The sequence below is a fragment of the Impatiens glandulifera genome, chromosome 1, assembly GCF_907164915.1.
Source record: "Impatiens glandulifera chromosome 1, dImpGla2.1, whole genome shotgun sequence".
NCBI classification, from domain to species: domain Eukaryota; kingdom Viridiplantae; phylum Streptophyta; class Magnoliopsida; order Ericales; family Balsaminaceae; genus Impatiens; species Impatiens glandulifera.
In genome coordinates this window covers 2,843,579-2,915,667 of record NC_061862.1, presented here as the reverse complement: position 1 = coordinate 2,915,667, position 72,089 = coordinate 2,843,579, and the positions used below count along the sequence as shown (strand labels likewise).

Below are 72,089 nucleotides of genomic sequence, written 5' to 3'. Positions count from 1 at the left end.
AAGAAGTGTGTTTTTTTTAATTAAATAAGAACTAATGACACCACACGGACATGATCTGCTTAAACTCAAAACATTTTTATATATTAAGTCGACTTTTATAATTGAGGTACATTTGTGGTTATTTGTATTTTTATTTTAATTATTAAAATTTATTTAAAATTAAAATTTATTTTATATAAAATAATATTTTAAATGAATGAATAGATTTAATGGTAAATTATAATAATGTGATAAAAAATTAATAATAAAATAAAATTAGAAAGGGAATTTGACGAAATAACCCTACAGATTGATGTATTTGCTCTAGTGGTCACTCGCTAATTTAAATTGATCTGGTGGTCACTTTTATTTTTTTGGACGAAATTAACCTTTTCGTGTCACGCGAAGGGACTTCGCGTTTCGCGAAGAAATTTTTTTTATATAAATACTCAAATTTTTTCATTTCGTTATTTTTCTTTCTCACTCTTCTCTTTCTTCTCGCAACGGCACGGCGGCACGACGGAGAAAACCTAAACCTAAACGAATACAATATACAGATCAGTGATTTGGTTGATTTATGTTATTATTTCCATTATTTCATCTTTAAACCTTAAACCATGAGGTTTTCATCTTTTTTCATCTTATTGTTCATCTTTGTTCATCTTATTGTTCATTTTTGTTCATCTTATTGTTCATCTTGGTTGTTCATCTTGTCGATGATGATGTTTGTAGTTGATGATACTCTGATTCGATTCCGTTTCACGAAAGATTTATTTGATTTTTGCGACTTCACATTTCGCGAAGGCCTTCACGTTTCACGAAGGGTTTCACATTTCGCGAAAGGCTTCACGTTTCGTGAAACCCATAGCGAAACCCATATCAGGTTATTTAATCTGATTTGTTCATGTGGTCTAGGGTTATTTGATCTTCTCCAGATAATGCATGTAACAAAAAGTACTTCCAGGTGCTGTAGTGGTGGAGTTTTCTGTTCGAGCATACCAAAATTTATTTCGACCTTTTGTCAAAAGAAAAGGTTGTCTTCTGAAGTATCATCAAGATACATATGTGAGTGTTGTTGTTTTATGAGAAAGTTTTCTTACTTAAATTGTTTTTGGATAATCTATCAGACAAATCTGAAGTCTTCTGGAAACCTCACTTCTCTCGGGTATATTTGTTGTAAGTATCCGTCTGTTTCTTTCTTGACCATAAAAGAGCCTTTTTCTGGATATCGATAATTCATATCTAATGATATTGTTTTGTGTCCAATTGTCTCTTCTTCTTATTAGGCAATTGTTCTGCTCATAATTTTGATATCGGGCCTTTGTTGCTTGATGGGCATTGACACTTCGACTAGGTTTGAAGCGCCTCAAGAATCTTGACTTCATTTATTCTTGGGCGAACGAAGATCCTTTTTTTGTCATTACAAGAATGTCTGTTTCCGAGACATAAATAAACTCAAATGTGTATCATCTGTTAGTTTGAAATTACAATGTAACACTTATTTTATTGAAGTTTGTTTATTTATTTGAGAATTTCTGCTCATTTTTATTACCCAGAAAGGGTAAACAAACCTTAAAGCTGGTTTGCAATATAAATTTCTTGTGCTTGATATTTTCTACACACAATGTTCATAGAAGAGAGCAGTTTTCATATTTCATTTCAACTCATAAATCAATCAATATTATTAATTCAATCCAATATCTTATAAAGATAAAGTTCACATTTCAGTTAAAAATTATACTAAATTCAATTTAAATATGCCCAAACTCTAATAAATTCTTTCGGCTGTTGATACAGGTCACAGAAAAACAACAATAACTGTAATATTGTCTTTGCTTCCACGTTTAGCAGCCTTAGTTGCTAACCTTTTTGAGCACATCCCAGGTACTTTAACAGTGTCCTTGATAATGCTCACAATGTCTTCACTGCTCATCACATCCCAAAAGCCGTCACTAGCCATTACCAGGTATTCATCATACTCAGATAACGTAGTCTCAGTTACTTCTGGTTCAGCTGTTACAGCCAGTTTTAGATCATCATCACCAATTGAACGAGTAACCTAGAGAAGTAAAAGCAGAATATGGTCATTCATTTGTGATATGGAATTTTGAATTCGAGAATAAGGAGAAAGAACCTGAAGAGCAACTGAACCAATCCTCCACGTATCAACTTGCCATTTCACATCTTTACCAGCCAAGATAACTCGATTTCTCTCCTCAACACAACTTGCCGAGTGATCCTATGTTATAATATCGAAAAGAAAATTATGATTCTCAAGTTTTAATTGATGACGAGCTAATAATGGAAACTTCCTATTTACGTACCTTACTTAGAGGATATGAACAGCCAGAGCGAGATAAAATTGCTCTACAGTCACCCGCATTAGCAACATAAAGCTTGTTTCCAAAAATAAGTGCAACAATGGCTGTGCATCCCGGATGCCAATCTTTCTGAACTCCCTTGGACCGCTCTTTGATCATTGATTCTTTCGTTTTATTTTTATGCTTTTTCTTTTTGAACTTTCAGGATTTTATGCTCTTCCTTAATTGCTTTTGCACATTTAGTGTTATCATGTTGAAAATTATTACAGAAAACACACATGTCTGGCCTCCATTCATATTAGATTTCTATGACTATAGACTTTCCTTTCTTGTCAACTACTGTTATGTTCTTTAGCAGCATATTTCGAGGATATACTTAATGCTTATTCTAGTAAATGTAAGTTGTTCTTCTACTTCTGTAATTGAGTTCATATATAATGGTATCCCCAATAAACTTGCAAAGTGACTTAGAGCTTCTGCATTGTACATATGTGATTATCCTAAGCTTAAATCATATACGAGTTGTTTCTTTTGGTTTGCTTAGTAGGTTCAATTCTTCAGACCATCTCTCCAGCTTAATACAGTTGGATCCAATAAGTATGCTCATGTTTTAGAATATCATCCAAGAAAATAAAGATCTTGTATATTTATAGAAACCTTCTCTAGTGTATTCTTCTCTCATTGTTTCATTAAGGCTTCCTTATTGACTAAGAATGATAATCTATTCTTCCCTATGTAGTTTCCAACCACTTTATTTTCTCATTCTTTAACACATTTTTCCTCCATTTCAGTTGACAATTTAAAATCAAAAGGAGAATTGAGTATCTCCACTTTTATTTTAATATCGCCCAAGTAAAATTTTCCTTTATAAGCATGATCATTTGCTTTCTTTCTTACATTATTTTCCCAGACTTCGTTTACTCTCCAGCTAAAATTGCTCCTGATAGTATAGGTCTTAGATTTAACTGACCAGTTTACTATCTTTTCATAAACTTTCTTTTTAGTAAATTTCAGTCCTTAAGATAGTGTACATTCAATTGCCCAGTTGTTTGCTGCATTTTTTCTTTGTTGATAATAATCTCTTCTTTCTTTGCGTGCATCAGGAGCTTTGTGATTTGATTTTTAGTTCAAAGAGATTTGTTGTTTCATTGTAACCAACCTTCCAAATTCCTTCTTTCTTTCCATGTTTTCTTACTACATTTTCTTCAGAATTTTTATCAGCAATTGATTCCTTACCTTAATGACTTGTGATTTGGGATGTATAATTATTTTCGGTTTATATTTATAAAAATTGTGTTTTAGAATACTTTATTTATGCATATTCTCCTATTTAGTTGATTTAATCATACAAAAAATATGATAAAATTATATTGTTTTTTTTTTGGTGGGGGAAACACCATAATTTCATTCGAAAAATCCAAAAATGGGAGTGTCAAGAATCAAAACTAAACAAACTCTATCTTTGATTATAAGATGACAAACAAATGACCCTAAAGTTTTTGAATGATAGCAATCAAATAACAGTACAAACAAAGATAACTATTAACATTCCCAATCTTTCATGGTTTTTTCATATTCGCTTTGTAGGTAATGTTGTTTTCTTCCACGTCCCCTTCCTCACTCATATTTCACGAAAGGTGATTGAATTGTAGAAGATAATGATATTTGTTTTTTTCTATTGTTAAGCCTACCTCGGTATGATTAGAATGCCTATATATTACACGTCACCTATATAATTCCATAAACATTCAATATCATTCCTTCTATTTCTTTTAAATAACTCCTAACTATGACAAAATAACAAACATATTCAGAAAATAAAACGTAAATTAATAATAAAAAAACATAAGAATGAAATGGATGGCCAGAGTGCCAAATGGGTTAGATAAAATTGATATTGGGTAGATGTTTAAGGTGAAAAAATAGTGCAAATTTGATGGTATTTAAGTTAGAATCATCAAGTTTCCAAATATTATCACTATCTTGTACAATTTGATTGAATCAAGGAAAGTGGAAGATTGATTATTTAAGTTTGAATATATTTTATTATTATTCTAATTAGATTTAGTTTGGGATTAACCATATGTAACCCAGTCTAATAAGGTCTAGGTGACAATATTCACTAAAAACAATTTTTATTATGATTTTATTTCTATTTAAATTATCAATAAAGAAGGATCTATCTCAAAATAAATACTTTTGAACACGTGAATGTCCCCCTAATGTACACTTTCTTTCTTAGACAATTACGTGAGCTTACTACATAGCTTAGAAACATATGGTAATTATTGTTAAATTTGTTGAGTTCACTCATTTCTTTTGAGCTAACATTACTAGGATTTGTCCCCCATCCTCCCCCACATTAATAATTAATTGTCATTAAGAGAACAAGATCAAACTTAATCCATCCTAGATATATAATATAATCAAGGTTCAATAGCTTGTAATTATAAATTAATCACAACCGGAAGAATAATCGGTTGTCTTTTTGGTACAATTAAATTCTCAAATCAGATGATAGTGAGAATGGAGAAAATTTATTAGTCTATAAAAGTTTTTTCCATTAATTTAATGTACTCAATATCAGATGACAGTGAGAGTGGAGGAAATTTATTAGTCTATAAAAGTTCTTTCCTTTAATTTGATTTACTCAATATTAGATGATAGTGAGAGTGGAGAAAATTTGTTAGTCCATAAAAGTTTCTTCCTTTAAGTTGATGTACTAATATTTATATTTTTCTTCCTTATTAATTATAGTCTTAGTGTTCGGAGATTTAGGCAATATTTGGTCGTACTCCGGAATTCTTGAGTAGGTTTTTCTTTTGGCCAAATATTGTGTACGTTTCCGAACACTAAGACTATCAATTAAAAAGAAGAAGATATACAAGTACGTACTGGTTACATCAGATCAAAATGAGGAAAATTTCTTTTAGTTTAAACCTCCCCACTCCAATGTGAAATTCCAACAATCAACCTAATCTTCCTAATCAGACTGCACATGAGCATTGTCTATACTAAGTCTAAGAGATGATTGTTTTGAAGAATGAAAATGCAGTCATTAATGAAGAAGGGACCGACCACTCAAATCTTTCTCTTTTTTTTCCATTTTTCTCCCTTGAATCAGAATTATGTGATTCAATAGTTGGTATCAAATCACTCAATCTAACAGCTAAAAAGGGTGCATGGGGGCTAACATGTCTTTTTCATCATTCTTTTATAATGATTCCCCACTTCACTCATTTTCAATCATGGAAAGCAAGACCCTTGATTTCTCTAGCAATTATAAATACTTTTTCCTAAACTCAGTCCAAAAAAAGAAAAATTATTAACGATCAAACTTTTATGTATCCAAATCTTTTAAAACATTTATTATAATATTAGTAATAACATATATTTATGTTGGGATGCTGCAATATGGACAAAATCTTTGATGTAAGATAAGAAAACATGATATATACATATCTAAAGATTATAAACTTTTAAATTAGGATTTCAAATTAAATGTAACATATATAGTAGTATCTTGAAATATCTTGGTCCATTACATTCTGTCCATCTTTGTGCTCTGACTACATTCCATCCACATTCCCTTTTCAGCTAAATTCAGTAAAAGCATACAAAAAAACACCCACTAAGTTACTAAAATACAGAAAAAAATGGCATGCCTAGCTATTTCAACATCTTCTCCTCTGTCCAAACCAAACCAATGAGAGCTCAAAAACACAGCCCATTGTTGTGACTTGACAACTTTGGGAGTCGATCTTGATACTTTCCTATCCTCCACATGCATATACATACACATCAAAGATATATATACATATATTAAGAAGAGAGAAAGGGAAAGCTCCACAATCATTCACAAGAATATATATCAAATGATGAAAGAGTTGCAAACTATTTCTGCAGTTTTCCTGTTACTTCTCCTACCATTTGTCATGTGTTCATCATCATCATCATCATCCCAGGGACATGGGATAACAGATCAAAGGCATCATCCTAAACTAACCGAGGATATTAATGCTCATCAGGTAAATTTTACAAACCTTGAGAATCCCTTTCCCTTTGATTTCAGTATTTCATGAGTTAATATCTAATTTTGTATACAGCTGATAAAAGGGAAGCTATTATTCCAAGCAAAACTTCATGGATTTCTAATGTGGGCATCAATGGGATTCCTGATGCCTATTGGAATATTAGTTGGAAAAATGTTAAACAAAGAACACAGCAGAAGAATGCTCAAGATCATGTTCTACATCCATGCAACTTTCCAGGTTTTTAATTCTAAACATTTTTCCTCTTAAAATAGTAAAAACTTACTCAAGATTACATTTTTTATTTAATTACAGACAATCTCAACACTTATAGTAACAACAGGAGCAATATTATCAATGAAGTACTTTGACAATTCTTTTAAGAATAGTCATCAGAAACTAGGGTTAGCACTCTATGTTGCTGTTCTAATACAAACCTTACTCGGATTCCTAAGGCCTCACAGGTAGGTAATAATTACTTTGAGATTGAAAATTTGAAACTGATGATGGGTTATTTGAAAAATGATATAAATTTTTTCATAAAACAGTGGAAGAAAAGGAAGAAGTGGATGGGTTATCATTCATTGGTTAATGGGGACAACAGTTTCTTTAATGGGTATCATCAATATCTACACAGGATTACAATCTTACAATAAGAAAACATCAAAAAGTATAGGGCCATGGATTGCAATATTTACAGTGGAGATATCTTTGATAACATTTATATATCTTTTACAAGACAAGTGGGTTTATATTACAAAAACATCAAATATGATTGAATGTATTTAATTAATTAATTAATTAATTGATGTTTAATATATAAATAAATAAATGAAAGAATTTATTGAATCAGAATTGAACATTTGAAGATGAGAAAGAAATTAAAATCAAAAATGGCAGCCGCAACAGAGGAAGAAGAAACAGAGAGTGGAGACGAGAACGACGGCTTCTAAAACGTACATGATCTTGAATACGACGTCGTCTAGTATGGAGAATTTGAAAGATATCAACTTTTTACCACTTGAACGCCATAGAAGCTCTTTACTCTTGATCACCTTCTTCTTCAATGACCATATCAGCTTCTTCTTCGTCCACATTTCCTCTCTCCTCTTTCTCTCTCTTCTGGTTCTATAATGTATGTATTTAAATAACGGATAATATACTTTTTAGGAAAGTTAATTATAAATTATTAATAACGGCTAATTGCTTTACTTTGTTTTTAAACGTTATTAGCTGTCCTAGCTGAGACTTCTTCCTACTTTTTTTTCTTTTCTTTTTTGCATAACGGATACTTTTTGTATTAGAAAATTTGATTTATTTTTAAATAACCAAAATATAATTATTATTTTTTAGACCATTACACATTACAGCTGTAATATATATTTTTTATTAAGTTAACTATAAATTAAATGTACATGACAATTTAATTCATTTTATAATAGAGAAACTTTTATTTATTTATTTATTTTTGTTAATTTAACTGAGAGTTATATATAATAAAGTAAAATGATAAATTAATAAAATAATTAATAATTTAGATATTAAATTATATGAATAATTTATTAAATTATTTTTTTAATAAAATGTCAATCAATTTATTGAATGTCACCTAAACTAAATTAAGTTCGGGATTAATATTTGAGTAAAGTTAGTCAAACAAACTAATATGATCCAAAAATTAAAGTTATTGTACATTAAAAATAAATGTATAGCCAGAAGAAATTAAGTATGATTTGAAAAAGTTGTTACATTCACTAAACAACTAATATAACTATTATTATTTTATAAAATTTAAATATGTAGACAATATTAAATTAATTATATCTTGTAAAAAAAATTAAAAAAAACACAACTGGATAAATAAAATATATTCATAAATTATAACAGAATCTTTCTCTTATTATGATTTCTCTTTTATATAAATTTGGCTAAGTTGAGTGGACTTTTTTCTAAATGAGTTTCCAAATAATTGAAATTAAATAATTCATTATTAAAAATATAAAATATAATATTAGATTAGATAATTTCATCTTTTAACAAAATGATGAATACATACTCAAAAAAATTAACAGCAAATTAACTATTAAAGAATTTCCATCAACTAATTTTGAGTATTATTCAGATAAAAAAAGTTCAAGATGAAAATTTTATCAAACTAAATAAAATATCGTTTCAAACTAAATATAGTAAAAAATAAAAAAAACACAATTCGTTATCATTTTTAGCCACCATTTGGTTAGGAGTATTAAATACAGGGATACAAACTGTAAGGTATTAATTGTATAAGTGTATTGAGAGATATAAATTATAAAGGTTATTTGTGTTTAGTTGGAAGTAAAAAAATTATAAATTATATAATTTTATTATTTTGTGTTTGTTGGTGATATAAGAAAGTAGTAAAAAGTATTAAAAAAAATATATATTTTATCCTTTTATATAAATTATTTTTAATTATTATTTTAATATTTATTTGACGAAGTTTATTGTTTTATTTTGTTTAATTGTATGCGGTAAAGGTGTAAGAAAACCGACCAAACCGGACCGAAACCGTTCAAACCAAACTAAATATCAAACTGAACCACCTAAACCGAGTTCAAATCGGTTCTGATTTGACTAAACTGAGCTATACGGTTCGGTTGGTCGGTTTGCAGTATCATAATATGTTAGTTTACCGACCGAATCGAATATATTGATTTTGTATAATACGATTACGTTATTTATTTTCCTCTGTATATTAATATATAATCTATATATATATAATGATGCTTAATTTTTAAAATATCCGGATTTCAGGGTTGAGAGTTGTGGTTAATCTGGATATATATGTGACAGTAAATTGATACTTGGGTGGGGTTGTGGGTTGACCCGCCCATATATACTTAAAACGGTTAAAAATAAAATTTAAAATGTTATATGTGTGTTTCGAATTTACAACCTAACAAAATAAGTATAACATTTTAATCAACTAAGCTAATAACACTTTATTTTTTTAATTCAACGTCAAATTTGATGAATACGGAATATTTTAACAATATAAGTTCAACTTTTTAACTAATTAATGTATAATATGAATCAAATATTTGATTGACCAAAGTGAAAGTGTAATGTCACGAGATGAAAGATTTATTCAAAAAAAATATGTGAGAAAAATAAGTTGTTTTATCGAATTAAATAAAATGTGAAATGAAAGTGTTCTATTTTTATTCGTGATGTATTAAGAATTTTAAACATTAAATATATATTATTATTTTTATTATTATTAAATTTATTTTAATTATATTTTTATCTATGTGTATAGCACGGAAATTTTCATAATTATATATTATAATAATAAAGTAAACGATGGTTCAGACTCTTCACTTTTCAATGTGAGCCTACCTAGTCTTATTCGCTGGCCGTAAGGACGGATCCAGGATTCGGTAGTGGGGTGGGCTTAAAAAAATTTTAAGGTGAGCTAAAGTAAAAAATGAATTTTTTTTAGATAAAACGGGTAAATAAAAGTAAGTTTTACCATTTTTAATAATTAAATAAATAAAATAGTGAATTCTATTGAATTTTTTTTAATAATTAAGGGTAATGTCACATTTTAACCGTAAAAAAAAATCGGGGTGGGCTGAAGCCCACCCGAGCCCCTACATAGATTCGTCCCTGGCTGGCCGCTGCAACCTGCAAGTTCAACTGCTCAAGCTGCCTCTGTTTTTTTTTTTATTTACAATTAACTATTTTTTCATTGATATAGTAATTAACTATTTCTCACTAGTGTCAAAAAAAAGTTTTATACTAAAAATTGTTGAATTCATCAATCATCTTCAATGTTACAATATTACAATGTTAATCTTTATTCACACAATGTTAATCTTTATTCACACATTTTCTCTACCGAATAACTCTCTAAAGCTAGCTTTTAACCTCATATTCAAAGCTTCAATTTATAACAATTTATATCAAACCGACTACACTAACAGTTTTAAATTTAGCAAACCGACCTCAACGGTTTGGATGTACATTTCGATCAATAAACCGATCAAACCGAACCGCTTATAGTGTGCGGTGAATGAATTGTAAATGATTATTTATAGTTACTGGTTTCTTATATTCTTATTCTCTTTATTGAATTGTAAAGATGGTTTAACCAACAAAAAAAAATGCAAATTATTGTCTCTATACCATCATACATTCTAACATGCCAGCTTTCTGTGGTGATTTTAACTCCGTTAAATGCTGCAACACAAACCATGAGGATTATGAGAGTTAAGTCATGTAAAGTCTCCCAAACAAACATCCAAAATGACTTTAAAGGTTTTTCAATGAAACAGTTGAAATCATAAGCCTTTTATTTGCAAGATATATGATAGACATGGAGTTATGTGATATCCCTTTTAATCCTTCTTTTGAATCTAGACCCTCAAAATCAACTTGTGTTGTTGATAAATCAATGTTGTCACTTTGGCAAATGAAGGAAAGAGGAAGATAAAGGAGAGTGAAGGAAAGGGAAAATAAGAAGATGAAAGAAGAGAAAAAAGGTATTAATGGAATAAAATTTTTAATAAAGGCTGGCAAGTTACAATTTTATACTTAATATAAATTATAATTTGTAATTTGTTTATTTAATATATATATATATATATATATAATTTCAAAACCAACCCCCTTACAAATTTTATATAGGGACAATTATATTCTATTTATAGTTTTATACCCCCACCAAACGGAGGCTCAAGGTAACATTAGTTATTAAAATTTTGTAGCTTGAAGGTGGTAGGTTTGTAAATATGACAAATTGTGTGGATAATTTAAACTGAATAGAATGAATATGTCAGCGGACTTGAAGAGAACTCAAATACAGCCAAATAATGAATTAAATTTGTTGTATCTTAGCAAAAATAAATAAATAAATAAAAATAATACGCAAAAGAGAGAAGCATCTTGAATTTACAATAATAATAATAATAATAATAATAATAAATGGAGCGGGGGTTGTGGTGGTGGTGATAGTGGTATAACTTACAAAAATGTATTTCTCCTTCTCTTGTAGTTGTTGTCTCCTCCTCCAATCATATTCTGATGAGGTCTTGGACTGACTAATTAACTGGCTTTCCTTGTCCAGAGAGAGAAAGTGCGCATGTTTCGCTTTCGTTCTCAAGTTTACTTCTCTTTCTCTCTCTCTCTCTCTCTCTAGTCTTTCGGCGGGAGAGAAGGAAGTAGATGAGTAGAAGAAACTTTTTTCTCTGCTTCTACGAAACTGTTTACTTCTTCTTCTACTTCTAAGATCTCTCATCTCCTCTCCTCAACACCAACGACTGGAAATTCAATCTCCATCTCCATGAGGTATGTATGCCCTTAATTTCTCTGATTCCACTAAAGGGTTATGCTTATTCTTCTCAGAATGTACCACTTACTTATTAGCTTTAATAATTGCTTGCTTAATCCTACAAATACACTTTTAGTATGGAGGACTGACTTGCAATTCTAATCAAATCTAATTACCATCAGAAAGTGACCCAAATGGATCAACTGGATTCGGTTTCAGTTTCAGGTACTCCCTTCCCTCTCTTTCTCTTTCTCTTTCTTAGTAGCACTGCACTGCACTGTTTCATGTAGACAGTTTGTTTAGTGGGTGTAGGACCATCTAAAATTCCAAGACCTGAAAGTTCTAAAAAAATGGTGTTTAATGCCTGGGGAGGAGGAGGGATCACACAGGGAGAAGGAGGAGGAGGAGATATATTTAATGCATCAAGTGATGTGAGCCTCTTTTCCACATCCTTGCCCCTTCTTCCTTATGAGAAAGGTATGTATGTATGTATGTATTATTATGGTTGCTGCTTTATCGAGTGAAAAGATTTCCCTATTTGTTTGTTTGTTTGCAGTGAATACCAATGGTGTTTCCACGGATGATTCTTCTTCTCAAAGCTTTGACACAGTGCATGATCAAGAATATAAGGGAAAGCTTCTATTTGAAGATATTGAGAGTGCCATAGGAAGCTTGCTTCCTGGAGATGAAAACGAGCTTTTAGCTGGCATAATGGATGATTTTGACCTTACTGATTTACCCACCCGTTTAGAGGAATTGGAAGATGATCTTTTCGACAGTGGTGGTGGGATGGAATTAGACTTTGAGACCCAAGATAGATTAGTAGGTGGTTTATCAAGACTAATCTTGTCTGATGGAAACCCTAACAACAACAACAACAACAACGGGACAGGCCATTTTGGTGTCCCGAGCAGTATGTGTACAATAGCCGGAGAACATCCATTCGGAGAACATCCTTCGAGGACATTATTTGTTAGGAATATCAACAGTAATGTTGAAGATTCTGAACTGCAGTCAATATTTGAAGTATGCACCCTGAATTTATTTCTCATCTCCTGGTACTATTATAAATGCTGAAATTTGAATTCCATTGTAGCAATATGGAGATATCAGAACTTTGTACACTGCATGCAAACATAGAGGCTTTGTGATGATATCTTACTATGACATCCGAGATGCTCGAAATGCGATGCGTGGATTACAAAACAAGCCCCTCAGACGTAGGAAATTGGATATTCATTTCTCTATTCCGAAGGTGAATTAGCTTTTGGTACATTTAGATATTATAGTGCACCATCTAATAATATATATATATAACATTGTAAGTTGTTTGGTGCTTTTCAGGATAACCCATCAGAAAAGGATATAAATCAAGGAACCCTTGTTGCATTCAATCTGGATGCTTCAGTATCCAATGATGATCTCTTGCAAATCTTTGGTGCTTATGGAGAGGTCAAAGAGGTATACTACTTCCTAACAGCATAACTCGTCTTTTTCCCCCCAATAACTTAACTGTGGAGGCCCATTTCCCAACTGCAGATTAGGGAAACACCACACAAACGACATCACAAATTCATAGAGTTTTATGATGTTAGAGCAGCGGAGGCAGCTCTAAAAGCCCTTAACAGGAGTGACATAGCTGGGAAACGCATAAAGCTCGAACCAAGCAGGCCTGGTGGGACCCGCAGGAGGTATGAATTGTCATTTAAGCGAAATAGAAAGACTGGTTTCATATTTCTCTCAAGTTTACATCTTTCTAACAAAGAAACATTGTTGTTAATTACTTATTGAAGTATTGAAAATTCTGTCTTCAGCTTGATACATCAACTGAGTCAGGATATGGAACACGATGATGTCAGATTTAGGCAGCAGGTAGGCTCTCCATTAACCGTTTCCCCACCAGGTAACTTTCATTTGTTTCTGTTTGCATAAAATTGGGTAATTGTCATTTGAGTATCTTTTACAAGTGCTGAAATAATGTTACGCTTATTGGTAGGTAACTGGTCACATTTCGGTAGTCCGGTTGATCACAATCCTCTGCAAGGCCTAAATCAATCGCCAAATTTTGGGCCTTTGAGCCCAATGCAGAGCAATCATTTATCCGGATTGGCTACCATCCTATCGACTCAAAAGGTTGCTCCAATTGGTAATAAGGATCAAGGACAGTTTTGCCATGCTAACCAGGTAATTGGCAATTCAAGATTAGATCCACAGCTTTCTCTTGGTGAATCAAATTCAGGCATTGGAATGTTGTCTGGTCCTCAATTTCTTTGGGGCACTCCCTCTCAATATTCATCAGACTGCTCCAATTCTTCTTCTGCATGGGAAACATCATCCATGATGACAAGGCATCAGCCGTTTACATCTAGTGGACAAGGACAAGTTTACTCGCAGAATAATCTACACGGAATTTTATCGGGTTTGCCACACCAGCATCACTATGTTGGATCTGCCCCACACTTGGGGTACTTTCCAGAATCCCCTGAAGTCTCCTCCGTGAATCGATCTTCATTTAGTGGCTTAGGCATAAATCAGAAAAATAGGCATTACATGTTAAATCACGGTTTTGCACATCATCAAAACATCAATGGAAGTGGTTCATCCAGTTCCAAAATTATGTCATTTCCAAGTAACGGGCCTTTATTCTATGGTAATGGTCCATTTCAAGGAATTGGATCAACAAATAATGATGGATTGCTTGATTTTGGTGGAAGCCGGAGGATGGAACATAATGTCAACCAAATGGACATTAAAAAGCAATATCAGCTTGATTTGGATAAGATCAAGAATGGCGAAGACACTAGAACTACTTTGATGATTAAAAACATTCCGAATAAGTAAGATCATCCTTCACAGAGATGTTTGTTGACTGCACAATGGTCTAAGCTTTTGTTTTGTGTTCTAGGTACACCTCAAAGATGTTGCTTGCAGCCATTGATGAACAGCATAGCAGTACTTATGATTTTCTCTATTTACCCATTGATTTCAAGGTATAGCCTTGTTGGACCTATGATAGATTCACTAATTTCTAACAGTCAAAGAAACTATAACAGTTTCTCCATTTGATTGCAGAACAAATGCAACGTGGGTTATGCTTTTATCAACATTATCTCTCCTGCACATATCATTGCCTTCTGTGAGGTTAGTCTCTTCCCTGCATTTTAGGTTTGGAAAAAGTTATAATTGTGCGACGGTGTTGAATGAGTTTGCCAGTTTCAAAAAAGCAAATGGTTGTTTGTACAGGCATTTAATGGAAAGAAATGGGAAAAGTTCAATAGCGAAAAAGTTGCTTCTTTGGCTTATGCAAGGATTCAAGGGAAGGCAGCTCTTGTTTCACACTTCCAGAATTCAAGTCTGATGAATGAAGACAAGTGGTGTCGCCCTATTCTTTTTCAGTCTGAAGGTCAAGTTACCGATCAGGTAACAACTTTTATTCACGCTATAATATATATTTTCTAAATAACTCATCAAATGACATTATATGTAATCAATCTAGGAACCGCCCTTCAACAGCAACCTCAACATCTTTATTCGTCAACCTGACGGCTCTTACTCGGGTGATTCACTTGAAGGCCCTAAAAGCAACATAATAGCTGAAGAACCAATCATAAGAAGAATCTAAGTGGGCTTTATTCTCATGGACCTAGTTCTGTGGCCTTTGATTTCTAACAAGTGTACAAATATCCAAGGTACATAAACCTAGAAGAGAACCGGTTGAAGTAATCATATCTATCGGTTGTATGTATGTTTTCTTGTTGTACTCGTCTGCAAATGTGAATATGTATTATATTATTCAAGGGGGGCTCAAATTACAGATCTGGGACTGTTTCCCTAATAAGTGTATAGATTGGGAGAAAAACACAGAATCCTAGCTTCTATTGTATACCATCTGTAACATCATGTGTGTAAATAAACTTGTTACCAAGTGTTAATTTACTTCAACATTGTACAGTTATTTATCTGTCTCTGCCTCTTTATTATTTTTTCCCCCAGGAATGTAGTAGATTGCAGAGATAAAACTAATCATAGTAGTAAACAGGCATGTCTTAAAATCTCGCAAAGTTAATGGTCAACACGCAAATGTTAATAAATAAAACAAGAAATGTCATATTTATCATATCTGGAGGGCATCGGCTATGGATCCTGCAAGGCTCAAGACTTCGAATGGTGCATTATTAGCTATAGCTTTGACAGTAAGAGGGCATGAATCTGTTATCCAGAAGTATGAGAATGCCTTATCCGAGTTATCTGTTTGTCAAACAATACAAGATTGGAAACCGATTAACACAATTTGAAAAAAGCAAATAAAAATGTTCTAAGGTGAATCCTTTTTTTTACCTTTGCCCTTGTGTATGAACCTCTCCCACGACTGCTTGGGAAATACTGCATGGGTTACATACGCACTCACCTTTGCAGCACCATTAGCCGCCAAAACTTTCTAATGGAACCCGGAAAGAAAAAAGTGAATCAATTAAGTTGCAATCGTCACAAACTTGCACATTTTTCTATAAGAGTGTTTTCAAATAGGCTCATTGAAAGGAGAATTGTACCTGACACTCAATTAGAGTACCTCCTGATTGCACCAAATCATCAACTATGACAACATGACAACCACTAGGATTACCCTCCTTCAACCTAACTATTCGTTTATCACCTTCTCGAACCTTGTTGCAAACTACCTGCCAGGATAATCAAAATTAGAGGTTCAGGCAATTATAAAAAATGGCTTAGAAATATTATAGACTTGCCATAGGAAAATCATCAAGTAGCTTGTGAAATCGCTTCCAAGCTCCATCATCTGGAAATGCTACAACAATCTGTGTAATTAAAGGATAAACAAAAAATCAAGAATACATCATTTGATGAACATATAACCTGTGGAACAATATTAATGGCACTTAGAAGATACATAAACAATTACCTTGTCAGAACTAGCAAGCTGGTGAAGACGTTGTTTCAGCAGAGGGATACCGGTTTCAAAACAAGGCAGAACCTGATCTCCAAAATAAAATCGTTCCTGCAAATCAAAACAAGACACAATCACTGTAACAGGCAAAACTAGCTTTTCGAGCAACGAAGCTAAGGTGGGCTTTCATAACAGACTATCAATTAATCATCATAATTAAGTAATTATTTGAATCAAGTTGACTTGAAAACTGTTAGCTTAAACCACTTCATTTTGTTTTCAGCTTAAATTAAGCTATAAATCAGGTTTAATTTGATAATTTATGAATAACTTAACTACAGTAAAAGCATACAAAATGACAATTTAACCCTTATAAATTAATCAAATTAAGTTCAGTACGGGTTAAATAGTCGACATTAGTTTCACATATTATAATTAACTTACATATCAAATACTTGAAATCCAGATATTTACATTTTATTTATTCATCATTTGTTTTCAACAAACTTAACTAATTCGACACTTAAAAAACTCATTGTTAGGTTCATCACTTAATTTTCAGTTTGATCAAAATGCTCACCCTAAATGAACACAGACATGTAAGTTCACAAAAGAACAATTCATAATACCACCCTTTCATTCAATATGAAGAATAAAAGCAAGCATGTGAAAAGAAAATATTGACAGATCCAATATTAGGGATACCAACCTGTAAGGCATGAATGTCATAGATGACTAGACTTGTTGGACCACCCCTTGATATTGGAATATTTGACAGAATTCTGGCCATAGTAAAAGCAGTTGCGACATCTCCTTCTTCTTCCATACGTTCAAATGAGCCAGTTGGAAAGAAAGGTAATACCAAAGTGAAAGAAGCAACAAACAACCTCGGAAGTGCATATATGACAGACAGCTGCTCAAAGATGACAGCAGGGGAGCTGAAGGATGCCAAAAATGCAACATGCTGCCCTCGAATGTCGTGTGCATTGTTAATGAATAAGTTGGGAAATCCGTCATCAAAGTTCCTGAGACATTAAAAAAATGCTTGTTATACAGAAATTACAGTAATTAAGCAATGGTTTCTAAATCACTCAACCATCAATAATCTACATATTAGTTTTCAGTTGTAGTTCTAAATAGTATGCATTGCTACTTATTGATTGAATGTACAAATGAAAACTATAGGAAAGCATCTACATACCACAAAAATGTAGCAAGATAATGTGAAATAAGACCAAATGGGGCTATTAAGGAGGTTCGCTACAGTACACTCATCCTATTTTCTAGACAGGATTTCCAAAGCAAAAGAAACTAGGGCATGAACAATGAATATGAAGCTTTTGGCGTGGACTGTGGTCAATGAAAAGTTAATCTCTTCAAAAAAAACAATGAATATCCAGCTAAAAACCTCGAATTTCATAATCAATGGTATGCTCAAACATATAGATATGTGTATATATCAAGAGGAAGTATATAAAGAGAGAGAGAGAGAGAGAGGACCTCCAGTTGATAGATTGGAGCTGAATAAGGTCAGATTGAGCGGCAACTTTCCTTGCAAGGTCTTGTGATTCAGTGCAGTAAAACAAAAGCACGTGTTTGTTCCGCTGTTTCTTCACCAGTATTCCCGACCTAGTATTGCTTACAGCTTCCTGATTCTGCTTCAAAGCTTCACTCGCCATGGTAATACCTGATGATGAGTGTGTAAGAGAGAGGGGGGCTAGGGAATAATCGTCACTCGGCAGGGTTTGCTCACTACAAAGTACAAACAGAGAAAGAGTATTTCAAAATGAGGGACACATTTTTTTTTTTTTCAAACTATCCAACTTTCTTTCTCTAAATTATTAAAATTAAATTAAATTAAATTAAATATTATACATTAAAATTAAATATATTTTATTTTAATATTTTATATTTTTTATATAATGTATTATTTTGATAAAAATATGTGTAACACAAAAAAAAAGTCGCAATTTATTACATTAAATCGGTCTCGTAAAATAAATTAAACTCAATAATCAATATCATAAATATCTTTCTCTCGAATCTTGAACGTTACGAAGAACTGAAATAGTAGATTTGACTAAAGTTCTATTTTTAACTTTGTCGATTAAAATAATTTTTCGACTGCATGAGTTGTCACCTAATTTTTCTCACAAAATTAGTGGAACGCTAAAAATCGATCATTTTCGAAAAGGGTTTTCTAACTCGATAGTTGTGCATCATAACTCACTTTCCTCTCGAGTGAGACGAGGAACCAAAATATTATGCATAACTCAGGGCGGACCTATTTGGAGGCGAGAGAGACCATTGGGGCCCAATTTTTTTAATATATATATATATATATATTATATTTAATATGATGCAAAAGGCTCACGATTTCTACCTGCGTAACTTGTCGGTTGTCGCCCCCAATCCCCATCTGAACATCTTATGGCCCCAAAGGTATCAAACAATTACAATCCTTCAATTCCAATCATTCTCATTCTGATCATCTACTTCAAATCTTGTTTGATTCTTCAATTTGTTGATCTTACATGCTGAAAGTATTTGTTGATTCTTTATACTGAAGTTTACGGCAACAAAAGATCCCGTTTTTTATTTTTTGCCTCATACCTTATCAAACACAGGTACAGTTCTCGCGGTACTAAAGTACGTTTAAAATTATCAATTTAAACTAGTTTTGACTTTTTTAGTGTCGTCACATAGTTTACTAATTTTTTTAGAGTCGTCACCTAATTTACTATTCGAGAAATTAAGAAAGAAAAATATTTTGCGTGTTTTTAGATTTTGTTATTATTTCGGTGTTTGGTTAAACGTGAGAAGGGTCGGTCCTAGGGTAAGCCCAACAAGCCCACAGGCTAGGGCAACCCACCCTAGGACAACCCATTTAATAAAAAAAAGGGGTTTTAGTTAAACTAGCATGTAGTTTGTACATTTGCACAAGTAATGATATAAAATCGAGAAAAAAAATTACGGTAAAAATGTGATAGCATTTTTAATTTACTCTCACATATATATCTAAATTAACCACAACTCTCGACCCACATATATATAGATTAGTTATTTAAAAAATAAACTTATATTCGGTAACTCGGACACTTTAAAAATTAAACATCATTTTATATATATATATATATAGATTAGTTAGTTAAAATGTTGAATTTATATTGTTAAAACGTCCCGCGTTTTCAAGTTTGATGTTGAAATTAAAATATATAATTTTATTAGCCTAGTTGGTTAAAAAGTTGTACTTGTTTTGTTATGTTGTCAGTTAAAACATACCTATAGCATTTTTAATTTTATTTTTAACCGTTTTAAGTTTTTGGGCGGGTCAACTCACAATCCGACCAAAGTATTCATTTACTCTCACATATATTATCAAAATTAACCACAACTATCGACCCGACAATCCAGACACTTTAAAAATTAAGCATCATTTTATATATATATATATATATATATATATATATATATATATATATATATATATATTTATTAATGTTTTAAACATAAAGTTGTGTAGCATAATGATTTATGATAAAAAAAAATATTTATAGTTTTATTTAGTTAGGGTTCAAATTTTACCAAAAAAAAAATTTTTAGCAATATTTTAAACTTAAATTAGGGCAGCCAATTTTTTTTCACGTTTTTCTGTTTGTTGATGGGGCAGCCCAATTCTCGATGCCGACACTACACGTGAGAAAGGACCTTCAACGCTATATCTTACGTGTCTTTTACAAGACGGTTTATATTTTAAACCTCATTTGTTTAGAATAAATCAAGACATTCACATAAAGTTTCGTCCAAACATAAACATTTATATAGGCTCGTACCATTATGTTCTTAAGACACGCGTATAAGTTCGTCATTGTATAATATGGAAAAAGAATTAAATCTCAAATATTATACCTATAAATAGGCGTGGACTAGATAAACTTGAAAAGGTTTCAAAAATTAAAATTAGTTTCCAAAATATTTAGATTTTATTTTAGAATTACAAAAATATAAATTTTATTTTTTTAAAATTTTTAAAAAAGCAATTAATAAGTATAAATGTAATAATAAAATAAAGAAATAAACCAAACATTTTTGGAGCAAAAATATATTTTTTGTTTTTGTTAAAAATATTATTTTCAAGTGTTTTACATTTTTTTGGAATTTTTTAAAATTAGTTAAAGTATTTTAAACAAGAAAGACAAAAAAATAATAATAACAAGAAGGTAAACCGAATTGGTTGCTGAAATAATGAGCGGATCAAGCAGCGGGGTCAGTTCGGACCGTGGGCGGAATGAGTGCACGGTCGTAAGCAAGAGAACGGACGGACACAAAGTTAGTCTTGACTAAACGTTGGCTTAGAGTGCTGACTGAAAAGAAGGTAGGAGGTCCTGGTTCCAATCCCAAAAATTACAATTTTTCTTTTTAAGTTTCTAAATGTGAAGGAAATCTTAATTATGTATGAAACACGATAAAGATTAAACAAACAAAAAAAAATCATTGTTGTAGTGGTCCAAGGCTTAGATGTGGATGGTGCAAGGCGGGAGCAAAATCTCTTATTCCAATCCCTACTTCACTTGTTTTTTTCCAACAGCTAAGGAATGCATATGAACTTCAGTTTTTTTCGTTGGAAAACATAACAAATAAAAAACAAGATACTTCAGTAGACCTTTCTCATTTTTCTCGACTTTAACACACATTTCCTCCATTATTTTGATTATCATACAAAGCAATAAAGTCTCAAACGTAAATAAAAAAACATTTTTTCAATTGAATCACTGGCGCAGTGGTTCAAGGCTTGGACACATGGCGCAAAGCAAATTGAAGGCCTCTAGTTATATACTTAGTTGAGTTTTTCCGGTCAAAAAATATAATAGACCAAAAACAAGATATACTTCAACCTACCATTTTCATTTCTCTTGACTTTGATCAATCCATATTGGATTCCATGTTAATCCCCATAATAAAAACACATTATATTTCTCTAGGTAGATTAAGAAATGTGATTTTATATTTAATTTAATTAATCACATATCATATGTTATTATCACAATAAATGTTTTAGTGTGACTTTAAAAACTAAATATTCCAATTGAATTGTATTTTCACACGACACTTCTTTTTTCATTTTTTTAACAACTAAGGAAGGTAGACCTTCAGTTCAGTTTTTTCGTTCTAACGTAATAAACTAAAAACAATATATACTTCAACCGACCTTTTTCATTTTTATCGACTTTGATCAATCCATATTCGATTCCATGTTAATCCACACAATAAAAATATATCACGTTTATTTCTTAATTTCCTAGGTAGATTAAGAAATATAATTTTATATTTAATTTAATTAATCACACATCTTATGTTATTATTAAAATAAATGTTTCAGTGTGATTTAAAAAAATGAATATACAAATTAATCGATTAAAGATGATTTGACTATTCTCTAACCAATTAAATTGTATTATCACATGGTATTTACTAAAATTTAATGTTTACACAAAATATAAAAGTGCAAACAAATCATGGTATATAAACCAAGAACATTAACACAAACATAATATTTGCATAAGGTAATAAGAAGTGCAAACCATTAATGTGCTAATCAAAAGATCAATATATATAACACAGATTTAAGTTTGTTTTGGTATAATTTGATTTAATGATTTTAGAAAACTTTATGAATATTAAATTGAATAGGCGTGATCGAGCATATACCTCTAGTCATATTTGTACATTGATTGATCGTCGATGAACCTTAACGTTTCTCCTATGAATATTGTCATCAACACGATGCACAATCTTTAAAAAAAAGTTCTAAACATTTTATCTTCTTTAACCCTCAACTGTGCAAGTAAGCCTTATTTATAGAGTTATTATTATCAAATAACTCTAAGGACTTATTGTATGAATGTAATTACATGTACCATATCTTGTTTAATTTCATTAAAATGTCATTTGTAACTATGCAATTGAATGTGTGAATTTAATTACAATACATTAAATGTCATAATAGAGAATAACATCTTAGAATTAGATGTGTAATTACAAAGGTTTCAATATACAAATTAATTAAAATCAAATAATTTACACTTTATTGTTTTATATTTTATTTATTACATGGAATTAATACTTACAATTAGTAGATAAAGCAAAAGATGAAGTTAGGAGATTAGCTGGTTGATTGAGGAGAAACTAATGCTAGCTTTGAGAAGAAAATATTTGATATGATGTCAAACTTCTTTGTCAATCAATCGTAATCGGATCCATCTCCATCGATGTCACCCATCTCCATCGATGTCACCCATCAGTGGCGGACTCAAAATTTTTTTCTCGGGGGGGCCAAATACATAGTAACGTAACTTTTTTTTGCAACCAAATAAATGCATTTTCTAATTAAAATTTTACTTGGTAATTACATAAAAATACTAACAAACACAATTACAAAATACTAATAAGCACAATTATTAAATTATTCTTGTCCATTAATCGGTACAAAAGAAGACAAATTTATTTTACGAGATTCCATTTGTTGAAAATATTGCAATATTGGCTCATTTTCAATTGTTGAGAAAATATCTTTCTCAACATATACAACTAAACTATCATTCATCCATTCATCTACCATTCGATTACGCAAATCAGTCTTCACGGTTTTCATTGCAGAAAATACTCTTTCAACGGATGCAGTTGCAATTGGTAAACTAAAGTCAACTCTATCAATCGATAAACCAATGGAAAGACTATATGTTTTTTCTGTTGCAACCAATTTCTGAGCAAAAATTCTCAAGTCTTCAATTGAAGAAAATTGAGGATCATCCCACAAACTAAATAAGTAAGCCCGAAGTTGTTGTTTCAAAAATAAATAATCTCTGCCTGTGAAATCTTCGGAATAAAGTTTGGCCAGACGAATGAGTTTACAAATATCAAATTTGGAGAATGAATTTCTGGGATGAAGACATGATATGCAACCAAGTAATTATGTATTAACTTCTGAAAAACGATTATTCATTTCTTGCATAATCAAGTCAACAACCTAGCATTAAATAATAAATAATAACTATTAATAGATAATAGATAATAGATAATAAATAATAACTATTAATAGATAAGAAATAATATTTATTATACCTGACAAAAGATTTCCACACGATAATGATGAAGATTAGTGATGAGTTCCCCTTTTCCTCTTCGCCTATCATTGCTATCAATTATCATATTCTCATTCATATCAAGTATTGAGATCGAGTGTAATTGACAAAAACTGTTAACTTGATCCAAAATATCATGTCATCCATCTTGTTTAAATTTTTGTAATTGATTTTTCGAACTCGCAATCAATGACATTGCTTGAACTATATTTTGATCTTCTCTTTGTAGGGAAAGTGATAACTCACTTGTAATTTCCAATAAATTTTTCATCAAATGCAACACAAAAAAAAATTCATAAAAAACTAACTATATAAAAAAAATATGAAAATCTAATTTAATAGATTTCAACCTAGTTTATGAGAATATAAAATAAAAATAAAAAATATAAATAAGAACAAAAATACAAAAACGTGCTAAACATATATTATCAAATGAATAGACACTCGAGATTACGATTATAGAATAGAATATTAATACATATAAAAATAATATATCAAATTCTTTATTATTTTAAAAAATAAAAGGGAGGGCAAGGTTTGATCACCTGACCTCATGTTCACCTTCCAGTTACAAAACCAACTGGACTAAGAGTTACTTGTCAAATATATATATATAAAAACAAATTATTTTAAGGTTGGGGGAGGCCCGGGCCCCAAGGCCCTGCTTGTAGGTCCGCCACTGTCACCCATTCAAATCATGAAATTAATATTTAACGTCAATCTATCTTCTTTAATGTCACTCTTCTTCGATTCATCCGTTCTACGTTACCGGATAATATGTGTGAGATTAATATTTAAAATGTTTAATTTTATTGTTACTCTAATTACTAATTTTGTACATTTTAGAGAAATTGAATTCGGGTGACGAAGAATATAGATCAAATAACGAAGAAGACGAAAATTCAACTAGTATATTCTAAACTATCATATAGTTTTTAATCATTTTATAGATTTAGATTTTTTATTTTTTTAGAAATGTTAATTGTTTGTTTATCGTAATTAATAAACTTTTCAGAAAGTTTGTGAATACTTTAAACGTAGTAGTAGTTTTGTATCTATTGAACAAGTAGCTAGATTTTAGACTTTAAATATATTTTTGTAAAACTTGATACCTTCTTTAATTGTTCAAATTTTGAAATTTTAAAATATAATATTAATTATTTGGAAGCTAAATGTTGTTATTAGTTAATTTAAAAAAAATATATATATATTAGTCAAATTTGATTGTAATTTTAAATTAAAATATATATATATATATATATATATATATATATATATATATTAAAAAAAAGTAGGTATTACCCACCTATGGTATTAGCCAATATGTCTATACATTAAAATGATTTCGGTGGATATTAATTCATTCACACCAAACATATTTCGGTATTCAGCTATTACACGTCAAAAATATTTCGGTGAATATTAATCAATATATATCAAACACAATTCAGTAAATATTAATGAATATACACTAAAACAATTTCGTTGGGTACAAACTCTTTACGCATTATTGGCTACTAAAAATAAATCAATCCGTGTAGTATTACCCATTTTTCATATATTTTAAGGTAAACATCATTGGATTAAGATTTAAAACCAAGTGTCAATAATATGATGGAAGTCCATAACATTATAATAAATACTCTCCACACTCCACACGGCTAGACAACTAATTAAGTACCAGTTTTTAATTATTATTTTGTTCATATTTTATATTATTTGAAGATAAAAAAAATTATAAATTAATTTTAAAATATTTTTATAAAATATTTAATTTAAATTATATAATACTCTTAGAATTTATTTTAATTTTACAAATAATAAAGATATAATGTTGCTATAACTTTGAAATTCATATAATTATATATAGTGAAATATAAAAGGGGTGAATTAAAATCTGAGAGAAAATATATACAGTATATAGTTACATTCAAAAATTATGCAAGGTTATTATTCAACATCATCAATATCAAATGATTGAAGACTCACCAACCCAATTAACAGAAAAGCATGATCCTAACTGCTCATGAGATTAACACATATTCTTCTTCTCCATATATTATTATTATTATGTACATAACACATGTTTTAGACAGACAACTTATCAAAAAAACATACTATAGATCCACCATATATAACAACTTATTTATTATGTTAATATGACTCTATTGTAAATTAATAAGACATATTTCAATCAATTAAAAATTAAAATATTTATTTTTTCATCCAATATAATCTTTTCAAACAAATCTTAATTAACTCAACAAATAAGCTCTAAGAGTTGATTATTTGGTTATTTTATTTCAAACCCACCATTATATTCATTAAAAAAATATCAAATTATTATTTAATTACTTTTTTAAAATTTTTATTGTTAAACAAAATAAAGGTATTTAAATAATATATATAAAAAACCATTTTTTTTCAAATAATATAAAACTGAGTTGGGTAAAAAATTTTAAAAAACCAACATCAAGGTAGCTCTAAGGGTTTTTTTTTTTATTTTGTCAAAAAAAAATATTGTTTGATAAAAAATAAATTATTTGGAATTTTAATTTATTAAATTATTATAATATCTTTTTGTATTTAAAATTTAGATTTTATAAAGATAAAATAAGATTATTTTAATATTAATAAAACAAGTAATTTAATTGTTTCAATAACATAACATGCATGATATAAAGAAAAATTATATAAAATCTGTAAAATAAAAAAAAATAAAAAATATCAAGATGGGTCTTCTATGTGCGAGCATCTAAATGCTTTTCAGGGGATTCTAAATGAGTTGGCTGCAATAGGAATGAAATTTGATGATGAGCTTCATGTTATGTGTTTGATTAATTCTCTGCCTAATAGTTGGGAGACACTTGTGGTTTCAATTACCAATTATGTTCCACAAAGTAAGCTCACTTTGAAAATGATGAAAGAGAGCGTGTTGAATGAAGAGGCTAGAAGAAAAGAACAGGGCTTCTCGACTCCAAGTCAGGTGTTCGTGACTAAAAAAATGGGTAGAAGTAAAACTAAAACTCCAAATAATCGTAGTGGTAGTTCAGACAGGTCACGGGGAACATCCAGCTCGAGAAAAGAGATTACATGTTATCATTGTGGAAAACCAGGATACAAGAAGTATCAGTGCAGATCTTTAAAGCGGGAACAAAAGGAGAATAAGCAAGATGGAAGTAGTAAGGTTGCAGATGTGGGTGGTAACGACATCGATATTGTTTACGACAATGATAGTATCAACCTTATTTCTCAAGATACACAATGGGTGGTAGACTCGGGTGCTTCTTATCATGTCACCAATCGTTGTGATATATTTGCTTCTTACACTAGTGGACAGTTTGGTTCAGTGACGTTGGGAAACCATGTTACGTGTAAGATTGTTGGAAAAGGAGATGTTTGTTTGGATACTAACACTTCGTGCAAGCTACTTTTGAAGAATGTTCGACATGTTCCTGATATTCGAATGAATTTAATTTCTACTAGTATTCTTGATGATGAGGGCTATCATAGTTACTTTGGTGAAGGAAAATGGAAACTCACTAAGGGGTCTTTGGTGATAGCTAAAGGAAAGAAGGTCGGTTCTCTTTATGTAATAGAGACTAAGTCTTACGGGGAGAAGCAAATGCAATTACTGATTGTTCAGCACAACTTTGGCATAAGCGACTTGGTCACTTAAGTCAAAATGGCATGCGAGTTCTCTCCAAGACAATCGATCTTTAGGGCTTAAAGTCCATAGATTTGAAGACATGCACAGATTGCTTAGTTGGTAAGCAACATAGAGTTTCCTTCAAAAGTTTTTATCTATCTAGGAAGCCCAATATCCTAGATATGGTTCACACAGACATATGTTTTATGGATTTCTTGACTTTAGGTGGTGCTCATTATTACATCACTTTTATCGATGATTGCTCAAGGAAGGTGTGGGCATATTGCTTGGAGACTAAGGATCAAGAATTGGATTACTTCAAGTTGTTTCATGCTGAAGTAGAGAGAGAAACTGGGAAGAAGTTGAAATGTGTTCGTTCGAACAATGGCGAATATAGAGGGTCATTTGTGGAATAATGTAAAAGTCATAGGATCAAGCTTTTGAAGACTGTGTCAAAAACACCTCAACAGAATGGAGTTGCAGAGAGGATGAACAGGTCTATCAATGAGAGAATTTTGTGTATGTTGTCTCATGCTAAGTTGCCAAAATCCTTTTGGGGAGAGGCAATGAAGACGGCAGTTGATCTGATAAACCTTTCACCCTCAACTCCTTTAGATGGCGACGTTCCAGAAAGAGTTTGGAGAGGTAAAGACGTCTCTTATGATCACTTGAGAGTTTTTGGTTGTAAAGTGTTTGTTCATGTTTCTCGAGATGAGAGAGCTAAGCTTGATAGCAAGACGAGATAGTGTATCTTTATTGGGTATGGCCACAGAGAATTTGGGTACCGATATTGGGATCCGGTTAACAAGAAACTCATTAGAAGCAGAGATGTGGTATTCTTTGAAAATCAGACCATTGAAGACTTTGAGAAAAAAAAGCCAAAGTCTACGGAGAAAGAATTGCCCAATAATGGTAGGATTCGTACACCACAATCACAGCCCAATGATGTGGAAAATGCCCAAGTTGAGGTTGATGAAACTCCTCTAGTTGATGTTGAGCCAACAGAGGAATCTGAACAAGATGATGATAGTTCTCTAAAGCCACCTCATTATCAGCATATTAGAAGATCTAGTAGGCAGCGACAACCTTTTAGTAGGTATCCTCCCAATTAGTATGTGATGTTGACTGACGGGGGAGAACCATAAACCTATCAAGAAGTATTGTCTCATGAAAATAAGAACAAGTGGTCGGTGGCAATGCAAGAAGAGATAAATTCCTTGCAAGAGAACGAGACTTATGACTTGGTGAAACTTTCAAAAGGAAAGAAGACTTTGAAGAACAAGTGGGTATTCAAGTTGAAGCACCAAGAGAATAGCTCACAACCTCGATACAAAGCAAGACTGGTTGTGAAGGGCTTTGGACAGAAAAAGGGGATTGATTTTGAAGAAATCTTCTCACCTGTTGTGAAGAGGTCATCCATTCGAGTTGTGTTAGCATTGGCTGCTAGTCAAGATTTGTAAATTGAACAACTGGATGTGAAGACTGCATTTCTCCATGGTGACTTGGAGGAAGAGATCTATATGGTACAACCTGAGGGTTTCAAAGTTAAAGGTAAAGAAGCTCTTGTCTGCAGGTTGAGAAAAAGCTTGTATGGGCTCAAGTAAGCACCTAAACAATGGTACAGAAAATTTGAATCTTTCATGGAAGCAAATGGGTACAGTAAGACTACTTCTGATCATTGTGTTTTCATCAAGAGATACGGTGTTGATGATTATGTTATTCTTCTGCTCTATATTGATGATATGCTGGTTGTTGGGCAAGATATTGCGAAAATTGAGAAGCTCAAAAGGGATTTGAACAAGTCTTTTGCGATGAAGGATTTGGGTTCAGTGAAGCAGATCCTAGGTATGGAAATCACAAGAGACAGAAAGAACAGAATATTTTGGCTATCATAGAAGAAGTACATTGAGAAGGTACTTGAGAGGTTTGCAATGAAAAATGCAAAATCGGTTTCAGTTCCACTTGTAGGTCATTTCAAATTGAGTTCTAAACAATGTCCTACAAGTGAGAAAGAGAAAGATGAAATGAAGAATGTACATTATGCCTCCGCAATTGGTAGTCTTATGTATGTCATGGTATGTACAAGATCGGACATAACACACGCAGTTGGTGTTGTTAGTCGGTATCTCTCCAACCCAGGAGAAGAACATTGGTTGGCTGTTAAGTGGATTCTCAGATATCTTCGAGGCTCTTCCAAAGCACGTTTATGCTTCGGAAGTGATACTCCTATTTTGGAAGGCTTTACAGATTCTGATATGGCGGCTGATGTTGATTCAAGAAAATCTGTATCAGGTTTTTTAGTTACCTTTGCAGGCAGTGCTGTTTCGTGGCAGTCAAGGTTACAAAAGTGTGTTGCTTTGTCTACTACAGAAGCTGAGTATATTGCAGCTACTGAGGCATGTAAAGAGGTGTTATGGATGAAGAAGTTCCTACAATAGTTGGGCCAAAAGCAAGAGAATTTCACTTTGTTTTGCGACAGTCAAAGTGTCATTCATCTCTCAAAGAATTCAGCTTTTCATTCGAGATCCAAACACATCGACGTGAGATATCATTGGATATGTGATGTGTGTTTGAGGCAAAAGAGCTGAACTTGGAGAAGATTCATACAAGTGAGAATGATGCTGATATGTTTACAAAATCTTTGCCTAAGGACAAGTTTGAAGATTGTCGGGAGAGAGCAGGTTTATTGGAGCCCGCGAAGTTGCGCTGATAGGGGAGATTTGTTGGGTCAGCTCATTTGGCAGTTGGGCCTAACAAATTAATAAAGCCCATTAGGGCATATTTAATTAAGAAAAAAAGACACAGTAGTTTAGTTTTTTTCTCTCTCCATCTTCCAGCAGTTCTTCCTCCATTGAAACAACAATTTATCCATTGAAGCATCAAGTTCTTCTTCTAATTTCCTTTATCTCTTCTCTATTTGGTTAGCCATCTTTAGTGATGATGATAATGTATGTGAATGACAAGTTAGGATGAGGTTAATTGATAACTTTGATTAGATTACATATAGGTTTGTATTGAACAACATTGTATACTCATTTGATATAGTGGATGATTTAAGTGGCCGAAGTGTCCCGTGGTTTTTACCTAATTTGGGTTTTCCATATCAAAATCTTGGTGTGTTGCTCTCTGTTTTTAATTGTTTGATTGTTTGATGTTCAATTGAATTGGCTGTCCATTTGATTATACAGAAGGGGAAAAAGAATTGTTAGGCCTTTTGTTGTAGCTTGTCTATTTCTGGATTGCTAAACAGGTGCTATTATTCGATTTCTCCAACAGAAACATACATATAGCATTTTTAATTTTATTTTTAACCGTTTTAAGTTTATGGGCGGATCAACTCACAATCCGACTAAAGTATTCATTTACTCTCACATATATATCCAAATTAACCACAACTCTCGACCCGGCAATTCGAAAACTTTGAAAATTAAGCATCATTATATATAGAGAGAGATTTATGTTTTAAACATAAAGTTGTGTAGCATAATGATTTATGATTAAAAAAATATTTATAATTTTATTTAGTTATGGGTTCAAATCTTACCAAAAAAAAATAGTAATATTTTAAACTCAAATTAGGGCAGCCAGTTTTTTTTCACGTTTTTCTGTTTGTTGATGAGGCAGCCCAATTCTCGAAGCCGACACTGCACGTGAGAAAAGGTCTCAGCGCTATATCTTACGTGTCCTTTACATGACGGTTTATATTTTAAAATTTTGGTCATTTAAAAAAATGTTATTTTACACCTCATTTGTTTAGAATAAATTAAGACATTCCCATAAAGTTTCGTTCAAACATAAACATTTATATAGGCTCGTACCATTATGTTCTTAAGACACGTGTATAAGTTCATCATTGTATAATATGAAAAAAGAATTAAAGCTCAAATATTATACCTATAAATAGGCGTGGACTAGATAAACTTGAAAAGATTCCAAAAATTAAAATTAGTTTTCAAAATATTTAGATTTTATTTTAGAATTACGAAAATATAAATTTATTTTTTTTAACTTTTAAAAAAGCAATTAATAAATTAATAAATATAAATGTAATGATAAAATAAAGAAATGAACCAAACATGTTCTGAGCAAAAATATATTTTTTGTTTTTGTAAAAATATTATTTTCAAGTGTTTTATATTTTTTTGGATTTTTTTTTTAAATTAGTTAAGGTATTTTAAAGACAAAAATAATTACAAAAAGGTAAACCGAATTGGTTGCTGAAATAATGAGCGGATCAATCAGCGGGGGTCGATTCAGACCATGGGCGGAATGGGTGCACGGACATAAGCAAGAGAATGCCCAGACACAAAGTTAGTCTCGACTAAATGTTGACTTGGAGTGCTGACTGAAAAGAGGGTAGGAGGTCTTGGTTCCAATCCCAAATATTACAATTTTTCTTTAAATTTCTAAATGTGAGGAAAATCTTATGTATGAAACGCGATAAAGATTAAACCAAAAAAAATCATTGTTGCAGCGGTCAAGGCTTAGATGTGATGGTGCAAGGCGGGAGCAAAATCTCTTATTCGAATCCCTACTTCACTTTTTTTTCCAGCAGCTAGGAATGCATATGACTTTTAGTTGATTATTTAATTTTTTTTCGATCGGAAAACATAACAAATAAAAAATAAGATACTTCAGCAGACCTTTCTCATTTTCTTGACTTTGATCGATCCTCGTTCGATTTCATGTTAATCCACACAATAAAAACACACATTTCCTACATTATTTTGATTATCATACAAAGCAATAAAGCCTCAAACATAAATAATAAAAAAACAATTTTCCAATTCAACCACTTGCACAATGGTTCGAGGCTTGGACACATGACGCAAATCAAATTTGAAGGCCTCTAGTTCAAATATACTTGGTTGAGTTTTTTCGGTCGAAAAAACATAATAGACCAAAAACAAGATATACTTCGACCAACCATTTTTATTTTTCTAGACTTTGATCAATCCATATTAGATTCCATGTTAATCCCCATAATAAAAACACATCATGTTCATTTCTCTAGGTAGATTAAGAGATGTGATTTTATATTTAATTAATCACATATTATATGTTATTATCACAATAAATGTTTTAGTGTGACTTTAAAAACTAAATATTCTAATTGAATTGTATTTTCACACGGCACTTCTTTTTTTCATTTTTTTCCCTTTTTTTAACCACTAAGGAAGGTAGACCTTTAGTTCAGTTTTTTCGGTCGAAAACATAATAGACTAAAAACAATATATACTTCAACCGACCTTTTTCATTTTTATCGATTTTGGTCTATCCATATTCGATTCCATGTTAATCCACACAATAAAAACATTTCAGGTTCATTTCTTAATTTCTCTAGGTAGATTAAGAAATATGATTTTATATTTAATCTAATTTATCACACATCTTATGTTATTATCACAATAAATGTTTTAGTGTGATTTAAAAAATTGAATATACAAGTTAATCGATTAAAGATGATGTGATTACTCTCTAACCAATTAAATTGTATTATCACATGGTATTTACTAAAATTTAATGTTTACACAAAATATAAAAGTGCAAACAAATCATGATATATAAACCAAGAAGATTAACACAAACATAATATTTGCATAAAGTAATAAGAAGTGCAAACGATTAATGTGCTAATCAAAAATCAATATATATAACATATAAGTGATTTGAATATAATAAATAAGACAGAGATTTGATTTAATGATTTTAGAAAAGTTTATGAATATTAAATTGAATAGGCGTGATTGTATCGAGCATATACCTCTAGTCATATTTGTACATTGATTGATCGTCGATGAACCTTAACGTTTCTTCTATGAATATTGTCATCAACACGATGCACAATCTTTAAAAAAATTCTAAACCTTTTATGCTTCTTTAACCCTCAATGATGCAAGTTTTTAATAAATAAAAAATAGACTTAGGTCTCTATAGATATCAAGCCTTATTTATAGAGTTATTATTATCAAATAACTCTAAGGACTTCTGAGAACTTATTGTATGAATGTAATTACATGTACCATATTTTGTTTAATTTCATTAAAATGTCATTTGTAACTATATGCAATTGAATGTGTAAATTTAATTACAATACATTAAATGTCATAATAGAGAATAACCTCTTAGAATTAGATGTGTAATTACAAAGGTTTCAATATACAAATTAATTACAATAAAATAATTTACACTTTATTGTTTTATATTTTATTTATTACATGAAATTAATATTTACAATTACAATTAGGCTGTGTTTGTTATGCAGTTATTAAACTGTAGGTATAGAATAATAATACTAATAGTAAATTTACTTAAGTGTTTGATTGATTATTTTATATAAACAGTATTTAAAAGACATATAATTTATACTTTAAACTAGGTACAAATTTGTACCTAATAGAACCAGTTACAAGTTTATATAAAAAAAATATCTTCCATTTTTACCCTTATATTTTTATTATTTCTTTTCTTTGAAAACCCTATTTTCATATTTACCTTTATATTTTAATTATTTTTTCCTTCCTATTTGATATGTTATTTACATTTTTTTAATTACAGTTTACTAAATATATATAAGAAGTTAATATAGTGCTCATTTACTTCCTCAATTTCAAAAATGTTAAAATTATTATAAAAAAAATATTAGATATAGATTCTATTTAAATATATATAATATTAAATAATAAATAAAACAATAAAAATTTAAATAAATTATTGGTGCTATAAAATATATAAGATAATTTAATATATTGTGATAAAATTTAATATATTGTGATAAACTTAAATAAGATAAATAAAAACTACTTATTATTAAAGTGGTGATTATTTAATATAGTGGTAAGAAACTTGATAATTAAATTAGATCTAAAGAGTAAGATTTCCTATAAACAAAAAACAAATAAAAGAATTAAAAGTTAGAAAAAAATATTCAATATTCAACCTAAACAAAGATCAACATTTGTTAATAACATTTTATAACCTAACACAAAATATGTTTACAAATTATATGTAATAAAAAAACACATGAATGGAAAGAAATAAACAAAATTAAATTTATATAAATATAAAGGGTAAAAATGTCTTTTACATTTTATACAATATTTTTATACTACCAACCAAACACGAAATTATAAAATTTATACTTTCAACCAAATACAAATAACATATATAATTTATATCTCTTAATACCCCTTTACAACTTATATCTTTTACAATTAATACCTATATAATTAATATCATATAACAAACGCTAACTTAGTAGATAAAGAAAAAAAAGAAGCTAGGAGATTAGCCGGTGGATCGAGGAGAGACTAATGATAGCTTTGAGAAGAAAATATTTGATATGATGTCAAACTTCTTTGTCAATCAATCTTAATCGGATCAATCTCCATCGATGTCACCCAATCAAATCATGAAGTTAATATTTAACGTCAATCCATATTCTTTAATATTACTCTTCCTCGATTCATCCTTCTACGTTACTGGATAATATATGTGAGGTTAATATTTAAAATGATTAATTTTATTGTTACTCTAATTACTAATTTTGTACATTTTAGAGAAATTGAATTCGGGTCACGAAGAATATAGATCAAATAACGAAGAAGACGAAAATTCAACTAGTATATTCTAAAACTATCGTATAGTCTTTGATCATTTTATAGATTTAGATTCTTCATTTTTTTAGAAATGTTAATTGTTTGTTTATCGTAATTCATAGGTTGTCCTTAGAGGATTTTGTAGATGGCTTTCAAAAAAATCTTTTCAAAAAGTTTGTGAATACTCTAAACGTAGTAATTTTGTATTTATTGAACAAATAGCTATATTTTAGACGTTAAATATATTTTTATAAAACTTGATACCTTCTTTAATTGTTCAAATATTTGAAGTTTTAAAATATATTGTTAATTATTTTGGAAGCTAAATGTTGTTATTATTTAATTTAAAAATATGTTTTTTAACAAATTTGATTGTAATTTTAAATTAAAATATATATTTTAAAAAAAAGTAGGTATTACCCACCTATGTTATTAGCCAATATGTCTACACATTAAAATGATTTCGGTGGATGTTAATTCATTCACACCAAACATATTTCGGTATCCAGCTATTACACGTCAAAAATATTTCGGTGGGTATTAATCAATATATATCAATATCAAACACAATTCAGTGAATATTAATGAATATACATTAAAACAATTTCGTTGGGTACAAACTCTACGCATTATTGGCGACTAAATACTTTACGCATTATTGGCGACCAAAAATAAATCGATCCGTGTAGGTTAATTCAGATCTGAATTTGTATATCCATAATATTACCCATTTTTCATATATTTTAAGGTAAACATCATTGGATTAAGATTTAAAACCAAGTGTCAATAATATGATGGAAGTCCATAACATTATAATAAATACTCTCCATAGTCCACACGGCTAGACAACTAAGTACCCGTTTTTAATTATTATTTTGTTCATATTTTATATTATTTTAAGATAAAAAAATTATAAATTAATTTTAAAATATTTTTATAAAATATTTAATTTGAATATTAATTTAAATTATATAATATTCTTAGAATTTATTTTAATTTTACAAATAATAAAGATATAATGTTGCTATAACTTTGAAATTCATATAATTATATATAGTGAAATATAAAAGGGGTGATAGTTACATGCAAAAATTATGCAAGGTTATTATTCAACATCATCAATATCAAATGATTGAAGACTCACCAACCCAATTAACAGAAAAGCATGATCCTAACTGCTCATGAGATTAACACATGTTCTTCTTCTCCATATATTATTATTATGTACATAACACATGTTTACACAGACAACTTATCAAAAAACATACTATAGATCCACCATATATAACAACTTATTTATTAGGTTAATATGACTCTATTGTAAATTAATAAGACATATTTCAATCAATTAAAAATTAAAATATTTATTTTTTCATCCAATATAATCTTTTCAAACAAATCTTAATTAACTCATAACAAATTAACTCTAAGAGTTGATTATTTGGTTATTTTATTTCAAACCCACCATTATATTCATTAAATAAATATCAAATTATTATTTAAAAAAATTTATTATTAAACAAAATAAAGGTATTTAAATAATATATATAAAAAACCATTTTTTTTTCAAATAATATAAAACTGAGTTGGGTAAAAAAATTTAAAAAACCAACATCAAGCTGGCTCTAAGGGTTTGTTCTTTTTTTATTTTGTCCAAATAAATATTGTTTGATAAAAAATAAATTATTTGGAATTTTAATTTATTAAATTATTATAATATTTTTTGTATTTAAAATTTAGATTTTATAAAGATAAAATAAGATTATTTTAATATTAATAAAATAAGTAATTTAATTGTTTCAATAACCTAACATGCATGATATAAAGAAAAATTATATAAAATCTGTAAAATAAAAATAAAATAAATCTAAAATAACCCATATCAAATAAACTCTATGAATCACTTTGCATATATTATATATTAACAAAATGATTAAAATATATAAGTTTGTTTGATTTGACATTTTCGGTGCCATATAAAAGTTGAATGAATTGGGTGATCCAACAGTGGTAAATAGCAGAAGAAGAAAAGTCAATAAAAAGTTATTATTGGTGGAATACAGTTGAGAGCCCAACACACAACTTACCATAAAACTGCAAATGGTCCCACCTTAATGTCTTCCAATTAAATTATATAGTTTTTTTTTTTCTATGAAAAATATATAATTAATTAAAATTTCACAATTATAAATGCCACATGTTGTTCTCTTAACATCAAATATGTACTTTTGTTTTTAAATCAATTAAATTTCATATAAAATAATTCGAAAATCTTTACTAGGCTCAAATTTGTGTATTAAGTCATCATGTGGAGCAGTTTCTTATTGATATTCAACTATATTCAGAAGAAAAAAAGTGCCACTTTATTTTTAATCTTGATTTTAATAAATTATGGATGAACTAACTAAAGAAGATTTCCTAATCTTTTGGATGAAGATTTGGGCTAGCCAAAAAGTGCACCTCTAAGGTTTTCATTAAATTGTATTTTGCTTTCTTAATTAACAACTTGTAATATATAATTAATATGTAATTTGCTTATTTGAATGAGTATAATTTGTTATTTTAATCTTTAATTAATATAATTAATGAACCGGTCAATTTTAAACATGCATCTTCATATAATTAATTTCATTACCATCATTTAACCAATCACCAATTAACTTGTAGATTAAAGTTAGACAGAGATATCAACACATTATTTCAATTAAGATTTTATATATAAGACTTGTTTAATTCAATGGTATTAAGTACACCTAGTTGGATTCCAATAAATCAATAAAATAAAACTATTACTTTATCAATTAAATTAATTAATAAAAATATAAAAACACTCATTTTACTTTACTTTTATATAAATTTAAATATTTTTAATAACTTATTCTAAATAATCTCAACTAATAAATGGTTAAACTTTCAATGATAGTAACAAATTGAAAGAAGTCAACATGTATCATTTCTAATGTTATTATTTTGATATTTTCTAATATTCGAGAGCTAGTCATCCTTTTTAAGAATCGAAAAACTCAACTAATCTATTGTATAATTTTGTCAATATGCTTAAACTATTATCATTATTTTTTTTTTCATTATACATGACCAATTTAAAAAAATCAATTAATAATCTACATACTCTTAAACATACTTTCATTTTTTCAAAACAAACTCTTAATTAACCCAAATAATCAAAAACAAAACCTATGAAAAATGAATAATTAATGAAAAGGCTGCCCTTTCTGAATAATGTTGGTGACCCTCCTCCCTCTCTCTTTCATTAAACCTAAGTTCTTTAACTCAAAACAAAAGTCAACTCACTCCCATTAAATTCTTCTGTGTAGTTGAGGTTGACTCTGCAATTCGATTGCAAGATCTGATATGATCATCTGAGCTGGTGTTGATAATATTTATAAAGAAACCATTTTTACCTTAATTATAATAATTTTACATTAATTTCTTCATCATCATCTTTTACATGCTTTATCTCTTCACTATTAATAAATAATCATACCCCATGTGCACGCATACCAACTCTCTATGAACATGTCTGTATGGGATAGAAAGAGAGAGAAAGAGAAAACATTGAAACTTTGCAAATTGCATGCCATGCATATTTTCAAAAAAAACAAAAAGATGGTCACCAACACTCTAACTAACCAAAAACATTGCTTCAAACATAAACAAAGCAATAATAAGAAGAAAAATATTAACACCCAAAGCCCCATGCGATGAACACATATACCATACTCAAAGAATTCCTTTTTTTTTTTAAAAAAAAAAAAAAACATTAATGTCATTCTTTATAGTCAACGTACTCTGTCCACACCCTTTAATTGCTTCTCTATAAATTCCCATCATAATCTCAATTCAATTCATCACAAATTCACCATGGCTGTTTTAAAGATAGCAGAATGGCTCTTATACCAGCTTTTAGCGATCTCATGTTACAAAGCAGCAATGAAGATGAGAAATTATGGTTCCTATTTTAGAAACCCATTTCTCAGATCCACACAACAACCACCTCCCTTGTACCCTACCGTATCAAAGTGCACCTTACAAAACCGGGAAAACCAAACGTTGGTTTGTGATATTGATCATGGAACCTTACTCAAAAATTCCAATTCCTCCTTCTTTCCTTTTTTCATGCTTGTTGCTTTCGAAGGAGGAAGTATTTTCAGAGCTTTTCTCTTACTTTTAACATGCCCTGTTTTATGGGTTTTAAACCATGACCTTAAACTAAAGGTGATGATCTTTGTCACTTTTGTTGGGTTAAGGTTGAAGGATATGGAGAGTGTCGGTAGAGCTGTCTTGCCCAAGTTTTATCTTGACAATCTTAACCTCGATGTTTACGAGGTGTTTGCTTCTACTGGGTCTAGGGTTGTCCTCACAACCGTGCCTAGGGTTTTGGTTGAGGGGTTTCTGAAGGAGTATTTGGAAGTTGGAAAAGTTTTAGGGACTGAACTGCAAACTTATGGGAATTATTTCACTGGTTTTTTATCTGGGTCTGGTTTACTTGTTAAGAACAAAGCTTTCAATGACTTGTTTGAAGATCAAAAGAAACCTGATTTAGGTCTTGGAAGCTCCTCTGTTCATGATCATCTCTTTCTCTCTCAATGCAAGGTAACAATTTCTCTCTCTTTTTTCTTCTTTTTTTTATAATACCTTAGACCTAATAGAAATTATTATAACATTTAGTCAACTACGATGATCATAACATGGAATTGTGCATGCAGGAAGCTTATGTGGTGATCACCAACGAAGAGAGCAAGAACACTAATGTGTATAATTCAATAATTAAAAGAGAGAAAAATCCAAAGCCAATAGTGTTTCATGATGGTAGGTTAGCTTTTCTACCAACTCCAATGGCGACTCTAGCCATGTTCATTTGGCTTCCATTAGGTTTCGTCCTAGCCATTTTCAGACTCTCTATTGGTATTTTCCTCCCATATAAAGCAGTCAGTTTCATAGGAAACTTAAGTGGTGTAAAAATCATAGTCAAAGGAATCCAAAACATCGAAGATCCAACGAAAACCACTAATAAAGGTGTACTCTACGTATGCACTCACAGAACACTCCTCGACCCTGTTTTTCTAAGCACTTCATTGAGGAAACCATTGACAGCCGTTACATATAGCCTAAGCAAGATGTCGGAGATATTGGCTCCAATTAAAACGGTTAGGTTAACTAGGGACCGAAAAAGAGACGGGTCGACGATGGAAAGGCTACTTAAGGAAGGAGATCTTGTGGTTTGTCCTGAAGGGACTACGTGTAGGGAGCCTTTCTTGTTGAGATTCAGCTCTTTGTTTGCGGAATTAACGGATGAGATTGTGCCGGTTGCGATGAACACAAAGGTGTCTATGTTTTATGGGACTACGGCAAGTGGTTTGAAGTGTTTGGATCCAATATTCTTTTTGATGAACCCTAGGCCGGCTTATTATGTTAATATACTTGAGAAGGTTCCAAAAGAGAAGACTTGTGCGGGTGGAATGACTAGTTTTGAAGTTGCTAACTATATTCAAAAACAATTGGGAAACGCGTTAGGGTTCGAGTGCACCACGCTTACTCGAAGGGATAAGTATTTGATGTTGGCGGGGAACGAAGGAATTGTTGAACGAGACAATAATACTAGAGAGAAAAAGGGTCGGGTTTAATTACGTACCACTATTTTTTTTAGCTTGGGGTCGTGGTTTGGTTTGTTTTGGATTGGGTGGGTTGTCTACTCAAACTTTGTTTAATTTGATTACAACATACGAGTTAAATATTATATTTGCATGTCACGCCCATTGAGCTAGTATGGTTTTATTTTATTTATATATAATAATAATAATAATATTTGTTATTGTTTTCCATTTGATTGTTCACGAGAAGTTAACTTGGATTAATCATTAATATGTGACATTGTACTATAAGTTAATATATATGTTTACTTTTCCTATATGATAGTTTATTTATTTTATTTAACGAAGAGATGATACATGTACAAGATGCCGTCTAATTTAATATATTGTGAGTCTTAAAGGACGATATTGTTTTATTTTTATTTTTTGATAAATATGTCCTTTTTTTTTTAAATATTGACTATTGATAGTTTGAAAATTATAATTGATGAGTTTTAAAATAAATTTTGGATTATTAAAATCTTGATTGTGGTTAATTTTAAAGAATAATTTTTATAAAAGATTTAAAATGTATTAATATATAATGATAAAAAATAATTAATATTTTTGTTAATAAATTGAGTGATATGATAAATAAATAAAATGAAATTATGTTTGATTTAAAAAAAAAATAAAACCAAACAAGTTAAAGTTGAAATATATTATTAACCCTCATGTTTAGAGGCCTTTGGATTGAGATGTCATAAGTGAAAAAAAAAATTATTCTTATTTTTTAAGTTTAATAGTTATGTTTAATTATATTTATAATGACTTATGGATCAAATCTTGGCCTAGGCGGCTGCCAAACCCTAGAGTTTCCTTGACCCTCTTGATCAAAAGAAAAATAATACCCAACTACTTGGGACTTGCTATTTATTGAATTTTTTCATAGTATATGGGACCATTGTTCAGGAGTTCATATTGGATTTTAATAAATAAGGTCAAAGCTTATGGATATGTATTTTTGCTCCTCATACTTTTTGCCTTTAAAGTCTACTAGCTTATACATTGTTGGTTGAATCTCTTGTTTTTTTATTTTTTTGGCCAAGAGGTTGATAAAATAAATTTGTTTAATCAACAACACAAGTATAAATAATAATAAAAAAAACAAAAATTAACATTATAAGACTTGGAGGAAACCAGCTAGCTAGGCATTTAATTGTGAAGAAAGTCAAATAGATTTAAGCCATTGTGCATTTAATGGTACTAAGAGTCAAATAGTTGATTTATCTATTTTCAAATAATGTTCCCATGGGGGAATGTGTCAAGTGTGACATTGCAATAACCCCCAACAACAAATTAAATGATCCAACATGACATGTGGGACTCTGCACAACCTTATTTGGTACCCAACCCAGATTATTAATGGCATTCTTGTGTAATTTTTGTTTTTCTTAACATAATTCTAATTAAAAAATATTAATGTACAATGTAAGAGAATAAAATATCTTAAATTAGGTAAGGGAAGTTAGTTTGATACCAATTATTCAACTTATTAATTGTATGTACGGTTTAATTTTATTCTATTTTGATCATTAATGCTGGATAAGATTTAATTTTATATATTATACATATATATTTCTTATAATTGTAATAATATTTAATAATTATTTTATTAATATATAATATCAAATTTTAATTAAAATAAAAAATAAATAAAATCCTTATTAAATAAGTAAACATGTTTAAAAATCATTAAAAAAAATTAAAGAAATTACATCTAAAAATTTGTTTAGTATTTGTTTTTTAGATTTTATTTAATAGTATAACAGTATGTTATTTATTTGTTAATATTTTATTTGGTAATAAAATTCATTTCGACCTATGTATTTGTATTTATTAACAAATTTAAACCTCTAAACTATGAAAAGTTGTATATATTAAAAATTGACTAAATTAACCATCTCACTTATTTACCTTTATTACGGTGTTATATTAATATTTGTTTTTAATATATTTTCTCTCTCTTAATTTTAATACTAGGTCATAAATATACTTATTTATGTATTTATTTATTTTATTAAAATAAATTTATAAAAAAATTAATATAAACAAAAGAATCTCACTTAAAATTATTTAAATTTAAATAAATTTGTATTTAAATATTATTTTATTCAATATTATAAAATATTTTAAAAAAATTATTTGATTCTTGATTTGAATCTAACTAAAACAAAAAAAAAAAAATCATATATATGGTATTAAAAATTGAGATAAATAAATAAATATATTTGAAATTAAAAAATTACATAAATAATAAATATTTTTTAAAAAAGAAAAATAAATCTAACTCATTTATATATATATATATATATATATATATATATATATATATATATATATATTAAACAAAATTAAATATATTTTAGTTTTTAGTTAAATTAAAATTTTCGAGTGCAAATTAATTTATTTTTAAAAATATTTTATAATATTGAGAAAATAATATTTGAAATTTAAAGTTATTTAAATAATTTTGGGTAAGAAAAACTTTTGTTTATATTAAAAAATAAAAATATTATAAAGTTATTTTGATAAAATAACTAATTGAATAAAACTATGACTTAGTATTAAAGGGAGAGAATAAAAAATATATTAAAGATAAATATTAATATATAAAAATTAATACCATAATAATATATATAAGTCTATATAAAATTTTCATAGTTAATATTGGTTAAATGTGCTAATAGTAATAGGGTAAAAATATATAAATTTAAATTTATTATGTGGCCGTGTTTATACATACAAGATTAAAATTTATATTTTATTATAATAATTACATATAAATAATTAATTTAATAACTATAAATAATTATTTTAACGATTAAATAAAATTTTAAAAAAGGATGAGAAAAAATAAGAAATTATAAACTTAAACACTAAGATTAGGGTGAGTCAAGCCAATCTCAAGTTAGCTCGAGCTCGACTCGACTTAGTATTTATTAGCTCGACTCAAACTCGAGCTTGAACGAGTTTATAAATTTGAATTCGAACGAGTTTATAAATTTGTGTTTAAACGAGTTTATAAATTTGAGCTCGAGTTCGACTATATATCTCTCAAGCTCAAACGGATCATCGAGCTTAAATAAGCTTCATAACAACAATTATCAAAGAGAATACTCCAATTCCAACACGAAATAGATTGTTGAGTAACTTGAGTTTACTGATTTTCGAAAAATAATATGAAGAAATGAAGCGACACAAGAAGGAAGAATGCTTGTGCATAAATGAGAGAAATGATGAAGAGGGAAGAGTGTATATGAATAATTGAGAAAATGATGAAGAGGGAAGAATGTTTGTGAATAAATGGATGATGAAAAAGGAAAAATATGTTAGGGCTGCAAATGAGCCGAGCCGAGCTCAAGCTTGCTGGAGCTCGAGCTCGCCTCGATTAAGTATTTATTAGCTCAACTCGAACTCGAACTCGACTCGAAAGTTTGAACAAAAATTGAATTTTCAAGTTCAAACTCGAGCTCGAACTCAAGCTCCAACTCGAACCAAATTTATTTTCAAAATAAAAATATCAAGCAATAATAACTATTCAAAATTCTAAAACATGATTGTCCAAAACATCAAACTACAATTATTAATCAAAATTTTAAAACACATAATTCCAAAACTATATAAATTGTTTGAACATTCAATATATTCTTCTTCTTTTACTCATGTTCTTCAATCATAACACACTTACAACTGACTACATTCAATAATATGAAATGGGTTAAACTTAAAAAAATACATGCAAAAACAAATAACAAAAAATTAACTTACTAAATTTAACCAAATTATATTAAATATAAAAAATTTACAATTTTTTTTATCTCTTATTATATATAATATATTAACTTTTTTTTTTATCTCTTTCAATATTATATATATAATATACTTTTATTATATATAATATATTAACATTTTATTATTTTTTTTTAATATTAAATATATAATAATAATTATTATATCCCTAATATTTATTTTTATTATATATAATGAATTAATATTTTTTTGAATATTATATATAATATATACTTTTGTTATATATAATATATTAACATTTTTTTATCTCTTTCAATATTATATATAATATAATTATTACATCCATAATATTTAATTTTATTTAATATAATAATATTTTTGTATCTCTTTAATATTATATATAATATATTAGTTATTATATTCCTAATATTTATTTCTACTTTTTATAATATATTAACCTTTATTTATCATTTTCATTATTATTTATAATAAACTTTTAATATATATATAATATATTAACCTTTCTTATATCTTTCAATATTATATATAATATATTAATTAATATATCTCTAATATTTTTTACCTACTTTTATTTTTTATACTTATTCAACTCTATCTTATATAAACATAAGTTTATAACTAATACTAATACATGAAAAAATCATAAAGAAAAGTATGATGAAGACAAACTTACCCATGTTAACCAACCAATTCTTTTCTTTATTGCCAAATTTATTTAAATAAAAAAGAAATCAAAATTATCTGAAAGAAAAAACAATAACTATAAAAGAAGTTAAAATAAAGCAAATTGCACCTTCTACGATATTCCCACCCCTCCTCACTCCTCACTCCTCACTCCTCACTCCTCACTCCTCACCCACCTTTAAAATTACTTATTTATCCCTATCACTTTTATATATTTCTATTTTTTATTTTATTTATTTTACTTATTTTATTTAATTATTAAGTTTTTTATCATTAAATATATTTAATTAATTAATTTTTAATATGTTTTTTCTTCTTGATTTATTTAATTAAAAATACAAAATATTATTATTTTTATATTATAATTGTTTAAAATATATAAAATATTGAAGTGGGTCATAATTTAAATAAATATAAATATTTAATATTTTATTATATTAATTATATATATATATATACTAAAATACTTATAAAAAAAATAATAGTTAAATGATTCAATTTTTTTTTTATAAATAAAATTATTTATAAAATAAGATAAAGTTTTTAAAATATTATATATTAATAATTAATGTTTTACTTAAACATAATATTTTTAATAATAGGTTGCCCTTACTTTATGACCGAATTAGTACGTGATTTCTTACTCAAGAAAGGAATGAAATGAGATGTTTGTTGAGTGGTTTTGATTTTATGATATTGATTTGATTCTCGATATTTAAGATTCATCAAATCCTCTCTAAATTGGGAGGAATGAATCCAATTTCATAACGATACACTTTCTCTCATTATCTTCACTCTCTTATTTTTTCTCTCTCATAATTTTAATTATAATTATAATATTATATATAATTTTTATAATTATATTATAAGTTATTTTATAATTAACATCATAATAAATTTTTATTTATTTATAAAATAAATAATTTCAATTATTTAAATAATAGTAAGGAATCATTTAAAATAAAATTTTAGTTATAATTACAATAACTAATAATAATATAATTAATTTTATAAAATTATTTTTATATATTATATATTAATAATAAAATTAAAATATAAAAATATAAAACAAAAAATGAAATAAAAATTTTATATAAAAAAATATTTAAAAATTAAATATGAAATATTTTAACAAAAATTATTATTAAAAACATTATACCATGTTATAATATATTATTAAATAAAATATTATATTTAATTTAAACGTATTTATCTACTATTAATATATAATATTTGAAAGACTTTGTCTTATATTATTTATGTTTAATAGATAATTATTTATTTATAATTAGTAAAAAAAATTGAAATATTCAACATTTTTTTGTTATAAGTATTTTTATTTTTATTTTGAAAAAATCTAATTAATATGAAAAAATATTAGATGTTTATATTTTATTAAATTATGTCACTTAAATATTTTATATTTTTTAAACAATTATATTATAAAAATAATAATATTTTATATTTTTAATTTAATAAAAAAAATTAAAATATTAATCATAGTTTTAATAACAAAATTATATTTATAATTTTTCTCTTATAAATTCAAACATTATCAATGGGAATTGAAATAATTAAAACTCTTAATCAAACACTACACTTCTATAAATCATACCCATTCTCATTCCATATATCTATCAATCCCAATCCTATTCTCATTTCTTTATTTGAACCAAACACCCCATAAATAACAAATTTATTTTATTTGATAACTCACAAAAGAATCAAATATACTTTTAACATAATGAATAACCTTCAATTCATTTTCACAGTATTATTAAGTAAAACATTATATTTAATTTGACTAATTATTAATATATATATTTAATTTGACTAATTATTAATATATAATATATTAAATACTTTATCTTATTTATTTGATAGATAATTTTATTTATAAAAAAAATTGAATCATTCAACTATTATTTTTATAAATACATTTCAATAGTTAATATATTTTAAACAATTATAATATAAAAATAATAATATTTTATATTTTTAATTAAATAAAAAAATATTAAAAATTAATTAATTATATTTAATGATTAAAAAAATTAATAATAAAATAAAATAAAATAAATAAATGAATAAAATAAGAAAGGAAAATATATAAAAGTGATAGAGAAAAATAAATAATTTTGGAGGTGAGTGAGGAGTGAGGCCACGTAGAAGTATTAGAAGGGTGCAAAAACCACCTCCCTAAAATAAATTCTATCTAATTACTTGTAAACTTTTGTGAATTAATAAGAGGTAAAGACTGAAGAAAGAAGAAGAAAAATAAGAGATGAAAAATAAAAGAAATTATTAAAACTGAATAAGAAAAGATAAAAACTAAAAAAAATTAGATAAAAGTGATTGAAGAAGAAGAATAACTAAAGAAGAAGAGAAAAAGAGTGATTGAAGAAGAAAAAACAACTAAAGAAGAAGAGATAAGAGTGATTGAAGAAGAAAAATAACTGAAGAAAAAAAAAGAAGAGTAATTAAAAAAAATATAAAAAAGAAGAAGATATGATGAAGAAGAATAGATGAAGAGTCACATATAATATTATGAATGAACGATATATTATGAAGGTCAGTCATAACTTCAAAATTCGAGTAAGTGCTTTAAGCTCTTTTCGTACACTCAGAGTCCTTTTTCATTCCTATTTTTATTTATTCTTTTTTTCCTTGTTCTTAGATGAGGGACGATCTATATATGTAATTTTACTCGTGTTTTTGATCCAGAAGAAGCAAGGCTTAGATTACCAGATCCTGGACACAATCTTCCGTCAGATGGGGAGCCCCCTGCCCGTACCAGAAGCTGACGTCGACGATTAGTGAGGAAAGTACCTAAAAAAATATTAGTTTTAGGGTATTAGAAAATAATTTTTATGAAAATATTTTTAAAATATTTTGAAATCATTTTCTATTTTTTTTAGAATTTTAGAAAATGGTTTGGGATTTCAAAATTACAAAAATAATTTTGAAAATTGAAAATTCAAACCAAACAAGCTTTAGGATCGGTCCTCTTGGTCCCAGTTGCGATTTCCTTCGGTTCTAGGCTAAAACCCTCGGTCCTAGGTCAAGGTCCCTCGACCGAGGTGAAGAAATTCTCAGTTGAGATGCTGGAGACTCTCGATCAGGAGTGGGAGTCTTCGGTCGAGGTGTAGGAGGCTCTTGGTCGGATGTAGGAGTCCTCGATCGGGTGCGAGAATCCTCAGCCCTAGGTTAACGTTGTACTAACTTTCTTCGGTCCTTAGTGTGAAGAACAATTGGTCCTAGGTTAGCCTTGGGCTAACTTTATTGGTCCTAGGTTAGTCTCAAGTTAACTTTTACCGATCCAAGGTGTGAAGGACTCTCGATTCTAGGTTAAACCTGGGTTAGGTTTCTCGGTCCTCAAGAACATCAAACTACATGTTTGATGATTTTGTTTGAGGCCTTGATCCTTTGATCCAAGGGCATGAGAAGCTTCGTATAGCTCCCATGATCATTTATAACATCATCTCGATCGGGATGATGTTTCATTCAACTCAAACAGTTTTGGTATAAAAAACGTGTTTTTGAGTTTTAAGGTTTAATGAAGCGTAAGGAGCTTACAATAACTTCTTTATGCTTTATATGGTCGAATGAAACTAAAATATGAACACTAGTTGTTCGTTTTAACCAATTTAAGAATTGAAATTTTTATTTTTATAAAATTTTAGTTTTTGATCAAACATAATCGAGATGACTTGAAAATGGCCCAAATATGCTCCCAACAACCTTAAAAACATGTTGAATAGCTTTTTAGGTTGATGTTCTTGCTTAATACAGAAACCCGATTTTGAAAATTTTCAAAACCAAATTTGGGGTTTTCTTATTTAAGTCAATTGATTGAGTTTTGTTTCAATAGAAAGCTTATAAATGATCATAAGCTCGTTTTTAATCAAAAAATTAGACAATAAAACAATATATGACATTGGCAAAACTAAAATATAAAATTTTCAATTCAAATTAGTAAATTGAATTACAGTGTGATTGAGAACTTACTTGAAGTTGAAGAACACTTCTTAACTCTAAGAGAAACTTTCTGAATGCCTAAATCAGAGTCTTATAACTAGAGCGGTCAGACGGGCCAACCCATTATGGGCGGGCCTACCCACCAAAACCCATCGTTTGATGGGTCGACGGTGGGCCGACCCTCCATCCCGGCAGGCTGAAAACTCCCAACCCAACCTAAGGTGGGTTGCGGGTTAGGCGGGCCAACCCGCGGTTTGTCTCACTACAAAAATAAATAAAAATCATTAATAGTTCTAGAAAACAAGAGTTCAAGAACATAATCAAATAGTCATAATACACACCAAACAAGAATCTTGTCTATCGTTACACATTAATTGACCAAATAGTTCAATAAAATAACTAAAATTTTAAAAATTCATAAAATATAAATTTCAGTAAAGTTAACACTCTTTAAATATAATCAATCGAGATATAATCCATGTCAAATCATTCTCCTTCATCGCCTTTTTCTTCAATGTCTGCATTAACATCCTCTAGAACATTTGATCCTTGCTTGAACAATATTGATGTAACTATTATGTTGCCTTCTTGATGAAATACACAAAAATAAAGGTAGTTAAAAATTTAAATCAAAATAAACTAATATATGAAGTCACAAGTCACAAATAAGTTAAGAACATAATTAAAAATTTGTAAATAAAATTATCGATAGCATATCCATGTAACCAATTGTGAGTACAAATAAGAGCTTGCACATTTTTAGGAAGAGTGAAACTTCTATACTTGGTAAAAACTCAAGCACCAATGGAAAAAAGTTGATTCTAATGTAATAGTAGTTATAGGAGTATCCAAAATATCACATGCCATAGCGGGCCAACCTAAGACCGACCCACCTAGGCCCGCGATCCGAGCGGGCTGGCCTGTGTAGGCCCACTTTCAAATGGATTACTAATATTTCAACCCAAACCGTCTAAATTGTTTAACGGGGCAGGCCAACCCAACAAGCCTAACCCAAATTGACGGCTCTACTTATAACCTTACACGAAATTTCTGAATTTTCAGAAAAGCTTGAAGAGTTTTAATGGAGGATTTATATTTGGGCTTGATTGAGAGGGGTGGAATGGATCTCTTACCTTCGATATGTCTAAAGGAGGCTATAGGTTCATCAACCAAGTGGGTCAGATTAAGTAAAAAAGCCATTGATGATCTTTTGTTTGATCTCCGGCTAATTGCTGGTATAGGCCGTGATGATACCTCAATGTGTGGGATAAATGATCAATAGAGTAGGGTGATCATTTCACTTTTTAAATGAAAGTCAAAAGGTTGAGAAACGACAAAGTTCCATCTTTGAAAAATCAAAGATGGGAACTGTTCTTATCTAGTTCGTCGTCGCGAGGAAGAAGACAAACCAGACAAGAATAATGTTGTTTCCTCCTTCTGCATTTAAGCGACGAGGAAAGGCTTAAATGTCATTGTTTCGAGCCTAAGCGCGGATGCTAGGCATTTCGTTAGCGCTCCATTGTGATGGTGATTCGCGCGCGTCTGGGCTGATGCCGTTGGAGGCATTCGTCTATTGGTCCCGTGCTTCGCGAGCGCGCTCTCCTTCGTTCAACGAGCGACACAGATGGCTCTCGTGCATTGGATGAGCTTCCAGCGCTCATCTAATAGTTGTAGGGTCTGCTGCAACAAATCCTGGTTTTGGCGGCCGCAAATCTAACTCCATTTTCAACCTAAGGGTTTTTTAAAATTATTTTCCCCAACTCCATTTGACTTCATTTTTAACCTACAAAATATACAAAATATTTTTAATAAATATAAATTTATTTTGTCAATTTTTTTATTATATATTTTTGGATTTTAATAAATAATTTATTTGTGATAAAATGGATACAACATTTATTCTAAATTGTTTATTTTAATTATCCTTGATTAATTTGAGATAAAATGAGTATAATATTTATCCTAAATTATTTTATTTATTTTCTTTGGACATCATTTTAATTTATTGGGATTTATTTATCACAATAATTAATTTAATTAATTAATTTTGCTTTTTATTAATTTTGATTTTATTTATTTAGAATAATTATTTTTAAAATTTATAAATTTGATGGATAAAATTTGAGTGTTTATACTAGATTTTTTTAATAATTGAGCATTATAGCAATAACTAACACTATTTCAGTTAATATATTTTTTAACATTAAGGAAGTTAGTACAATCCAATCCTATGCTTATTTTTAGAATCAAATTTTTAGTATCAAAACATTTTCTATTTCAATGTATCTAAATAAGTACAAATATCTAGGGACATATCCATGTTAGTGTTTTTGTTTTAAGATAGTTCCTACTTAAACAAAAAAAAAAGTTACAATTTAGTTCTTTACTTCTAAAAAAAATTTGATAAAACACATATTCATCCCTTCGTTTTATTTATAATTTTTTTAAACTAATCTCAATTTTTTTTTATTCCCACACTAACTATAATTTTTGGATCCGTCCCTACACATATTAACACAAAAGTTACCGTTTAAACAAGATGAATGTGGGCAAGTTGAAATTAAGCTATGTAAAGGGAATAATACCCTTAAGAAAATTATACATGAATAAACAAAAAAAAAATATCAATAACATTATTGATCTTAATAAATATGCATAATTCTTCATTGTTTGTTGTTTGCACTAGATGGCCATAGAGGTTATCTGAAATTTGTTTTACCTTTTTTAAAAACACATTTCATTGAAGCCATCAACAAATAACAAATATGCCTATTATTCTCCATGCCCAAAATGATAATTCAGATTTGAGAATAATTTATTATCCATCTTAATAGGAAATAATGAGTCATGATGCTTTGGTTAGGGTTAGAAGAAAAAAAAGAAGTCTTTATAATTAGGCCCAATCCAATAGGAGGTGGTTGGTATATTGGAAAAGGCCCATTCTTTGACAAATTTGAGATTACTAAAACCAACGCCCTTCTCAAAGTTGTCGTCTTGAGCTCGTTCTTCTTCTTGGGGGGTGTTGTACGCTATCTTCATCAACTCCATCTTCTCAATTGTTACTGCAAACAAAAACCCTACTGCAGCTCAATCTCAAAACTCTCTACGATAATGGGTAATTCATTTTACATTCTTTATTCGTCTCTTTGCTGCGATCTGAGATTTCTTTTATATACTAATTTTCCCCTCTTTTTCGATCCATCTATTCATTAATTATACTTTAAAATCGGTAGTTTCTATACTTGTTAGAAAGTTTGATTAGCTAGCCGAACAGCTTTAGGCGGCTGGAAATGAATTGAGTTGACAATTCTATGTGATTATTATCCATTTACCCACTTGTTACTGACTTGATGGAATTCTCTCACATGCTAGATATTGAAGAGGAAATCCGTGCCCTGCAGCTTGATTCGTCAGGTACCTTGACTTTCATAATGATTTTAGGTTTAGGGTATCTTCCTAATTGAAAAACTAATCACTTGATAGTAATTAATTAAGTGTTTGTCCATGGGTTGTCCTTAAAATTGAAAACCTTGTTGAATTCTGCTAGAGGACAATAATCTGGTGTCTAATGGAGAAGATATGGAAGCTGAAGAAGCTGGAAAATCAGCTACGATTGAGGAAGAAGGTACACAATGTTATTGATCAACCTTTTGAGTTTTCTCTTTTTCCTTTGTGTGATCTCTGTGTGATCCCAATAGGGTGTCTCCTTGTGAACTTTCAGCATAAGAAATATTTGCAACTGTTCATGTAACATTGCAAAATGAGTGCTTTCCTATAAAACTTACATCATGTGTTACATGGTTTCAGATATGGAGGTTGAAACAAATACGAATTCTCACCCTGTTGTGGAGGAAATAGAGCATGTTGTAGGTACTAATTTCTTATTTTATTTTCTACATACTGGGTTTCTATTTGAAAATGTTGCATGTTTATGTACAATTCTTTCATATTTCTGAGTTTTTAAGTAAATTCCCTTACCATATTTTTTGTTCGATGCTTTTTACATTCCAGAACAATTATAAATTTAATTTTTACTTGTAAAATCTTTGTGTTGTTTAGAGAAAGAAATCCCTGTTCCTGAGGAGCCCATTGTTGAAAAAGAAGATAACACCAAGAGACATTTGAATGTAGTATTTATTGGACATGTTGGTACGTCATTTAACTTTTCTTCAAGTTCATTCCATAATATAGGTAGTTTCATGTTCATTTCTGGGATCTTGACCCCTGCAAATCGTTTTGGTTGATCTTAATTCGTTTATTAACTAGTTTTATTTTTTGACACATGGTCATTCTATTAAAGATGCTGGAAAGTCTACTACTGGAGGACAGATTCTCTTTCTTAGTGGTCAGGTTGATGAACGAACTATTCAGAAATATGAAAAAGAAGCAAAGGATAAAAGTAGAGAAAGTTGGTGAGACTCGTTTAATTTAGTTTTGCTTTGGCTTTTATTTTTCTTTCACGGTACTTTCTTTGATGAGAAAATGGCTCGGTTTCAAGACATCATTATACATGCTTTATCCTATGTTGGCTGCAATTAAGTTCTTATGAGAAATAATGTTGTGTTGAGATGAAGGCTGACCAAAATAGATAGAATGGAACTACACCCCCACAAACTGAGAGCTAGGTTTCTGAGAATAAATACTAAATAGATGCTGGGCACCATTATGAAGCTTCCTAACTTATGTGTTTCATCACACCTACCCATTTAAAAGGGACCAAATGGAAATTTCTAACAAGCCGAGTAGGTGCATTTTTTTTTTCAGTTCATATATTATACTAGTTAATTAGGTGCATCTTTTGCATAATACTAACATTATTTAAATTAGAATCTGTACTTATACATGGTTTTTGGTTATGTATTTAGGTATATGGCATACATCATGGACACTAATGAAGAGGAGAGGGTTAAGGTATTTGCCAAGACTTCCTTTGCTTTTAGGAACTCTTTTGGATCTTTTGATTAGTTTAATATTGTTAGTTCTTTCTTTTTCTTCATTTCGAGGTTGGGTTTACTAACCTTTCCTCGGTTATTTGTCATCTGAAATTTATTTAGGGGAAAACAGTTGAAGTAGGAAGAGCTCACTTTGAAACAGAGACAAGCAGGTTCACAATCTTGGATGCACCAGTAAGTCATGTTTGTATAGTTGTTGTAGTCTTAGGGAGTGTTTACTCTTCATACTTTCCATTTAATGCCCTACAAAAGCAACTTTCTTATTGGCTTGATGAGGCACATATATGTGGAGCAAGTAGTGGTAGAGCATAAGAGCTCATGTCCACAAGGTCATGAATTTGAATTCGAGTCTTCACACCCGAACCATTTAAAAAAAATAAGATATGTGAAGCAAGTAGAATAACAATGTGAATAATAGATAAATTTGTATAGGTCTTCCTGCTTGACCTACAGATCTGTCAAAATGCATGGAACAAAATGCCCTCTTGCATGCTTTTTCCTGTTCAAGAAGGCATTTTGATTAAATCTGCCTCTCTTTTTCTTTGTGCTTATGGTGAAATCTATATTCAGGGACATAAAAGTTATGTACCAAATATGATCAGTGGAGCATCTCAAGCAGATGTAGGCGTATTGGTAAGTTACACGATGATTTGTTAACTTCAGTACAAGTGCTGTATTTGGCTTCTTGCTGGACTTTTCCTTTTGAATGACAGGTGATATCTGCCCGGAAAGGGGAGTTTGAGACTGGATATGAAAGGGGAGGACAAACGCGTGAACACGTTCAACTTGCAAAGACCTTGGGTGTCTCAAAGTTGGTGGTTGTCATAAACAAGATGGATGATCATACTGTTACTTGGTCAAAAGAGAGGTATATTTCTAAATTTCTACAGTTTCTCTCACTTTATCTAGGATGCGTTTCATCATGATGTTGTTGTTGGATCAGATATGATGAAATTGAATCCAAGATGACCCCGTTTCTGCGAGCTTCTGGTTATAATGTCAAGAAAGGTAAGTTGTGTTTTTTAATTTACTTGTGTTTAATTGGATGTGCTGCCTTGAAATTGAAGTAATATCTAACATTCAATATTCTAGTATGTATCTTGATTTATATATGCAACAATGTAAAAATTAATCAGGTTAATTGTCATTAACTGTTGAAAAATCATTTTTTCCCAAATGAATCCTATGCAGTCATATAATAGAATTGGTAGGATTGCTAAGAGACCTTCAAAATACCTTCTTTTTCTCCATGCGATGCTAATTAATCGAGTAATAGTTAGATGCTTATTGGTATTTTAATTGTGCAGATGTTCAGTTCCTTCCCATATCTGGACTTGTTGGTGCAAATATGAAAACAAGAGTAGACAAAAAAGTATGCCCTTGGTGGAATGGACCTTGCCTCTTTGAAGTCCTTGATGCTATTGAAATTCCTCTTCGTGATCCCAAAGGTCCATTTAGGTGAGGAACTCCTTCTCTTCACTTTTGCTTTCCATCTCCATTGTAAATTTTCCCCGGTATTTGATGGATTGCTTATTTTAGTATATGGTTCTCGAATTGGAATTTAAATGGTGGGAGGATATATATATATTTTTGAACGTAAGATTTTTAAATTTATCACATATCAAGGTATATTTTTAATGATTATTTATGTTCAGTGTTAATGTTTGTGGTAGTGGTGGTGTATTTAACGGCTATTGATTCAAGTTTCTTAGTTATAAACTTTTTACTGATTTACAGTTACAAGTATTAGTTAAGCACTGGCTTATTATCTGCTTTATTAGTGACGGTTGCTGGATATGTGCTGCTGTCACTCCATCTGTTTAATTTATTGCATCATTTTGTTTGTGGTTTTATCCTGATGCTCAATTTATGACATTGTAGAATGCCTCTGATTGACAAATTCAAAGATATGGGAACTGTTGTGATGGGAAAAGTAGAATCCGGTAGTATTCGTGAGGGCGATAACTTGATAGTCATGCCAAATAAGGTTCAATCTCTAACATCTTTTGATTTATTTAAATCCTTAATTTAGGACGTTCATCTTTTACAGGATGCATATTTATCCTAGATTAATAATTATGCAGGCTCCAGTTAAAGTTGTCGCAGTATACTGTGATGAGGACAAAGTTAGGCGTGCTGGCCCTGGTGAGAATTTACGTGTTAGATTATCTGGCGTTGAAGAGGAGGATATTTCAGCTGGTTTTGTGCTCTGCAGTGTTGGTAAACTCTTTTTAAAAGTGACTGATTGAAATTCTAATGTTTTATCATCGAATCTAAAAACTAATGGGAAATGGTATACTTGCAGACAGGCCAATCCACGTGTTTCCTGAATTTATCGCTCAATTGCAGATTCTGGAGTTGCTGGATAATGTAGGACTGTTGTAACTAAAACTCCCATCAGTTTGGTATTATTATTATTATTCCTAAATGATTTTGAATTATGCTGAAACTAAAAACTGCAGGCAATCTTTACTGCTGGATACAAAGCTGTGTTGCACATTCATGCTATTGTGGAGGAATGTGAGATCGTTGAGCTAATGCAACAGATTGACCCCAAGACTAAAAAGCCTATGAAAAAGAAAGTTCTCTTTGTGAAAAACGGCGCTGTTGTTGTTTGTCGCATACAGGTTAGTTGTGGGGCTATTTTGGTAATCGTTTTTCTCATTTATCTAGATTATGATTTGGAAAAATTTACATTTAGTTTGTTTGCCAAAAATCACAATCATTTCTAAACTAATCTGGACAATCACTATACGAAATGAAGCCAAAAATCATTATATAATCTAGATTTATTAAATTTTATTTCAAATGAAGCAAAATGTCACTATAATCTGGATCATGATGCCAAACAAAAACTTTTGTGATATATACCATTTTCCAAATAGGCTCATTGCAATTCTTCTTTGTTCTCTCGCTGTCCATTTACCGTTTTGCTCGATCCTCGTCCTGATTGAACTTATCCTTCACAAAATGCTTATCCAGGTCAGTAACTCAGTATGTATCGAGAAGTTTGCTGATTTTCCCCAGCTGGGAAGGTTCACTCTTCGTACTGAAGGTAAAGAAAATAATGACCCCCATACAACTATGAAAAAAAGAAATTTTGTTTTCTCACAATTGATGTGACATGCAGGGAAAACAGTTGCTGTAGGTAAAGTAACAGGCTTTTAAACCATGAAACAATTTTTTTTGGAACAGGTAAAATTCATCTTTCCATTCTTGCACTTCCTTGGTTAGAAGAATAATGCATCCCTTTTGTTTATTTACATTATCTCTTCCCTTGTTGCAGGCTGAGTAGAGTCAATATTCCTCAATTTCATTATTGCGGAACATGATGTTACTGAAGGGTTTTTTTACTTGAATGGAATGAAACACTCACCCAATGAGTATAAAAAGCTTTAAAAATACACATCTTCTGAGTTGCAGTTGTTTATTGTGCCTTGAGATTGCCCATGAATTTTGGATAAACCAGTTTTCTAATTTCGTACTGTGATCTATTTATATGACATTATTACAAGTGTGTTGACATTACAATTTAGTATTTATATGGTTGTGATTATCCCAAGTTTTCCTTGCCCTGTATTTTTAAGTGTCTTTTTTCTTTTAAATTGGTGGGAACTAAACATAATCTTTTGGCCTAATTGTCTTTTGTTCGCTGAAGAGGACAGACGTAGACCTTTATGCCGGATTTTAAGACTAGTGTTTCACTCCGGATTTTAAGACTAGTGTTTCACTCCGGATTTTAAGACTAGTGTCATTTATCACGTGACTAGGATTTTTTTTACTGTCAAACTTAAAAGGAGGAAACTATTTATCAAATTCTTCTCCTTGTGGGCATTGTCATAAAACGATTCCCGATTCCCGTAGTAGCCTAAACCGTGAAAATGGGGTTGTGGGGCTCTCTGATCATGGGACACATTGAATACCGTTTTTAATTGGAATGTGCCACTTATCGATGCCCGAATTTGTCGTACTCCGAAAGAATCAAAGACTTTATGTTTATGTTTTCATGCGTTTGCTTCTATTCGAAAAATAGAGATATCTATTCGAAAAATAGAGATATTGTACATATTGAGAATCAAAGGCTATAATTAACGGTAGTAGATAGATAGACTTATCCCTGAATTCCCAATAAATTTTGAAACTTGTTCTCCCATGGCGTTCATTTAGCAATGTCCTTGTTGACTACTGCACCACCAATCGCCATTTCAGTCCAATCTTCTCATCTTTCAACTTTAGAAACGCAATGCACCAATCTGAGAGACCTCCAAATGGTTCACGCCCATTTCATCAAAACAGGTCAATCAAAGAACTCATCTGTCGCCAGCCGGATCTTATCTTTCTGCATAACCAAACCAGATGTAGATATCAACTATGCTTATAGAGTATTCTCTCAAATCGAAAACCCAAATCTATTCTCATGGAATACAATCATCAGGGGATTCTCCAACAGCTCAATCCCAAAGATGTCTATCCTTCTATTTATTGACATGTTGGTGAATTCATCGGTTCAACCACAAAGACTTACTTACCCTTCACTGTTCAAAGCTTATTCTCAACTCGGAAAGGCCCGTGATGGAGCTCAGCTTCATGGTAGAGTCATCAAACAGGGTCTCCAGTTCGATCCTTTCGTAAGGAATACACTATTATGTATGTATTCAAGTTGTGGGTATTTGCCAGAAGCAAGAAAATGCTTTAACGAAGACTGTTTTATGGACGCTGTGGCTTGGAACACCATGCTCATGGGTTTCGCTAAATGTGGGAAGATAGATATTGCACGCAATTTGTTCGATGAAATGCCAGTGAGAAATCAGATTTCTTGGAACAGCATGATAAGCGGGTACGTTAGGAATGGAAAGTGGGCAGAGGCTTTACTCGTTTTTAGACAAATGCAAGACGAGAATATCCAACCGAATGAGTTCACAGTCGTGAGCCTATTGAATGCTTCGGCTCGATTAGGAGCACTTAAGCAAGGTGAATGGCTTCATGATTACGTAAAGAGAAACCCACAAATTGAAATGAACACAATCATTGTAACTGCACTTATCGACATGTATTGCAAGTGTGGCATTGTCGAATCTGCATGGATAGTGTTTGATTCCGCACCAAGAAAAGGACTATCATGTTGGAATTCAATGATCTTAGGCCTAGCAAATAACGGGCATGGAAACAAAGCCATAGAGATGTTCACACGCTTACAAAGATCAAACATTGAACCAGACAAAGTCAGTTTCATTGGAGTCTTAACAGCTTGTAACCATTTGGGTTCTGTTATTAAAGCAAGAGATTACTTCAGATTAATGATTAACGAATACAGAATCAAACCATCGATAGAACACTACGGTTGTCTGGTTGACACGCTAAGCAGGGGTGGGTTAATCAAAGAAGCTGAAGAAGTTATAAGAAACATGAAGGGGATGGTGAATCCAGATGCGGTTATATGGGGTTCGTTATTATGGGGTTGTAATAGGTATGGAAAGTTGGAGTTGGGAAAGTGGGCGGCGGAGAAACTAAGGGAGGTGAATTCAAATGAGAGTAGCGGTTATGTACTTATGCATAATGGAAATGCTGCAAATGGTGATTTTGAGAAAGGTGTAAAAGAGAGGATGTTAATGAAAGAGAAGAAGATTGGTAAAGTGCCTGGATGTAGTTCTATTGAGATTGATGGTCAGATTCATGAATTTGTAGCTAGTGGGAATTGTCATTCCATAATTCAGAGCAAGAACCATGAGATATTTTCTTTACTCATGTAGATAGATCTTAATAATTGTGTTATATATAGTGGGATTATGCTGTTTAAGGATAGAATGAATACATAGCCTCAAATTGAAATGGTTAAACCGAATTCAGTTCGATTGGTTCAGCAGTTGAAAGGCCGTTGACATGACACAAACTCAGCTATTCTCCGAGTTGACTCACTTCTTCTTCCCTTTCATATTGATTTAAGTATCCCAAGTTTATGACAACATATGTATATAGTATTCTCAATAAGTACATTTAATATTTATGTGAACCCCATATATAGCTTTCATAGTACATCTTATGCATTTGAATCATTACAAGAATTATAGAGCTTCCTATGCACTCTTTTTATTGAGAGCCCTTTATAAGGTTTTCTTCACATTAAACCTTTCATCTAAAAACCAAAAAACCATAACTTTTATATCTCTTCCAATCATGTTAGGTTTCACAGTAATTCTACTCGTTTGTAAAAAATTCATCTATAGTTTTGAACCAGAAGTTTTAGTGCCATTATTGATAACATTTGATGATAGGTCATACAACATAGTTAATGAAATTAAGAGCGTTAGTGAATACCGGAGTCTTCGAAGGTGAACGTTTGTTATGGAGATAGTAAACAAAATATATTGATCGACATCTCATCCCATCTAATCTAATGACCTTACACACTTTCACACACCTTTTATCACATCTCATCTCATGACCTTATAGACTTTCCCACACTTCTTATCCCTCGTCAAACCAAACATCAATCTCCCCAATCGACCTCTCATCTTCTGACTCATACTTTTTCATATGCCTATTTATCCCCTTAGCAAACCACTCACAAATTCTAATTTTGACCTCTAATCTCGTGACCATGAATACACACGTTTATACTCCGGTCAATCAACATCTCATTCATATAATTTTAACCACTAATATTTAATTTGTTAAAAGAAGACCTTTTTATATTTATCCTCATTTCGGCAAATCAACCACCAAATCTCAATCGACATTTCATCTCGTAACCTCACCCACTTTCACACACCTCTTATCCCATAGACAAATCACCCACCAATCTTAGTCGACCTCTTATGACTCACACTTTTTCATACGATTCTTTATTCACTCGACAAACCACCCACCAAATCTTAGTTGACCTCTTGTGATTCATACTTTTTCACATGCTTCTTTATTCTTTCGGCAAACCACCTACCAATTTTAGTCGACCTCTTATACCCCCACTTAAATAAATCAACAACCAATTCCAATCGCACACCTCTTATCCCTTGTCAAACCAACCATTAATCCCTCAATTGACCCCTTATCTTGTGACTCACACTTTTCTACATGCCTCTTTATCCAATCAGCAAACAACCGACCAATCTTAGACAACTTTTTTTACCCTCATTTCAACAAATCAACAATTAATACCAATTGATCACACACCTCTTATACATCGGCAAACCAACCATTAACTCCCAGTTGACCATCATCTTGTGACTCACACTTTTTCATGTCTCTTTATCCCCTGGTTGACAAACCACCCACCATCCGATCTCCATCTCGTGACCTCACACTTTAAAATGCTCGTTAAATCAACTAATAATTCCGACCTCACACTTTCACATGCCTCTTATCCATTGTTTAAAAATTGTGTCACCATATATTATACTCAAGAATACATTATTTAACATCGATCTCTAAAAAATTTATAATACTCGTCTTAAACATAAATGTGAACAACTTAACCGCGAGACCACTTGAAATTGTTAAAATAATTTTACAATTTTATGTATATATATTTTGTATTTAATATTTATTACCAATTAGTTAATTAATCGACATATTGTGACTTACACTTTTTCATATGTATAATTATTATATTTGTACACTTTTAAGTGTTTTTCAAACTCATATATATATATATATTAATTTTAGATATTTATTGAATTTTAAAATATATGTTAACATTAAATTTTGGATTGAACTTAATTTTTACAAACTAAAACTAATTTTAAATTAATTAAATTTGAATAATATTAATTTTATCTAAAATATTTATAAATAATATTTTGTTTATATTTTTACAATGCACACGGGATTCATGCTAGTTTATATAATATTACAAGATTTAGATTAACTTTAAAAAATATATTAAAATGTTAGGACAATCCTATATTCATTGCCCACAATTTCGACTTATTAAAGATATTTGGTCTTTAAGATTTTTTTTTTAAGAAAACGACTTAACGTCATTTTATTTTAAAAAAAAAACGTCATTTTATTAAAAAAAAACCCAAAAAGGGTAAAAAAACTACATGAGTTTATGAATTATAGCAAAATAAACCTTTACTCTAATTTTCAAATAACGGAATAACAAAACAAATGAACATCACAAACAAGACATATAGACAAACAACTAAAACATCAACACTTAGATTATAATCTCGCCTTAAACATACTAAATTGCGTTACTTTATCATAATTAATGCTATAATTTTGACAACACCAATTTTGCTTATTCTTCGGGATTCGCCTCCAAGTACGAGTGAGGGAATTGCAATCAACCGTGATACTCCTCCATACATGCTTAACGCCACATCTCACTCTCGAAAATGCTCTTGAATTTCTTTCCGCCCATACATGATAAACAATAGATGCAAACTCACATTTAAATAAATTTGAGTGGAATTGATTACCCATTGCTTTCATAATAGCAACCTCTTTGATGTCAACCCACTCCAAAGGGAAATAGGCCAATTCCATTGCTTCCGAAAACCTCTTCTACAATTCAAAATTAAACGAACATCAACCAAATAAGTGATTCATCGTCTCCTCATTTCCTTCACAAAGTAGGCACTTAGAATCCAGAATATCCTTATATCTTTTGATGCTATCTCTAGTTGAGAGACTTTCCCTAAACAACAATAACATGATGAATTGGTGCCTTGGGATAACCTTATAAGACCAAACAACATGAAACCAGTCCACATTGTCTCCCCTATCACAAATCGACTCTCAAACTAGCTTTGTATTAAAATTTTCATCATTCTCAACACTCTAAACACGAGAATCAATAGTATCATCAAAATGCAAAGTGTGAATAAAGTTGAGAACTCTTATACCTTTCAGAATTCGCCTCAAAAGACCATCCCATTCCCCATCTTTAATATCTCGAATAGTGACATTTTGGCATTCTCTCCTTATTCGGACTTTCGAATTCCGGCTTTAGAATGATAGGCCGCTTTTCAAACTAGGGGTCATGCCAAAATAGGGTTTCACGTCCATCTCCAATTCGAATATTGAAAACCGAAAGAGCACTATCTTTGAACCCGAGGATCTTTCTAAGTGACCATGTCATGTCTATCTTCATTTTGCACGTCTATACGCTTGACTCGTTTTTCATAAACTTCGAATGTACTCATTTCACCTATAATATGAATCTTGTTTCTTCTCAATAGCCCAAAAATATATATATGTTAGCGCTTTAAAAATTTTGTCTTTCAAGAATTACAAAAATTATGTGAGCTCTCATTCCAAATATTAGTTACAAAAAAAATATTAATGTTAGCACTATAATGTGTTACAAAATTTAGATTAATAATATAACACATTGAAATTTTATGTTAAAATTAATAAGAAAACAATATTGGCCTTGTACTATTACTTTATTAAAAAACTTAATATGCTTCACATAAAAGGATTGTCCACTTCTCCATTTTCATTAGTTTAATGCATACCCTCCAAGGATGGAGGGAAGCTACATTTTTTTGTTAAGCAATCTCTCATTTTTTTTTCAATGGAAATGACATAAATACCCTTAAGAGATGTTGATTTAAAACTTTTTTTATCACGAGATTACTTCAAATGGGAAATTTGACGAAATAACCCTCATAAGAGGTTTATTTTCAAACTTAGCATAGGCCAAATAAAATTTTCAAATATAACTTTTTGTCTATGTCAAAAGACTCTTTTGCCCTCAAATTAAAAAAATCAACCTTTTAGTTTCTTTTCTTCCCTCCCTCTCATCTTTTCATATTTCCAAACCGTCTTCCCTCATCCCCAGTTTCTTCCTCTTCTAAACACCCGACGACGACGACGACGATCCTCCCCCAAACACCACCTCTCCTCCGACGACTAACCGAGCCCACGACGACTAACCGAGCCCCCAACGACGATCCAAGAAGAACGAACGACTATCCAAGGCATCGAACGACTAGAACGAACTAAGGTTGCATGTCGACTAGAACGAACTAAGGTTGCATATCGACTAGAACGAACGGACGACTATCTGAGGCATCGAACTCCCGAGGCATTGAAGGTGAGTTTTTCCCGTTTTCTATTGTTTACCTTCAATGCATGCTAAAATCGAACTATGGTTTAGGGTTTTAGTCATCTTAGTGTTTAGGTTTTGGGCTGACTAAATCGTTTTGGGTTTGAAATGGATCTGTCGAAGGCTGTTGCAGGTTGTCGAAGGCTGTCGTAGGCAAATATGCATCTGTCGCATGCGAATGCGCATCTATCGCAGGCGAATGCGCATCTGTCGCAGGCGAATGCGCATCTGTCGCAGTCGAATGCGCATCTGTCGCAGGCCATTTGAACGAGGAAATCTACATTCATCAACGAGATGGATTCAAAGTTTCTGATAAAGAAAATTGGGTTTGCAAGTTGAACAGATCATTGTACATGTTGAAGCAATCGTCTAGACAATGGTACAAGTGACATGACAATTTTATGATTGAGCACAAGTACACAAGAAACATATTTAGTTCATGTGTGTATTTTCACAAACTGCAAGATGAGTGTTATATCTATTTACTCTTGTACGTTGATGATATGTTGATAGCATCAAAGAGCCAATATGAAATTGACAAATTAAATGCTCAATTGGGTAAAGAGTTGGAGATGAAAGACATGGGAAAAACCAAATCTAAAACTTGTTTAGATTTGGTAAACATATTCCGCTTTTGAGTCGGCGCTGAAGAGCGCCAATTGAAAGCACTGAAGAACTATTTTTAATATTGAAGATTAGTATTTGGATATTGTGCCAATGTGGAGATTTGTTGTTTTTGGCACACTTTTAGAATCCCAAATTGAAAGATGATGAGAGTGAAAGAAGTTTCTTAGTATATATAAAAGAAACTATATTCACAATTAGAATAAATCCCACATCGTAAGATAATGGGAGTTGGGGAAGTTTCTTAGTGTATAAAAGAAACTATTCCCTCTTTGATTTATTGCACCCAATATTTGTATCTCTTCTTCCTTATTAATTGATAGCCTTAGTGCTCGGAGACGTAGGCAACATTTTGGCCGAACTCCGTTATCAAATTCTGCTAGTGTGTTCTTTCGGTTGTTTTTTTTGTGTTTTGTTAGGGTTTTTCCTAACATGCACATCATAATCAAATTTTATCTTCATACTACTCAGCGTATTCAAATATTTTGAAATTCATTCAAGTGCTCAGAAATTGATTTATTATCCATGTACTTCAGATTCACCAGCATTCATATTCTATGATAACTCATAAAAAGAATGAGAGGAAAGGTAAGTTTGATTCTTTGTTTGCAAAATATGGTGGTGGTGGGAGCAAAGTGGAATCAGAACCTACTGATGAGGAGTTTGAATCCATACTGAAGAAGCTCCAAAGCAAAATGAAAACCAAGAAGAAGTAAATGTAGATTTGGATTTGGAAATGAAACTGATTGGTTTATCAAGTAGTATTAGTTTGATGATACTTTTGAGCATTGGGGCTTGTTGTACCAAGTCTTTTAAGGAATCAACTGAAATTTTTTTGGATCATGGGTTTCCTCTCATTGAAATATTATTATTATGCTCATAAGTTTTGCATGTTATATATAGCATTTTAAATTATTATGCAGATCATTAGGTTTCTCAAAGTCTTGAATAACAAACACTTGAGTCATAATGACCATTTTAGACAAGCAACCCAAGAACTATTGAGATCTCAATCAATATGTCTCCTACATAGATAGATGTTAATAATAAACTATCACAAAGAAGCAGTCTCCTAATCTAGTGAAACTTTTCAAACATGTCCACCTGTATGCTCCATATAAATTTCAAAAATGAATTCTACTGCTGACGCAGAAGAAGTAAAAAATTCTCCATAGTTAGCCCTTTATCCATAAAAGAATCCTGCTACTAGGTAGGATTAGGAAAGACAAGTTTTCAGGTATTGGATAACCCAGACCGGAACGACCCGAATTCTCTCGTAAAAACTGGTACCTAGGTGGCTCGAAATATCCGGCCCCAAATGGACTGATACCCGGAAGCAATGTATTTATAAAAAAAACTTATTTTATAAATTTTAACAACTTTGAATACATCTAAAAAAATTTATAATCTAAGATCCTTATTTGAAATGAATGAATCAATTATTTACTTAGTTTTAAAGCCTGTTAAAATTATCCCATACTAATAAATAAAATTTCTAAAATTTATATACAAGTTAATTGTAAGAGTTTCTTCTACTATTGATATTACATGGTGAGTTGTCTTACCAAGCAAGAAGGATTAATCTGAAACGCTTAAATCCCATATTTTGGCTCTTTTGATTTTCTCTTTGATTAAGGGTCTCTAGGCGGTTTGAGTTCATTCCAACCGGTCTGATTATGTTCTAAACGCCTCTAAGAGGGTGATAATCTTGCAAGGGAGTGTAGAAACATGCAATTCATCTTCAACCTCCATCCGTATTTTCAGTTGTTCTTGGTTTCTTATATTTTTTATAGTTTAATTTATTTATTGTTTTAGTTGTTGGCAGTCAGTTGTAGATATTTTTGAGGTTATAAAATAAAAAAAACATTCGATTTTGAGTTTTGATGGTGAACACTGCTGCAATCCAATCGAGAAACCTCCCAGGACCCAGGAGCTCTTAGCCTATTTTTGATCGAAGAGGCTAGCCCAGCCTAGTTTCACATCACAGAACCTAGTCCAATCTTGTATTCTGACCATGGGTGCTCCCTTAGTGTTGGTCTAGTTTCTAACCAAGGAAGCCTAGGCTTTATTCCCCTTCATGACCGAGGTTTTTGGTAAGATTTTCGACTGAGGTGGCTTCCTTGTTGTTTGTCTATTTTGACCGAGAAAACTCACCCACTAACCCCTTTCACGACTCTAACCCCTTTCGCGACTGAGTTTTCTGGCCTGATTTTTGATCGAGAAAACCAAGTCCTAACCTGATTCATGACTGAATGTCAGCGACAAATAACTTCAGTCATCCGACCAAGGGCCACGTCGGGTTTGTCTAATATTGATTCTTGACCCTCCCACTTTTTGGATTTTAATGAAATGGTCTAACCGTTTTCCCAAAAAAATGTGAGGATCTCTACCGATAATTATTTTTCCAGAATCATGATAGTATGTTTTATATCTTTTTTGTCCATCATTATATCCTAAAAAAAATCATTTTGAGGCACTCGAATCAAATTTAGATTTATGTATGCGAGTATTCTGAACATAGCATAAGCAACCAAAAACTTGAATAATCTAGTTCATGTCCATAAAAAATGTAAAATTGTGTTTTTCACTTAAGAATCACAGTGGGCAATCTGTTTATAAGAACTGTGGCCATAAGAATTGAGAATAGTCATAATTTAGATGGAAGTTTAGATTAAACATCAAAGCTCGAACAACCTGAAGCAAATGCTTGTGGTTGGAGTATATACACATGTCTTTTGATTTATTTTTAGTCATCTACTATTGTAAGCATAAACGAGATATTTGTGAAACAAGGTTCACAATAAGGCCCTCAAATATCGAAATGTATAAACTGGAAAAAGAAATCAGATTTGTTGAAATTTGATCTAAATCAGATTTGTTTTGACTCAATGGAATATTGATTTTATGTTGTTAAGCTTTTGGACAGATTTTGCATCTGAATATTTTTAACTGGATGCTCAGTTGGAAATTTTGAAATGAATGAAAAATAATTCACATCAACAAAAGGAAGGACGACCAAGACGTTTATGCCAAATTTCAACAATATCATTTGCATTAGAATTCAAACTATTACAAGAATAAACTCTATCATGGATGCATGAGTTATCCTTTTGGTTATTGAAACTAAAATAACCTAAAACATAGAAATTTCCCTCATTTTCCAACCGTCGATGTGTCTTTCTTTTAAAGATCCTACAATAGACATTTATTTATTAAGAAGGTTAATAACAAGTGAGAATCCTTAACCAATTTGGAAACCGATATTAGGTAATATTTGAAATCTAGCATGTATAGAGCATCTGTTAAGTTCAATTGCGGATGGACTATTACAACATACATGTCCACTAGCTCTCTTGTTATCTATAATCCATGAATTATATCTCATATAATCGTTTATTAAAAAAACATATAATAATGAATTCACACATGCATATCCATGACAATGAGAAAAGTTAACATAATTTCCTTTGTGTGCATTCACAATCTCATGTTAAATCAACATAGTAAGAGAAATCATACCAATCTAGAAATCCCAAGAATTTGAATCATCCATCAACATTTTGCCTTTATCATTCTTTCCTTCTTTACTGAATTAGTGAATTTGTTGAATGTCTCCTTAATAATTATTGTCAAATGTCTAAAACTATTATCAAATTCAATCATATTAACCATCGTGGAATCGTTCCGTCAACAAGTAACATGTAATAGGCTTTGTTGATGTCAAGCAACCGATCCAATTTCAGAATTTATCTCATAACCTATATATACATCTCATTAAATCCCACCAGAAATTGAATTAATATATTAGTGGACAATTTATCAAAAGTTCCCTTTGATGCGTAACATGTACAAATATACATATGACAACAAATCCAATTTTAGAATTTTTCTCACAACATTCAATCCCATCGAAAATTGGATCAATTTATCGGTGGACAATTTATCCAAAGTTCCCCTTAATTCATCACACCTACAAATATAGGTCACTAAACAGTACAACTCATCCCAGAATTATTATTTTGGTTTGGAGAAATAGACCTCCAACGACATATTACCTGAACAATAAAGTTGATCACTTTCTGTACATCACTCATTTTCACAAGATTTTTTTTTCCTTTTCTCCTAGCACTGATACCATCTAAATATTAAGTTAATCGAGGAATCTTAACTTACTTTATGAAGGGGATGAAACTTATTTATATACACTTACACAACAATTAATTACAAAAAGAATAATAGAAAACTAAACTATTTAGACATTACTAATAACATTAAGACGGTATGAAAATAATCACATTATAAGGTATATACTTCAAGTCTTTCGTAATAGTGTTCCATAGAAATTGCTAAAAGTTGGACACAAATGAGAAATGGAGTATTAAATAAAGAGCACGCTCATATGGTAAATATAACACTAACCAACAAAAGTGAAATTATTACACCTCAATTTTTTATAGAAAATAAATTATATAAGACCACTTCATCAAAGAAATAATGTCACTTCTGTGAGTTGTTGAAACCCTATTTTGAATATGCAACTGTGTACTAAAATACCTTTGTTCCAAAGGTAATTCATGTTTGAACAGTATTAACCGAAATGACTAATTTGATTCAAATTAGTTAAATGATTAAATAGTGTTTGAATATATTTAATCAAAATGGACAAATAGAAGAAATCTGAATATAAACAATCACACAAAATCTTCTCAAGTTCTCATGAGTAGAAGCCATTTCAAAGACACATTAGACTAAACATTGAATTCGTATATAACTATTAATATATAACTCTTGATGGGCATCATCAATTCGATTGTTAATGATCATCACCATTAAGGTGCTGGAAAATAAAAGATAAAATGCAAGACAACAAATACAATGGAAATCTCTGAAATCTAGTAATACCATGAGGGAGTACCTAAATCACATATAGAACATCAGAAATCTGAATACAATGGTGCTACAGAAAAAAAAACGCTAAATTCCAGAATCTTGATTCCTAAATCAATGTCAGCAACATATATCACTGATTACACTATCAAGAAAGATGTGACTCTAATTACATTGCCTATCAAGATCATATCAATTGAATCGTATCAATTGTGGATTACAATATAAGAAATTTATCTAAACAAAAATAAATATAAGAACTTCTGAATGCATTGGCATCAAGGTAGAACACCAAAAGCCAGAATCTCAGTTCCTAGATCGATATCGACAACGTACAGTGCTGTAAACACTACGAAACTTAGTGCTTCAGAGACTCTAATTTGTTGCCTTACGATTACAAGAAGACGTCAAACATAAATTAAGAGATTAAGAAAATCAAAATAAGAGATGTTTCAAAATTGAAAGGCTCAAAGATATTAGTTATTAATTAATAAAAAAACAGTCTTCATAGTTTGATGGTATAACTTTAGTCATCATAACTTGTCTTAAAAACTTGTAAAGTGCAAATAAAACGAATCTAGTTAAAAATGAAGTAACAAAAAACGAAATTCTTCTATTGTATGTGAAGAGATCTCTTTCATGCGTCACATTAAAAATATACATTTGGTAACAAATCAAATTTCAGTAGTTGTATCCTAACATTTATATAATCTCATTCAATTTCATCAGAAATTGGATCAATTTATCCAAAGTTGTCTCTGATGCGTCACATATACAAATATACATAGACAACTCAGATCTAATTTCAGAATTTGTCTTATACCACGTATATACATCACATTCAATCCATCAAAAATTGAATCAATTTATCAGTGGACAATTTATCCAAAGTTCCATTTGATGCATAACATGTACAACTATACATTTGGCAACATATCTAATTTCAGACTTTGTCACCTAACATGTATATACTCATTCAATCCCATCAAAAATTGTATCTGTTTATCAATAAATTTTTTATCCAGAGTTCTCTTTGATGAGTCACATTAGAAATATACATCTTGCAATGGATCCAATTTCAAAATTTGAATCCTAACATGTATACACATCTCATTCAACCCCATCAAAAATTGATTCAATTTATTTAAAGATCCCTTTGATACGTCACATGTACAAATATACATCAAGCAACACAGATCCAATTTCAGAATTTGTATCCTAACATGTATATACATCTCATTCAATACAATCAGAAATTGAATCAATTTATCCAAAGTTCCCTTTGATGCGTCAAATGTACAAACATACAACAAGGAACACATATCCAATTTTAGAATTTGTTTCCTAATATGTATACATTCAATTCCATTAAAATATGAATCAATTTATTAATGGATAATTTATTCAGAGTTCCCTTTAATGCATCACATGTACAAATCAAGGTAATTGAAAGGATTCCATATCGCATAGGAAAATCAATCCAAAGCTACCTAACTGATGTGGTGTAGATGAAGGACTCATAAATTTATTTCGAAATTCAGTTAAAAATCCAAGATCTTACCATACAATCACATGATTCCACTGCTCAATTCCAATAGTGACTTCATATAACTTATTTTAGTACCAATCGCAATCTTCACCACTTAGCTACAGCTGTGGAAATTTGACATCAAGTTAGTACCAAGATGATCAGAATTGTGAAGAAGTAGAAATTCATCTCCCTTTTCTCCTAACTCTCATACCATCTAAATATTAAGTTAATAGAAAAATATGTAATGAAAATAATGATATAAACTTTAACTCTCATACACTTACCAAATTAATTATTTACAAAAATAATAATAGAAAACTAATTCTAAACAAACTATTTACACATTACTAACAACATTATGCCTACAGGGTATATACTTCAATTAAATAAAGAGCATAAAGAGCATGCTCATCATCCTTGTATGGTAAATTAACACCAACTAGCAAAGAAGAAATCATTACACCTCAATTTGTTATAGAAAATAAATTATACAATGCACTTAATCAAAGAAATAATGCTACTGGTGAGAGTTGTTGAAACCCCATTTTGAATATATAGATGTGAACTAAAATACCTTTTCTAAAGGTAATTAGAATTTGAACAGTATTAACCGAACCGAAATGACTGATTCAGAGTTTCATTCATATTTATTTGATTCAGATTAGTTAAATGCCTAGATAGTATTAGACAACCAGAAGAAAACTTAGCATATTCACAACAGAAATCTGAATATAAACAATAATCACACAATTATAAACACTATTGAGAAGCCATTTGAAAGACTCATTAGACTAAACATTGAATTGGTATATAACTCTTGATTGATGGGAATTATTCTAACTGATGATGCATCTTCAAATCAATTATTAATGATCATCTACATTAAGTGCTAGAAAAGATAGAATGAAAAACAACAAATACATTGGAAATCTCTAAAATCTAGCAATACCGTGAGGGAACACCAAAATCATATAGGATTATCAGAAATCTGAATACAATGGCGTTATAAAAGAA

The 72,089-nt window shown here is 30.3% G+C and overlaps 6 protein-coding genes across 6 annotated transcripts; 5 read left to right on the top strand and 1 right to left on the bottom strand.

Annotated features, from left to right (window-relative positions):
- The first annotated feature begins 5,745 nt into the window (after positions 1-5,745).
- Positions 5,746-7,495, top strand: LOC124921746 (cytochrome b561 domain-containing protein At4g18260-like). Its single transcript, XM_047462442.1, has 5 exons — positions 5,746-6,328; positions 6,407-6,571; positions 6,647-6,795; positions 6,880-7,074; positions 7,185-7,495. Exons 1-5 carry the CDS (start codon positions 6,176-6,178, stop codon positions 7,282-7,284), a joined length of 762 nt encoding a protein of 253 aa, XP_047318398.1. The 5' UTR covers positions 5,746-6,175; the 3' UTR covers positions 7,285-7,495.
- A 3,938-nt stretch (positions 7,496-11,433) lies between these two features.
- On the top strand, positions 11,434-15,597 carry LOC124921556 (protein MEI2-like 5). The gene is made up of 13 exons (XM_047462232.1): positions 11,434-11,659; positions 11,825-11,867; positions 11,955-12,119; positions 12,199-12,668; positions 12,739-12,897; positions 12,987-13,103; positions 13,182-13,333; positions 13,457-13,545; positions 13,639-14,479; positions 14,548-14,632; positions 14,715-14,783; positions 14,886-15,062; positions 15,139-15,597. The coding sequence occupies exons 2-13, from the start codon at positions 11,837-11,839 to the stop codon at positions 15,262-15,264; spliced, it is 2,481 nt and encodes an 826-aa protein (XP_047318188.1). The 5' UTR covers positions 11,434-11,659; positions 11,825-11,836; the 3' UTR covers positions 15,265-15,597.
- Positions 15,598-15,631: 34 nt separating this feature from the next.
- On the bottom strand, positions 15,632-18,316 carry LOC124921557 (ribose-phosphate pyrophosphokinase 4). The gene is made up of 7 exons (XM_047462233.1): positions 18,049-18,316; positions 17,258-17,573; positions 16,564-16,659; positions 16,391-16,459; positions 16,193-16,321; positions 15,981-16,080; positions 15,632-15,890 (listed from the first exon to the last, which is right to left on the bottom strand). Exons 1-7 carry the CDS (start codon positions 18,225-18,227, stop codon positions 15,757-15,759), a joined length of 1,023 nt encoding a protein of 340 aa, XP_047318189.1. The 5' UTR covers positions 18,228-18,316; the 3' UTR covers positions 15,632-15,756.
- A 20,482-nt stretch (positions 18,317-38,798) lies between these two features.
- Positions 38,799-40,582, top strand: LOC124922096 (glycerol-3-phosphate acyltransferase 1). Its single transcript, XM_047462823.1, has 2 exons — positions 38,799-39,551; positions 39,665-40,582. Exons 1-2 carry the CDS (start codon positions 38,820-38,822, stop codon positions 40,580-40,582), a joined length of 1,650 nt encoding a protein of 549 aa, XP_047318779.1. The 5' UTR covers positions 38,799-38,819.
- An 11,425-nt stretch (positions 40,583-52,007) lies between these two features.
- LOC124920638 (eukaryotic peptide chain release factor GTP-binding subunit ERF3A) lies at positions 52,008-57,532 on the top strand. Its single transcript, XM_047461172.1, has 19 exons — positions 52,008-52,139; positions 52,397-52,438; positions 52,572-52,649; positions 52,832-52,894; positions 53,084-53,173; positions 53,325-53,436; positions 53,890-53,935; positions 54,079-54,150; positions 54,547-54,609; positions 54,690-54,844; positions 54,920-54,984; positions 55,284-55,434; positions 55,858-55,963; positions 56,061-56,196; positions 56,282-56,346; positions 56,439-56,603; positions 56,959-57,031; positions 57,107-57,171; positions 57,263-57,532. Exons 1-18 carry the CDS (start codon positions 52,136-52,138, stop codon positions 57,142-57,144), a joined length of 1,524 nt encoding a protein of 507 aa, XP_047317128.1. The 5' UTR covers positions 52,008-52,135; the 3' UTR covers positions 57,145-57,171; positions 57,263-57,532.
- Positions 57,533-58,097: 565 nt separating this feature from the next.
- LOC124919426 (pentatricopeptide repeat-containing protein At2g42920, chloroplastic) lies at positions 58,098-60,009 on the top strand. Its single transcript, XM_047459661.1, has one exon. It carries the CDS (start codon positions 58,146-58,148, stop codon positions 59,724-59,726), a length of 1,581 nt encoding a protein of 526 aa, XP_047315617.1. The 5' UTR covers positions 58,098-58,145; the 3' UTR covers positions 59,727-60,009.
- Positions 60,010-72,089: the final 12,080 nt, after the last annotated feature.

Bases quoted from the DNA above. Each gene is read 5' to 3' on its own strand.
- LOC124921746 (XM_047462442.1), top strand. From the start codon at position 6,176: ATGATGAAAGAGTTGCAAACTATTTCTGCAGTTTTCCTGTTACTTCTC. The intron at 6,329-6,406 runs GTAAATTTTACA...TTTTGTATACAG, and splicing joins AGGATATTAATGCTCATCAG to CTGATAAAAGGGAAGCTATT. The intron at 6,796-6,879 runs GTAGGTAATAAT...TTCATAAAACAG, and splicing joins GGATTCCTAAGGCCTCACAG to TGGAAGAAAAGGAAGAAGTG.
- LOC124921556 (XM_047462232.1), top strand. From the start codon at position 11,837: ATGGATCAACTGGATTCGGTTTCAGTTTCAG. The intron at 12,120-12,198 runs GTATGTATGTAT...GTTTGTTTGCAG, and splicing joins CCTTCTTCCTTATGAGAAAG to TGAATACCAATGGTGTTTCC. The intron at 13,546-13,638 runs GTAACTTTCATT...GCTTATTGGTAG, and splicing joins ATTAACCGTTTCCCCACCAG to GTAACTGGTCACATTTCGGT.
- LOC124921557 (XM_047462233.1), bottom strand. From the start codon at position 18,227: ATGGCGAGTGAAGCTTTGAAGCAGAATCAGGAAGCTGTAAGCAATACT. The intron at 16,660-17,257 runs GTTGGTATCCCT...TTTGATTTGCAG, and splicing joins ATGACATTCATGCCTTACAG to GAACGATTTTATTTTGGAGA. The intron at 16,322-16,390 runs GCAAGTCTATAA...TTATCCTGGCAG, and splicing joins TACTTGATGATTTTCCTATG to GTAGTTTGCAACAAGGTTCG.
- LOC124922096 (XM_047462823.1), top strand. From the start codon at position 38,820: ATGGCTGTTTTAAAGATAGCAGAATGGCTCTTATACCAGCTTTTAGCG. The intron at 39,552-39,664 runs GTAACAATTTCT...TTGTGCATGCAG, and splicing joins TCTTTCTCTCTCAATGCAAG to GAAGCTTATGTGGTGATCAC.
- LOC124920638 (XM_047461172.1), top strand. The intron at 52,439-52,571 runs GTACCTTGACTT...GAATTCTGCTAG, and splicing joins CCTGCAGCTTGATTCGTCAG to AGGACAATAATCTGGTGTCT. The intron at 54,151-54,546 runs GTAAGTCATGTT...ATCTATATTCAG, and splicing joins TCACAATCTTGGATGCACCA to GGACATAAAAGTTATGTACC.
- LOC124919426 (XM_047459661.1), top strand. From the start codon at position 58,146: ATGTCCTTGTTGACTACTGCACCACCAATCGCCATTTCAGTCCAATCT.